Raw genomic sequence first — 72,089 nt, 5'->3', positions numbered from 1 at the left:
CTTTAAAAAATCAGCTGGGGATGGTAGTGCATGACTATGTTCCCAGTTACTTGGGAGGCAGAGGAGGGAGGATTACTTGAGCCCAGGAGGTTGAGGCCGCCGTGAGTGGTGTTTGCGTCACTGTACTCCAGCCTGGGCAACAGAGAGAGACCCTGCATTAAAAAAAAAAGAAAAGAAACAGGGTCATTGTAGATGCAAGTAGTTAAGGATCTTGAAATCATCCTGGATTTAGGGCAGGCCCTAAGTCCAATGACAGCTGTCCTTATCACAAGAGGAGAGGACTCAGAAAGAAGACAATGTGGAGTCAGGCGGAGATTGGGGTGAGGCATGTAAGAGCCAAAGATCGCCCAGGATTGCCGGCAGCCTCCATGTGGCAGGACAGACACGCGGAACGGATTCTCCCTCAGAGCCTCCAGAAGGACCCAGCCATGCTGCTACTTTGATTTTGGACTTGTGGCCTCCAGAACTGTGCGGGAATGCAGGTCTGTTGGTTGAAGTCACCCAGTTTTATTTAGTTAAGAGACTAATACAAGGTTTTAGCTAATTTGTGCCTACTGGTCTTTTTATTTGCATTCCCCTTGGCTCAGAAAGCCCACTCTCAGCCCAGTTTCAATCATCACAACTGGTTCCTTCTCGTCCAACATAGCTTAAATTATTTTTATTTTTTATTTTATTTTATTTTATTTTTATTTTTTGAGACAGAGTCTCACTGTCACCCAGGCTGGAGTGCAGTGACGCGATCTTTACTCACTGCAACCTCTGCCTCCTGGATTCAAGCAATTCTCCTGCCTCAGCCTCCCGAGTAGCTGGGATTACAGGCGCCCGCAACCACGCCTGGCTAATTTTTGTGTTTTTAGTAGAAACGGGGTTTCGCCATGTTGGCCACGGTGGTCTCCAACTCCTGACCTCAGGTGATCCACCTACCTTGGCCTCCGAGAGTGCTGGGATTACAGGCATGAGCCACTGTGCCCGACCCATAGCTTAAATATTATCTGCTCAGTTGGCCCTTCCCTGCCCATCCCATCATGTGTTGACCCCTACTATCTGCCCAAGTAGCTCTCCTTTACACACCCTTTAATTTTCTTTCTTATTTCATTTCATTTTTTAAAAGTAGAAATGGGGTCTCGCTGTGTTATCCAAGCTGGTCTTGAACTCCTGGGCTCAATCAATCCTCCCACCTTGGCCTCCCAAATTTCTGGGATGACAGGCATGAGCCACTGCACCTGGCAACTTATATTTTCTTTTTAGATCTGTCACTCTCTGGAATGACCTATTTGTTATTTATTTATTTATTTTGAGACAGGGTCTCTCTCTGTCACCCAGTCTGAAGTGCAGTGGTGCAATCTCGGCTCACTGCAACCTCTGCCTCCTGGTTTCAAGCGATTCTCCTGCCTCAGCCTCCTGAGTAGCTGGGATTACAGGTGCGTGCCACCATGCCCTGCTATTTTTGTATTTTTAGTAGAGACGGGGTTTCACCCCATTAGCCAGGATGGTCTTGATCTCCTGACCTCATGATCCGCCTGTCTCGACTTCCCAAAGTGCTGGGATTACAGGCGTAAGCCACCGCACCTGGCCTATTTGTTATTTTTTATTTGAGCTACAATGTTAGCTGCTTGAGAGCAGAGCCTTGCCTGGCTGCTATAATGCCAGCACCTGGCACATCACAGGGGCTGGACCTGGAGGTGGGGTTATTTGCAGAATGAATGAGAGACTGAAGACATTTGGAACACAACTGGGGGTACTGTTGCTCTGGGCTGTTGACATTCCACCCACTCAGCGGGGAGAAGAGACTTTAGTGATCCATTAGACCTGGATCAAAGTGTTCCCTTGAGATGAGCTGAAGAAGTCACCCTGTTCCTTCTTGTGTCTGGCTTTGGGAGAAAAATAGACATTTTCAATTGTCACAAGCCCCCTCTGTTTATCTTCTTTCTAGGTTACCCCCAAGACCCTGGGGAGGCCACAAATGTGGTAGAGGATCGTGGGCAGTGTCTCTTCCTGACCAGCCTCTCGTCCCTGAATCCTACACTGATTGTAGAATCCCAGCAGACCGCAATCCTCAGCCTCAACTACACAGAGCAACCAGAGTGTGAGATGAGGGGTGGGGAGGCTAATGTACCTTTGTCCCCGGGTAAGGATTAGCCACTTTTGAACTTGTCACTCTCCGACAGCCTTTGGGTCTTTCATTTGATTTCTGTTTCTATTTTATTTATTTATTTGTCCTATTTTATTTAAACTACATCTTGGCCAGGTGCAGTGGCTCACTCCTGCAATCCCAGCACTTTGGAAGGCCAAGGTGGGAGGATCTCTTGAGGCCAGGAGTTTGAGACCAGCCTGGGCAACATAGTGAGATCCTTTCTCTACAAAAATTAAAAAATTAGCTGGGTGTGGTGGCATGTACCTGTAGTCCCAGCTACTGGGGAGGGTGAAATGGGAGGATCACTTGAGCCTGGGAGATAAATGCCACAGCGAGCTGCAATTTTGCCACTGCACTCCAGCCTGGGTGACAGAGTAAGACCCTGTCTAAAAAATAAATAAATAAACTACATCTGTTTCCTTCAAGTTAGTGGGCGTGTTTTTTGTTTGTTTGTTTGTTTGTTTGTTTTGGTTAGATCCCATCACCCAGGCTGGAGTGCATGGCAAGATCACAGCTCACTGCAGCCTGGATCTCCTGGGCTCAAGTGATCCTCCCGCCTCAGCTTCCCGAGTAGCTGGATTAAAGGCATATGCCACTGAAATGACGTCTCACTAAGGCCAAGCTTGATCTCAAATTCCTAGGGTCAAGTGATCCTCCTGCTGTGGCCTCCCAAAGTGCTGGGGTTACAGGCCTGAGCCACTTCTCCCGGCCAGTTGGTTTTTTTCTAGCTAGTAAGGGGGCAGTGGCTCTGGAATATGAACTCATGTCCTGGTCAGTAACTTCCAGATGAATGGAAGATACACTGGACAGCTAGCATATTTTCTCACTTTTTGTCCTCACAACTCTGTGAGTAAGATATTGTTGTTCCTATTTTATAGACGAGGTGCTGAGAGTAAGTTATGTGCCCAAGATCCGTTTTCCTTTTCTTTTCTTCCTTTGCCTTCTCTTTATTTCTTAAAACTTAAAAATAATAATAAACTTTATTTTTAGAGCAGTTTTAGGTTCACAGCAAAACTGTGTGGAAAATACGGAGATTCCCTGTGCGTGGATCATATTCTCCCTGCCCCTGCCCTTAAGCTCCCTCACTAGCAACATCCTCCTTCCCTACCCCCTAGAGTGGTGCATGGGTTACAATTGGTGAACTTACATTGACACATCATCATTGTAGTAGTCTGTTCTCACACTGTGAATAAAGACATACCTGAGACTGGGTAGTTTATGAAGGAAAGAGGTTTAGTTGACTCAGTTCCACATGGCTGGGGAGGCCTCACGATCATGGTGGAAGGCAAATGAGGAGCAAAGTCACATCTCATATGGCAGCAGGAAAGAGAAATTGTGCAGGGGAACTCCCGTTTATAAAACCATCAGACCTCATGAGACTTATTCACTATTGTGAGAACAGTATGGGAGAAACTGCCCCTGTGATTCAATTATCTCCACCTGGCCCTGCCCTTGACACATGGGGATTATTACAATTCGAGGTAAGAGTTGGTTGTGGACACAGCCAAAACATATCAATCATTTATCACCCAAGTCCATAGTTTACATTAGGGCTCACTCTTGGTATTGTACCTTCTGTAGGTTTGGACCAATGTGTAATGACATGTACCCACCATTAAAGTATCATAAAGAAGAGTTTCATTGCCTTACAAATCCTCTGCTCTGCCTGTTCATCCCTTCTTCCTCCCCAACCCCTGGCTACCACTGATCTTTTCACTGTCTCCATACCAGGATGTCCTAGAGTTGGAATCATCCTATACGTACCCTCTTCAGGCTGGCTTCTTTCACTTGGTAATATGAATTTAAAGTTTGTCCATATCTTTTCATGGCTTGATAGCTCATTTCTTTTTAGCACTGAATAATTTTCCACCGTCGGATGTACTTCAGTTTTTATCCATTCACCTGCTGAAAAATATTTTGGTTGCTCCCAAATTCTGGCAATCATGAGTAAAGCTGCTATAAACATCTGTGTGCAGGTTTTTATGTGTACATAAATTTTCACTTCATTTGGGTAAATATCAAGGAGTATAATTGCTGAATCATATAATAAGAGTATGTTTAGCTTTGTAAGAAACTCCCAAACCATCTTCCAAAGTGGCTGTACCATTTTACATTCCCACCAGCAATGGATGAGAATTCCTGTTTCTTCGTATGCTTGCTAGCATTTGGGGTTGTCAGTATTCTGGATTTTGGCCATGCTAATAGGTGTATAGCGATATCCCATTGTTGTCTATAATTTGTAATTCCCTAATGACATTCTTTAATTTTTTTTTTTTTTTTGAAACAGGGTCTTGTGCTGTCACTCAGGCTGGAGTGCAGTGGTGCAATCACAGCTCACTGCAGCCTCAAACTCCAGGACTCAAGCAATCCTCTCACCTCTTTCTCCCAAATAGGTGGGACTACAGGTGCATGCCATCATGCCTGGCTAATTTTTTAAATTTTATTTTCAGTACAGTCAAGATCTCGCTATGTTGTCCAGGCTGGTCTCAAGCTCCTGGGTTCAAGTGATCCTCCCACATTGGCCTCCCAAAGTGCTGGGATTACAGTTGTGGGCCTCCATGTCTGGCCCCAAATGACAGTCTTAAAACATTTTTATTGTGATATATAGCATTCATATAACACATCTATGCAACATATACAGTATATAAAGTATAACAAATAGTTATAAAGGAAACACCCATGTAATTACCAACAAGTTCAAGTTATAGATATTGCCAGAACCCCAGAAACTTGTTTATTTCCCCTTCACTCCCTTAGAAATACTCACCATCCTTTCTTCCATGGTTCTCAGTAGTTTGCTTGTTTTTATAGTTTTACTGCCTAAGCATGCACCCTCACAATATAGTTTAGCTTTGCTTGCTTTGAACCTTAAATAGAATCACACCGTGTTGTATTCTTTTGTGCTTGATTTTTTGTTTCCTCAATATTATAAGACGAATTGGGTGGATGTGGTGGCTCATGCCTATAATCCCAGCACTTTGGGAGGCTGAGGCGAGCAGATCATGAGGTCAGGAGATCGAGACCATCCTGGCCAACATGGTGAAACCCTGTCTATACTAAAAATACAAAAATTAGCTGGGTGTGGTGGTGCACGCCTGTAATCCCAGCTACTTGGGAGGCTGAGGCAGGAGAATTGCTTGAACCTGGAAGGCGGAGGTTGCAGTGAGCTGAGATCACGCCACTGCACTCCAGCCTAGGTGACAGAGAGAGATTCCATCTCAAAAAAAAATATATATATATATATATGATGATGTATGTATATATACACACACACATATATATACATATATGATGATGTGTATATATATACACACATATATATACATATATGATGATGTATATATATACACACATATATATGATGACGTGTGTGTATATATATATATATATACACACACACACAAACACACACACACACATATATATATATGATGAATCTATGCTGGGTCCCATATGGTTTGTTCATTTCATAGCAGTATATTTCAAGGAATGAATGTAATACGATGATTTATTCAAACCACTGAGATGGACATTGGGTTGATTCCATTTTAGCTATTTCATCTCTGTTCTTGCCACAGTATTAGGCTGGGTTGACCCCACATGGAGCAAAAATGCCACAGTTAATTTGCTCCAGCAATTTCCACCCCTCTTTCAGGGTTATAGTAGCACACAGAGCAAGTAACATTCTAAACTCTATCCAGTCCTATCTGGGTGGAAATGACTCATATAATTATAAAGCACTGAGGCATCTCAGATTATCCCACTAGGTCTCTTCTTTACAGAGAATGTCCAAACTAGCTCCAGAGAACATTTTGTGCTGAGTGTTAGTTCCTATTTCTTAGTGGCATCTTGAAATCTCCAGTGCAGGTGTGCAGGCATGGTCTTGACATTTAGTGACATGGGGCCATGATAGATGACTGTGAATCCATGATCATGAAGGGGTGGGTGACTGTGGTTCTGCTCATAGACAGGCTTTCTTGTTTGTTTCTGAGACTCCTCTGGGTGTCATAGCTGCATTGAGTAAAAACCTCCAAGAACATGTTGTGGTTTGAAATGCTGGACTTGCTGGATAGGGACTAGGCTGGAGGGTGAAGGGAAGAATGGAATCAGGTCAGGAGAGACCTTAGCCAGCTTAAGGGAGGCTGGGGTTGAGAATCTGGCCTCTGCATTTGAGCAGACCTGGATTCAACCCCATCTGTGAGACCTTGGGCAACCTCTCTGAGGGTCAGTTTCCTCATGAGTGAAATGGGACAGGCTTAGTCAATGCCTCCCTACCTGAAATGCCTTCCCTATCAGCACCATCCCCTGAGAACAAGAGTGGGGCTGCTGTTAGAGATTTAGAACACAGACTGCCCTTTTCATTGTGTTCCTGGCCTTTGTGATTTTTCCCTTCCCCCTCGCATTTTTCTCTTTTTCAGCTGATGATACACCATGAGCCTTCAGATCTAACAGATATGCTTTGATAAGATGGCTCACCATTAGTTCCTTTCATCTTGGGAACACTACGCAAACCAAATCTAATCAATACAGGACATTGAGGGCTCATGGAGGGTCCACATCTTCCAGAGCACTGCCTGGGGATGAGATTGCATCACCTGAGTGCTCACACCTGGCTAGATGTATCTGCCCCATACCCACCCAGTGATGCAGAACACAGTGTCCAAGGCCTGGACTCCCGCTGCATCCTTACATGCACCATCTCTAATTATCCTGGCTGCCCTGAGGGGGAGATAGCAAGACTGGCCCCATTTTGCAGATCAGGAAACTGAGGCTCAGAGATGCTAAGCCACTTACCTAACGGTCATTCAGCTCCTAGGGGGCTGGCCCAGGTAGGTCTGATTCTGAAATAAATGACATGAGTCTTCTAACTTTCTGGGGTTAGATAGTCTCGGTGCAAATCTTAGCCCCGCCCCTTATTACCTGTCTTAAGTCAGATTGCCCCAGAACTGACTGAAAATGGGAATTGATATGCAAATGATTTATTGAGGAAGGGCTCCCAGGAGAAACTGGAAGTGGAGTGAGGAAAGCAGACTAGGGAAGGGGAAGGGCAAGTTCAAGTGAGATTCCATCCTCAGTCTGATTCTGTGGGTTTCTGGAGCATAAATTACATTTTAGCATTTGTCCTGCCTTGAAGCAAGTGTGGTGGTTTCCTAGACCTGTCTTAAGAAATTACCACAACTGCGTGGCTTAGAACAACAGGAATTGGCTGGACGCGGTGGCTTACACCTCTAATCCCAGCAATTTGAGAGGCTGAGGCGGGTGGATCACCTGAGGTCAGGAGTTCAAGACCAGGTTTGCCAACATGGTGAAACCCCGTCTCTACTAAAAATACAAAAATTAGCCAGGTGTGGTGGCACATGCTTGTAATGCCAGCTACTTGGGAGGCTGAGGCAGGGGAATCGCTTGAACCCAGGAGATGGAGGTTGCAGTAAGCTGAGATTGCACCATTGCACTCCAGCCTGGGTGACAAAGTAAGACTCCATCTCAAAAAAAAAAAAAAAAAAAAGAAAGAAAAGAAAAAAAAAGATAGAAAAAATCAACAGGAATTTATTCTCTCACGGTTCTAGAGACCAGAAGTCTGAAATGAAGGTGTTGGCAGGGTCGGCTTCCTCTACAAGCTCTAGAGGAGGATCTGTTCCATGCCTTTCTTCCAGCTCCTGGTGGCCCTGCAATCCTGGGAGTCCCCTGGCTTGTAGACACATCTGTTCCACGTGTACCTCCATCATCATGTGGCCTTCTCTTATCTTCTGTGTCGATGTCTTTTTCTGTTCTTATAAGGACAGTTGCCATTGGCTCATTGACCTAGATAATCCAGGGCTATCTCATCTCAATATCCTTAACTTAATTACATCTACAAAGACCGTTTTTCCAAATAAGGCCAGATGCACAGTTTCTATGTGGACCTATTTTATTTATTTATTTATTTATTTATTTATTTATTTATTTATTTATTTTTGTGAGATGGAGTCTTACACTGCCGCCTAGGCTGGAGTCCAATGGTGTTATCTCAGCTCACTGCAACCTCTGCCTTCCGGGTTCATGCAATTCTCCTGCCTCAGCCTCTCAAGTAGCTGGGATTACAGGCGCACGCCACCACACCCAGCTAATTTTTTGTATTTTTTGTAGAGATGGGGTTTTACCATGTTGGCCAGACTGGTGTCGAACTCCCCTCATGATCAGCCCACCTCGGCCTCCCAAAGTGCTGGGATTACAGGCATAAGCCACCATGCCCGGCCATCTGTGGACCTATTTTTTTGGAGGGCACCATTTAACCCACGAGAGCAAGGAAACTGGGCTTTCATACTCCTACTCTAGTCGGTGATTGGCTAAGGGGCACCATGGGAGGATGTGAACCCCCAGGCACTACCAGCTTTCTGCTAGTGTAGACAGAGTAATCCAGTACCTCCCGTCCCCTCAAGAAAGTCTATTAGAAGAAGTCAAGCTTATAGACCCTGTGGGTAGATGCAAAACATGGTAATAGGGAATCAAATGTATGTTTCCATTATCTAACGTTGAGTAAAAAACTACTCTAGGCTGGGTGCAGTGGCTCATGCCTATAATCCCAGCACTTTGGGAGGCCTAGGCAGGCAGATCATTTGAGGTTAGGAGTTCAAAACCAACCTGGCCAATATGGTGAAACCCTGACCCTACTAAAAATACAAAAATTAGCCGGGTGTGGTGGCGGTCACCTGCAATCTCAGCTACTTGGGGGGCTGAGGCACGAGAATCGCTTGAACCCGGGAGGCAGAGGTTGCAGTGAGCCAAGATTGCACCACTGCACTCCAGTCTATGCAAAAGAGCGAGACTCTGTCGCAAAAACAAACAAACAAGCAAACAAACAAACAAAAAAACTACTCTAAAATGTACTGTCTTAATGCAAGTGTTTTATTTTGCTTCTAGATCTGTGCGGCAGGAATTTAGGAAGGGTTTGGCTGGGCTGTTTCTCTCTGATGAACACGGTATAGGCCAGAATAGCTGGGGCTGCAGGATCCACTTCCGGGCTGGATTCTTCACTCATGTGTCTGTTATATCGATGGCTCCTGGTCTCTCTCTCCACATGGCTGGTCATGCTCCAGGCCATTTCCTGGAGGTGGTGTTCTCCTCACCACCTCTTGGCAGTAATCAGAAACTTGCCAGCCCTATGAGGGAGCCACCTTGGCAGCAAATCCTCCAGCCTCAGTCAAGCCTTCAAGTGATGGCAGCCCTGGCTGACATCTTGACTGCAACCTCATGAGACCACCCAAGACTGTCTTGAATTCTTGACCCACAGAAGACAATGGACCTTCCTTATCATTATGATTTTATGCCAGTAAGTTTTGGGGTAACATATTATGCAGCAATAGGTAGCTGATCCAGGAGACAAGTGGCAGATGACAAAGAAACAGGCAGGTGGCCACAAAGATGGGCAAATATTGGCCACACTTTAGGTGCTTAAGAAATGCTTGTGATTGAATGAGTGATACATGCATCTACTCTTTGGGTTGGGCCATGAGCCCTTCTCTGTATCCCAAAGGTCATTGTCACAGTTCGGGCCACCTAGTTGCTCATCTGTATGTCTGCAGTCGCCACCTACCTGGCATTTCTGATCCCAAACTCACTCCTTATAGTGTCTAATCCATTCTGTCTCTCCCCATGGCCATGTGACTGAGTCCTCACACCTGGCTAGATGTATTTCTGTGTCTGTTTACATGGCCTGATTGGAAGCCCCTGAAACCAGCAATGGCTAATATGTGCTAAAAAATGTAATGATGCATATCTGACATCAAATGGAAAGAAAAGCTGGAAAACCGAAACCTTGAAAAAGAAAGGGTCCAGAAAGCCTCAGGAAATTTATGACAAAAGCAGAGACCTTCTTCAAGGCATTGTCTCAGAAATGATTAAACCTTATGCCCCAAATACTTTCCATCATTATATTTTCTGTTTATGATGCAAATTCCAGAGAGAAAGCATCCGGTCTACGTTGGCTGTAGGTGAGTGGGTCAACTTGATTGGCAGTCCCGCTAAGACTCTGCAGTGGGAAGGGATGGTTCCCTTAAGGAAAATTGGGGTACCATTACCTGAAGAAGGAAGAAAAGGTGCTGGGCAGCTCCAGTGCTCAGATGCCCCCCACAGAGCCCCTGGTCACTCCTGGTGTGACTGCCACACTGGGCTGTTGGTTGCTTTCCAGAGACCATGCCCTCCCTCTGGATCTTTGCACCTGAAATGCTCTGCCTCCTGACTTGCCCACTGATGAATTTCTACACATCCTTCAAGCTCTCCATCCTTTGGACAGTTTTGTCCATTGCCTGAGCAGGCTGAATTAAGCGGACTCTCTTTTATGGGGGACCTGTGCTTGTTTCTATCAGCTCTCCGAGGAGGCTTGGTTTTCTTCCTCCTCATCTCTCCAGCCCCCAGGCAGCGGCTGGCCATGGTGCAAGCTTAAGGACTATTCCTGAAGGAGGGCCAAGTTGCCAGCTTCCCTTTTGTATGACTTTGGTTGTTATTCCTGTTCTTTGAGGGGAATTTTAGTCACAGGCAAAAAGGGCAGCTTGTACGAAAACAAAATTTTCGACTTTTTCTTTCTCATCTGGGAAAATGTGTGCAGACAGAGCAACGCTGCTGAGCTCTGTGGAGAAGAAGGCGAGAGAGCTGGCGTGGGCTGGGAGGGAGGGAGCCTGGGGGAGTTGGATGTGGGAGGCCAGGATGCCTGGGGGCACACGGGGGCTGAAAGACCTGTAACGGGATATCCAGGGGAGGCAGTGTGATGTGGGCACAAAACCAGGGCTCTGGAGTCTTGGTTTCAAGTTCTGCCCCTTTCCCTAATGAGCTACATGACTTCGGACAAGTTATTAGCAATGGGAGCCTCAGTTTCCTTCATTTGTGAAATGAGGGTAAGAGTGCCCAGCTGACAGAGTTGTTTTAAGGATTAAATGAAACAGTTCTGCTTGGTACCAGTAGATAATCGTTCAATTAACACGTTTTCCTTTATTTTATTTTATTTAGAGATGGGGTCTTGCTCTGTCCCCCAGGCCGGAGTGCAGTGGCGCCACCATAGCTCACTGCAGCCTCAACCTCCTGGGCTCAAGCGATCCTCCCACCTCAGCCTCCCGGGTAGCTGGGATCATGGGCATGCATCACCGTGCCTGGCTAATTTCTTTTATTTTTTGTAGAGATGGGATCTTGCTGTGTTGGCCAGGCTGATCTAGGACTCCTGGACTCAAGTAATCCTCCCGCCTTGGCCTCCCAAAGTGCTGGGATTACAGGCGTGAGCCACCACGGCTGGTCATGTCTTCCTGTCTTCTGCTCTCCTTAAACAACAGTCCCTGAAGTGTTCATGTAGAACAAGAGTTATCAAACCACAGCCCATAGGCCAAATCCAGCCCCACTGCCTGCTTTTATTATTCTTTGTTTTCTTTTTTTGAGACAGGGTCTCGCTCTGTCACCCAGGCTGGAGTGCAGTGGTGCAATCATGGCTCACTGCAGCCTCAACCTCCTGGGCTCATGCAATCCATGGCCAATCAGATTCAAGTCCCATGGCCAATCAGATTCTTCTTTGGGATTAGTCTCCAGATTTGGGGAGCGAGATGCTCTTGTTCTGTAGACTTCTTGGCCAGGAGGAAATAAGTCTGGGCCTTTGCCTGTCATGTGGTAAGAGCCTGAGAAACAGAAGCAAGCAGAGCTAATAGATTGGTAAAGATAGAGCCCTGATGATCTTCCAGCTCCTGGATACAGCCATGCCTGGAGCCAGCTGCACTTCTGCACTGCTAAACTACCCAGTTCCATGAGCTTTTTTGGCTTAAGACATTATGGGTTAGGTTTCTACAACTTGAAGCTGAATTCTTCCTAACACTGTATGATTTATTGAGCATTTGCCTTGTGCCAGAGATTATACTTAGAATTTAATAAGCATGTCTGATTAGTCATGGGTGAGTTCTTTACCTCTTGGAGACTTCATTTTCTGGTATGTAAAATGGGGGTGATCTTATAAGAATAGGACTGTTGTGAGGTTCAAGTGAAGCCAAGAATACAGAGTTCCTGGCACATAGTTGGCCCCCAATAAATGTTAGAGCATTTTCTTTGATGGGGGAATTTTGTGATTGATATCTTTGCATGTACTTTTGGGTACAATTGCCTCTTTTTTTTTTCCCTTAGGATAAATTCCCAAAGTGGAATTGCAGAATCAAAGGGTATTTATTTGTTTAGGTCCTTGACTCACTGGACCAAACCACTCTCCAGAATCATACCAGTTGTGTTAGTTACCTGTTGCTGTGGGTCAAATCACCATAAACTTTGTCACTTGAAACAATGCACATTAATTATCTCACTGTTTCTGTGAGTCAGGAGCATCTTGTCTGGGTCCTCTGCTTTTCCATCTTTCATGAGGCTGCAATCAAGTTGTCAGCTGGGACCAGTGTCTTATTTGAAAGGTCAATTGGGGAAGGAGCTTTCTGTACCTTTGGAATTTTCTGTACCTTTTGAATTCCAAGTCACTCATGTTGTTGCTGAATTAAGTTCCTCCAGAGCTGCTTACAGAGGGCCTCAGTTCCTTGCTGGCCAGACTCAGTTTCTAGCCATGTTGGCCTGTCCAACATGAAGTGAACAAGCTAAGAAGGCAAATAGACAGAGACCGCTAGCAAGATGACAATTACAAGCCCATGTAACATAATCACAGAAATGAAATCCCATCAACTTTGCTGCATTCTACTCATAGAATCAAGTTACAGAACTCAACCACACATTCACAAAGAGGGGATGAATACCAGGATGAGCAATCACTTGGGGGTTACCACTTTTTTTTTTTTTTTTAATGAATTGTGCTCTTTGTGTCCTAGCTAAGAAATCCTTGCTAACTCAAGGTCACACAGATTTTCTCCTATTTTTCTTTTAGCTCTATAGCTTTTGCTTTTACATTTAGATCTGGCATCCATTTACGGTTAATTTTTCTATATGGTACAAGGTAAGAACAGAGGTTTATTTTTACTTTTTCAAGTGATATCCAATGGAATGACATAATTTTAGTCATAAAGCACAAAATGGAAAACTCTACATGTAGGATGGTGAAAATTCTAATAATCATATCTTACATGTGAGTACTTACTATGTAACAGGCTCTGGGTAGGTGTTTTACCTGCATTATTTTATTTACTTCTCACAATGACCCAAATGGAGGTGGAACTCATTAAATATCCTCTCAACACCATGCAACTCATAAAATTAGAAACCACTCTTGACTGACATGTAATGACCTGTGAGATGTTTTGTTATAACAAAGCAAAGCATAGACTATACTGTCACCTGTGTGGAGAGAAATGCATGCACAGACAGATACACACACACACACACACACACACACACACACACCTCTCCAAAGCTATATTTGTCTGCATAAAACAACTCTGGAAAGATACAAAGAAATTGCTAAATTTGGTTGCCTCTGATTAGCTGGGCTCAGGAGAGGGAAGGGGACTTTTCACAGTATGACATTCTGTACCTTTTGAATTTTAAAACACATGCATTTTACAACTTGTGTCAATATTACCATATAAGGAATATATAAAATTAGAGAAAAATAGGAAGCGGTCTTCTTCCAAAGACCATACTCTTATCTACCATCCTGGCTTCCATTTCCATTCATACATATTTACATCTATCCATCCTTTTATAGTTTCATCTCTCTTTGCCTCTATATTTTCACCTGTTAACTGAGATAATAATAGTCCCTGCCTGGAAGGATGGCAGTGAGGATTGGGACCAAGCACATAAACACTTAAAACAGGGCCCTGCATTCAGAATAAGCTCAGTAGATGCTATTATCATTATTTTATTCATAGAAAAAGCATTGTAAAAGAAATGCACCTGACATGTTAATAGAGTCTTTTCTGGTTGTGAGATCATAGGTGACTTTTATTTTCTTATTTTCCGCAAAGTTTAAAAAAGTTACATACTATTTTTATAATAAGTATGTTTGCTCCTTCCCAGCCTGGACGACCCCAGGAGTCTCTGCTTACAAGTTCTCTGGGGGATTCTATTCAGACTTTAAGTAATGGCTAAGGTTGGAAAAGGCCAGGCTAGTCTGGCCTGTGTCTAGACAGTTTATTTCCCTCTCCTGCTGTAAAAAAAAGATGCTCCTTAATACTAGAAAATGTTTTTGAACAAAACCCCAGGCTCTGGGAGATCATAATATATCAGTGTGAGTTCATCAATTGCAACAGATGGTGGGGGATGCTGATAATGGGAGAGGCTATACAGGGATGGGAAGAAGGTACACAGGAAGTCTGGGTATCTTTTGCTCAGTTTTTCTCTGAAACTAAAGTTTTTCTAAAAAAACGGTTTATGTATTTATTTATTTTTGAGATGGGGTCACACTATGTTTCCCAGGCTGGTCCTAGGCTCGAGTGATCCTCCCGAGTAGCTGGGATTACAGAAGGCCATTATTTTAAGTGAAACAAAATTCAGAAACAGAACGCCAAATAGTGCATGTTCTCACTTGTAAGTGGGAGCTAACTAATATGTACACATGGACATAGACTGTGAAATGACAGACATTGGAGACTTGGAAGACTGGAGGCGGAAGGGGAGTGGGTGATGACAAATTGCTTAATGGATCCAATGTACATTACCCGGGTGATGAATGTACTAAAAGCCAAAACTTCACCACTAGGCAATACACGCATGTAACAAAGTTGCACTTGGATCTCTTACATTTATACAAATAAAAAAAAATTATTAAAAAACAAACAAGTGATGGGAGCTGTGGCTCACACCTGTAATCCCAGCACTGTGGGAGGCCGAAGTGGGCAGATCACCTGAGGTCAGGTGTTCGAGACCAGGCTGGCAAACATGGCGATACCCTGTCTCTACTAAAAAACAAAAATTAGCGGGGCATGGTGGCCGATGCCTGTAATCCCAGCTACTCAGGAGGCTGAGGCAGGATAGTTGCTTGAACCCAGAAGGCAGAGGTTGCAATGAGCTGAGATCACACCACTGCACTCCACCCTGGGCAACAGAGAGGGACTCCGTCTCAAAAACAACCAACCAACCAACGACAACAACAACAACAACAAAAACAAAAACAAGGCCAGGCGAGAGAGCTCACGCCTGTAATCCTAGCAGTTTGGGAGGTCAAGGTGGAAGTACCGCTTGAGCCCAGGAGTTCAAGACCAGCCTGGGCAACATAGTGAGACCCTGTCTCTACAAAAGTATAAAAATTAGCCGGGTGTGGTGGTGTGCCTGTAGTCCCAGCTATTCAGGGGGCCTGAAATGGGAGGGTTGCTTGAGCCCCGGGGGCAGAAGTTGCAGTGAGCCAAGATTGCACCACTGCCCTCCAGCCTGGGTAACAGAGTAAGACCTTGTCTCAAACATCAACAACAACAAAACAACAACAAAAAACCCTCTCCAGGGTCAGGGAGAAGAAAGAAAGCAGGTAGAGGAGGATGGCTAATGTGCTTGGATTAATAGGCCTTGATAATGCCCAGTTTTCAGACAGGAGACTGATCTCCAAGAAAGGTCCCAAACATTAAAATGAATTCCGGAATGGAGATCACCAGCTGAACTGTTGAAGCCCTTACTGAAGCTAGTATTTTTGCCTTGACATTATGGAATTACAGGGGAACCTGGCCTGGTGTGTTTTGGGGACGTCGCATGCATAGATGTCACTCTGGAGAGCCAGAGTGTGGCACTGCCACCCTGGAATGCCCTGTTTATCTTACAGAACTTGTCTCGGGTCCCTGTCCTTCTGGAAGCCTTCTTCTCTGGCCTGCTTTTGACTTCTGCATTGCCTTTTGTAGCACAGCGGAAACCAGACCCAACTCTCACAGCTCAGATAAACCTGGTTTCCAATCCCTGCTGCTTTTGTGACTTTGCATGCCACATTATCTCCCTAGGCCTCGGTTTCCTCATCTCTAGTGCAGGAGTGATCAAGAGTCTCTACCTTATTAGGGTTTGTGGAAGGCACAGTCATGGCCCACCAAAGATGTCCACATTTTAATCCCCCAAACCTGTGACTCTGTTACCTTACATGGCAATGTGACTTTAAGGTGGGATTGAGTTAAGGATCTTGAGGTGGGGAAATTATTCTGCACTAACTAGGTGGGCTTGGTGTGATCACAAGGTACCTTCTAAGAGGCAGGTAAGAGGGTCAGAAAAAGAAGATGGAAGGGTGGAAGCAGAGGTCAGCTTTGCAGATGAGGGAGGAGCCGCAAGCCAAGGAATGCAGGTGGCTTCTAAAAGCCAGAAATGGCAAGGAAATGATTTCTCCCCTGGAGCCTCCAGATGAAGCAGAGCCCTCCTCACACCTTCACTTTAGCCCAGGGAGCCTGATTTCAGACTCCCAAGCTCTAGAATTCTAAGAATACATTTGTGTTGTTTTAAGCCACAAAATGTGTGATAATCTGACACAGCAGCCATGAGAAACTAATATAGGGTTGCTGTGAAGATGAAATCTCACAGGTTATGGGGGAGAGTCACTGGGATGAAGGCAGGAGTGGGGGCTATGTGAACACCCTGGCATGGGAAGCCCTTTTTTATTTCAGCACTCAGCAAATGGTGGTTATCATCAAATTGTATTATTTTGACTTATTTTTAGGAATACAGGTGTGATACATTGTTACATGTATTTCTTTCCTTTCCTGTTCTCTGCAGGACACTGTGAGCTCCCTGGAGGACGCAGAAGACCTTGTCCTATTCCTGTTGTATCCTTAGTGCCTGGCATATAGTAGTTGCTCAATAAAGAAGTGCTTTAAATACATGGACAGATTTTTAGACGTTTATGTCTGACTTACGTAGGCCTGAACAAGAGGGAACAGGATGAGAGGAGCTCAGGAATGAAGGTAACGGTGATGATGGTGCAATGACAATATTGGGGTTGACAACAGTGATAGTCATCACAACAGCACCACTTACTAGACGTGAATGCCTGCTATGTGTCAGACACTGGTTGCAGCCATCATCTTTCATGAACCCAACAATCCTGGGAGGCAGATATTGTTTCTATTAGAGGAGCTGTGGGGTCTACAGTCAGCATAATGGGCTCTGGAGGAAGGCTGTGGCTGGGCTGAACCAAGAAACCTTTCTTCTTGTCTTTGGTGAGGGCTTGAGTAACTGTTCTATTTCTTTTCTGGGTCTCACTTTTCTTCTCTGTAATATGATGGGCAGATGCTAAGGGTTCTCCCAGCTCTGTGGTTCTAGTGATTTGCCCCTTCCTGGATCCCCACCAAGCAACAGTAGGGAGAAGGACAAAATCTGTCTCTCAAAGGCTGTCATTGCAGGCCTGGGCTGGGGGAGTGGGGTGCCAGTGGCCACAGCAGCAAGCAGTTTCAAGGCAACATGACTGGGGACACCTGGCTGACTCCTGTCCCCACACTCACCATCCCCTGTGATGTTCAGAATCGCTGTCAGTGAATTTCTAGCATAGCCTTTGTATGCCCTGGCCACGGAGGGCGCGCAGGGGTGGGCGGAGCTGGCTGGAGGCTGACGCTGGGTATTGATGTGGCAATTCTGGCTTTAACAATCTGTAGAGATGCTGACTCCTGGCAAACTGCAAATGCTTTCAGCGTGGAGGAGATGGGTAGGCTGTCTGCTGTCTGTGGCGCTGGACACAGAAGAAGGTGTCAGACCTAATTGTTCAGATTAATACCCGGGTAGCAACAACAGCCTTGAATTTGGAGCTAGGCCTGTGTTTAAATGCCAAGTCCATGCCTTATTAGCTGTGTGACCTTGCTGGGTCAAACTCTGAGCTGCCGTATGGTGTTTCGTAGGAGAGGGACTTGAGCTAATAGCTGGAGCTAATGTTTACTAGCTGTTTTTATGGGCTGCCTGAGACTCTGCTCAGGACTTGGCATGAGTGATTCCAGGTCATGTCCTTATAATCTCACAGTCAGGATTATCTTTATGTCTTCTCTTCTTTCACTGTAGCCTTGACCTCCTAGGCTCAAGTGATCCTCCCTCCTCAGCCTCTTAAGTAGCTGGGACCACAGGTGCTCACCACCACGTCCAGCTAATTTTTAAATTTTTTACTTGTAGAGAGGGGGTCTTACTATGTTGCCCTGGCTAGTCTCAAACTCCTGGGCTCTAGCCATCCTCCATGCCTTGGCCTTCCAAGATCCTAGGATTATAGGTGTGAGCCACTATGTCCAGCCTGTCATATATTGTCTAATTTAATTTCGACGATAACTCTGTGAGTTTGGTATCGTTACTTTCATTCTTCTGAAGAGGAAAATGAAGTTCAGAGGACTAAAACTGTTGATCAGTGTCCCTTGGCAAATAAGGGGCGGAGGTGGCATTTGAAGTGAGGTTTCTTTGATACTTCAATTCTTTCCACTGTATCTCTCACATTAAGCTATTGTCAGGCCACACGAGTTAATATTGACTGAGGCCAGGCCCCGTGGCTCATGCCTGTAATCCTAGCACTTTGGGAGGTCGAGGCGGGTGGACCCCTTGAGGCCAGGAATTTGAGACCAACCTGGCCAACATGGTGAAACCCTGTCTCTACCAAAAATACAAAAATTAGCTGGATGTGGTGTTGGGTGCCTGTAATCTCAGCTACTTGGGAGGCTGAGGCAGGAGAATCACTTGAACCCGGGAGGCAGAGTTTGCAGTGAGCCGAGATCACATCATTGCACTCCAGCTTGGGCGACAGAGCGAGACTCTGTCTCTAAATAAATAAATAAATATTGACTGAGTATCTCTTACATGTTAGTCTTGCTTTATGCTCTTTTACCGAAATGCATGAAACCAATCCCACATTCAAAGCATGGCTTTGAAGTTAGACAAGCTTGTGTTTGAATCCTGGATCCTGTACTTAATAGCTGTGTGATATTGATTCACTTACTCAACCTCTCTGAGCCTTGGTGTTCCTATCTGTAACATGGTTGCATTAGGCATACTTTTCTCCCAAAACTGATGTGAAGGTTCAAACAGGAATGTGCCTGATGTGCCTGCCCCATTGTCCAATCCAGCACATATCAGCTATCACTGGAATAGATTCCTAGAGAAGGGCTTTTACTAGCCCTTCTTACAGATGAGGAAACTGAGGCCCAGAAAGGAGAAGTAACCAGATCAGGACCTTTCAGCAGGCTAGTGGCAGAGCTGGTGCTGGAACCCAGCTGTCCTGGTTCCCGGTCTAAATTCTTTCCCTTCGGCTGCGTGATACCTGAAAGAAGCTTCTCTCTGGCTGAGGATTTTTATTCCAATTTGGGAAGAAGTTTCCCAAAAGAAAGAGAGCTCAGACCCAGGCTTTATCTCTTGGTGTTATGCCAGGTGGGTAATGGCAAAATTAGACCAGTGGGTTACTGATCTCTTTTCATTCTAAGCTAATTACGTCACCTAGGGTATGGAGAGTGGCAGCTAGCTCTTCTAGATGTCCTTAATGGACAGATAAAGGCTTTACACTTAAATGGTTATGCACAGGTCAGGTCCAGGGAGTCCAGTTCACCAGCAGAACATCATGACTTCACGAAACTTAATACAGAGAGGAGGCATTTCTCTCTAGTGCAGCAATCTTAATAACTGTACCACAACCCAGCTATATTTCTAAAGTCTTCAGCTGGTTCCTTACAGTTCCTTACAGCCCCACAAAATAAGCTCTGTACTTGCAAGAAGAGACTTTTTGCAGGATTCGTTTATTAAATCAACAAATTTCTATTACACACATACTGTGTGTCACATACTAACCCCGAAGCCAATGATGCCCATTGGATAGCACCAATGCAATCCCTGTCTGCATCAATTCACAATGCATTCCGTTGCAAATAGCAGACAACTCTAAGTTAATGGCTTAATAGATAAGGGTTCATTTTTATCTTGTAACAAGAATTCTGGAGGTAGGCAAATCAAAGATGGGGCAATGATACTATTGGGTGTTCATATGTTCACTCAATGGAGAGTTGCAAAGTTCAATGATACTATTGGGTGCTCAGGTCTCTGCCACTTTCTGTTTTTGCCATCACGGATGGTTTATCCTCGTGTTTGCAAAATAGCTGCTGCACTTCTAGACATCACATTTACATTCCAGATGGACAAAAAGCCTTCTCCCAAGGCCTTGTCGTTTTGCTTGGGGGAGCCATTCCCAATAGACTCTGTGTCTATCTGATTGGTCTGAATTATGTCACATGGCCACTACTGGCTGGAACGGATCTAGAAATGTGAAAGGGAAGTGAATCTGAATGGTGTTGAGTGAGCCATCCTATAGTATCTACCATATTGCCTGAATGAGGTTTATAGTCCAAAGGAGCAGACACGTAGCTAGCAAATAACTTCATTGTTAAGTATTCCTTAATTACTATTAGGAAGGTCTCTTTGAAGGTGTAAGAGCGCTAGATAACAGATCTTAGGTTGGGTTTTTTGGAAGTAGACCCTGAGATAAGGATTTAAGGGCAAGTAATTTTTTTTTTTTTTTTTTTTTTTGAGATGGAGTCTCGCTGTGTCACCCAGGCTGTGGTGCAGTGGCTTGGTCTTGGCTCACTGCAATCTCCACCTCCCAGATTCAAGCGATTCTTCTGCCTTAGCCTCCCTCCGGAGTAGCTGAGACTACAGGCATGTGCCACCACACCCAGCTAATTTTTTGTAGAGATGGGGTTTTGTCATGTTGGCTAGGCCATTCTCGAACTCCTGGCCTCAAGTGATCCACCTGCCTCGGCCTCCCAAAGTGGTGGAATTACAGGCATGAGCTACCATGCCTGGCCGAGGGCAAGTAATTTTATTTGGAGGGTTATCCTAGGATGCCCTGGTACAGGAGTGGGGAATTGAGATGCAGGAGGGAGAAGAAAAGGAAATCAATATAAGATGTGCTATTGAGCAGGTCACCACTTTGGGGAGCTGCAACTTAGTCTCCCTGGGAACCTCTGGGAGCCAGAGTAGAACATGCTCAGAGCTTTCCCCTGCCCTAACGGGTGAGATCACTGGGGGCTATTTATCCTCCACTCTATTCCCTTTCACACTGGTATTTCTCCTAGTGAAAGCCTTGTAGATCTAACCCTGTCTGTGTCTGCTTCTTAGAAGACCTGAAGTAACACAGGCTGGGAGTGGGGACAGGCCTCAGGTAGGATTGCCTTAGCAAATGCAAAGCCATAAAGGAGCTGTGGGAAAAGGAATGACATGTTCTGAGTTGTGTTTCATGATGACCATGCAGGCTCTTGTAAGAATGGATGGTCATAGTGGCAGTGTGGCAATGGCAGACAACAGCAGAAGCAGGGACACCAGTGTTCAAGTTATCAATAGCTGTGTAACAAGCTACCGCCCAATTCTCCGGCTTAAAACAACTGTTTTATTTTGTTAATGCTTTTCTGGTTTAGGAATTCAGGAAGGGCTCAGCTGGGTGGTTCATCTCTAATCCATGTGGCAGCAGATGGAGCTGCTGGAGCTGGAGGGTCTACTTCCATGATGGCTTCTCCACTCATAAGCCTGGCACCTTGGTGCTCCCTGGCCCCACCCACCCACTCTCTGGCATCTCATCCTCCAGCCTTTCTTCATGGCCTGGGCTTCTCACAGAAGGGTGGTCTCCAGGAATTTCCATCCTTATGTGGTAGCCAACTTCCAAGAGATTGAAAATGGAGGCTCCCAGGCCAGTTAAGGGTGGCGCCTGGAACTGGCCCAGCATCCCTTCTGCCAAATTCCACTGGTGAAAACAAGCACAGGCCTCCTCAGCTTTGAGGCAGTGGAGAAGTACAGTCATCATTTTGCTGGAGAGTGGCAAAGTCCACTGGAGAAGAGCCTGTGTCATGGGCAATATTGTTGCTACCATGTTTGGAAATGACAGTTGGTTATAACCAGGTAGGAGGTTTTGTAGCATCCAGGCAAGAAACAATCATGGTTGGTATTAATGACACGACTGTGAAGATGGAGAGTTGCAGATGCATAATACATTTTGGAAGTAGAACTGATAGGAGTTGGTGATGTCTTGGTTGTGGGCCTTTCGGGTGAGAAGAGCGCTGAATGGCTTCCATATTTCTGTGAAGGCAACAGAGGAGATGATAGCTCTGTCTCCTGAGGAGGTAATGCCCTGAGATCGAGAAGGAGATTAACAGTTCAGTTCTCAGGGCACTCATGGGTGGTCATCTGTTGAGTCAGACAGTTATTCCATCTCTGCAAAGTTATTGACCTTGGGCAAGTTGCTCAGACTCTGAACCTCAGCTTTTGCATCTGTAAAATGGGCATGCATAATCTTTCTGATTGCATAGTTGTGAGGACTTTGTGGGTGTGGCAATGACCTGGGGTGGATGCTTTTTTTTTTTTTTTTTTGAGATAGGGTCTCGCTCTGTCACCCTATCTCCGCCCCCTAGGGTCTCGCTCTGTCACTGCAAACTCCGCCCCCTAGGGTCACGTGATCCTGCCACTTCAGCCTCCTGAGTAGCTGGGACCACAGGTGCACATCACCACTTCTGGCTTTTTTTTTTTTTTTTGTATTTTTAATAGAGACGGGGGTCTCATCATGTTGCCCAGGCTGGTCTCAAATTCCTGAGCTCAAGTGATCCTCTCGCCTTGACCTCCCAAAGTGCTGAGATTACAAGTGTGAGCCAATGTGCTCTGCCTTAGATGCTTAATTGATGCCCCCAGGTTTCCCTGATGACTCATCTGGGCTCAGTCTGGGCTAGGACAAACTGTCTAGGCCACAGAGTTTTCTGGGAACTGGGAAAGGGGAAGGGAATTCATGGACTTATTGAACATCTACTGTGTTTCAGACGCTTTTTATACATTGTCTTATTGAATCCCTCTGCAACTCTATATTTAAGATACATGTAGAAATAGGGAAACTGAGGCTCCAGGAAAAAGGGACTTACTCAAATTCACATGTTGGTGAGTAAAAGAGCTGACAGCCAAATCCAGGTCTCATTAATTGTTTTTTAAATATCATTTTTTCCCTGTGATGCCTCAGTGCTTCATAATAAGAGGTAACCCTTCTTCCCTACACCCTGATACCTCCCTCCCTCTTCCTTTATTCCTTCTTTTTAAAAAATAAATATTTTTTATTTATTTAGGGACAGGGTCTGACTGTGTTGCCCAGGCTGGAGTACAGTGGCATGATCATAGCTCACTGCAGCCTCAAACTCTTGGACTAAAGCAATTCTCCCACCTCAGCCTCCCAAGTAGCTGGGACTACAGGTGTGCCATCACACCTAGCTAATTTTTTAATTTTTTTTAGTAGAGATGGAGTCTTGCTATGTTGCCCTGTCTGTTCTGGAACTCTTGGCCTCAAGCGATCCCTCCATCTCAGACTCCCAAAGCATTGGGATTACAGGCATGAGCCACTATTCCCAGCCTTTTCCTTCTCTTTCTTTTAATATTTCCTCTTTTCATTCTTAACGTGTATTTCCCTCCACACTTCTGAAAGTGCTTCCCACTTATCTTATTTTTTGAGACAGTCTCACTCTACCACATAGGCTGGAGTGCAGTGGCGCAATCCCAGCTCACACCAACTTTTGGCTCCTGGATTCAAGCGATTCTCCTGCCTCAGTCTCCTGAGTAGCTGTGATTACAGGTGCCCGCCACCACGCCCAGATAATAGATAACTTCTCTGGGCTCAGACAGCTGTCAGATGCTGATTTAAGACTCAAAACCAGCCTCTGCAATCCCTGATGAATGTTGTGCTCCCCCATGCTGTAGTGAGATAGCACGGTGCCTGGTGTAGCCTTAATCTTAAATGCTGTGGCTTGTTTGGATCTGGCCTTGGGAGCTTTCAGGTTTTATCATGCTTCTTCAGTTGACTGGCTGAGTAATGATATTACATGATGTTTGATGTGCTCCTCTCCTCCCCAGAATCATAAAAAACAATTACTTTCTGTTCCTTTTAGAGTGACTGAGCATGATTTAGGTGGAGTACATTAAAACCCTCAGGGAAAATACAATTTCGAAACCTATAAGGTTATGTGTGCCTAGGAGCCTGGAAGAAGGTCTCCTTGTATAGATGAGGAACGTGGGACCCAGTGAAGGGACAGGCCCATGGTGGGTGCAGGGGGCATCCCCTGTTTTGGCCTGCCATTGTCCATTCTCTTGGTTCTCATAATGGCACCTCACTTTTTCTTGCGGGAGCCAGCTAGGTTTGCTGGGTACATCTGGTTAAATTTTAACTTCAGATAAACAACATGAAGTTTTTCTAGTATACCTCAAGTATTGCATGGGACATACACTGAAAAATAATTCACCATTTATTTAAAATTAAAATTTAACTGGATTTCCTATATTTTTATTTGCCACATTTAGCAATCGTAACGTATTTCAGCTCAAATGGCTTAAAATAAACTTTTACTTTAAATTCAAGGGTACATGTGCAGGTGTGTTATATAGATAAACTCATGTTACAGGGGTTTGCTATACAGAGTATTTTATCACCCGGTATTAAGCCTAGTATCTATTAGTTATTTTTTTTCTGATCCTCTCCCTCCTCCCACTCTCCACCTTCAGGTAGGCCCCAGTGTTTGTTGTTCCTCTCTATGTGTCCATGTGTTCTTATCATTTAGCTCCCACTTGTAAGTGAAAACATGCAATATTTCGTTTTCTGTTCCGGTGTTAATTTGCTAAGGATAATGGCCTCCAGCTCCATTCATGTTCCTGCAAAGGACATAATCTTGTTCTTTTTTATGGCAGCATAGTATTCCATGGTGTAGGGTACCACATTTTCTTTATCCAATCTACCATTGATGGGCATTTAAGTTGATTCTATATCTTTGCTATCATAGTTGGACTCAAATATTTAGGGTGGGTCTGACTTCTCCCACTCTGGCTCCAAGAGTAGACGGGAGACCGAGGCTTGGCCAATTAGCACATCTGGTCCCTTTGAATGATAGAGATTGATTCAGAGATTGGCAAATGACCAAAAACAGGCCAATGAGATTTAATTCTGGGGATCTGGCACTATTGAGAGAGAGATTATTTCTTTTTCTTGGAGCTGCTAAGCTGTGAAACTGGCTCCTATGATTGAACAAATGAGAGCCTGCTTGAAAAGTGAAGTCAAGCAAGAGGAAAACAACTGAGAGGTGGCAAGAAGAAGAGAATCTCAAAAACATTGTAAGGCCTCCTGGGATCAGCCTCAACTGAATTTTACCTGCATCTCTCAAGTCGACGGTGAGGACTATTTTAATGATGGTGGAAGTAAAGATAACAGTAGTAGTGTGATGGAGGTGACAGAAAAATTATCAGTGATGACGGTTTTGGAAAAGATCTATCTTCATCAAGTTAGTGGTGGAGGGGTGATGAAACAGAATGGTCTGCAGAATCAAGGGAGAGTGTATTCTTGCTGGTGATAGCTCTGCCAGGGTGCTGATGCCCTTGATAATGAAGATGAGGATGACAGTGATGTAGATTAAGGTGGTATTAGGAAGGAAGAATAAAGGGAAAGGATGACTTTCAAACCCAGCCTATCACCGAGCCCTATCAATTCTACTCCCTCAACTTTTAAAAACTCTATCCACTTCACTCTCTGCTCGCTGCTGCCCCCACCCTAGCCCAAGTCAGCAAGATCCTGCTGCTTCTTCTATGATGTCCTCCTAACTGGCCTTCTTGTTCCCTTTCTTGTCTCTCTATATTCTATATTCCACACTACAGCAAGCATAGTGAGATTTTTTAATACGTAAGTTAGAACATTTTACTTTTGTGCTGAAAACGTTCAGTGGTTTGGACTAAAATTGAACTCTTTATCATGGATCTCAAGATCTGCATGACCTGACCAATTATTATACCCTCAATCTCATTTCCCTCTGGTTGCTCTTCCCTTACTACATTCTAGCCTGATGGCCCTTCTTTCAATTTCTCTAGAGTGGACCAAACCCCTCTATAAGCCATTCTCTAGACATGGATACTTTTATAAACTTCATGTCTCAGCATCAATGTCACTTCCTCAGAGAAGCCCAGTGAGATCTCCCCTCTGGTACTTTCTCTCATAGCACCCTGTCGTAAGCACGCTTTGATGATTCTCTTCCAACCTGACCAGCACTTACCAACTTCTGGACCTTGATACAATGGTCCCTTAAGAATGGATCACAGGAGTGCCAAGATTTTGATTCCTCAGCCATAAGGTCAGCATTGAGGGGCCTTTAGTAGCTGTAACTCCTGAGGATTGGTCATCCCCAGTATCTGGAAGCCTCTTCTATTAATGAGCCATGCAAATATAGGTATTTTCTCTGTGTCCTCTGCTTTGTAAAAGGCTGGGAAGCCTGAATCCTATATTTCTTAAGGGCAGGACTTGTTTTTGGATTGTTCATGCCTATATTCTTAACGTAGACTATAGCATCAGACACATAGAAGGTACCGGAAGTATTTCTTGAAGGAGTAAAAGGTTTTATGGTGGTGAAGAAGATGGTGGAATTGATAAGAGTGATGGTGACGATAAAGAGGAGAGTGGTGCTGGTGCTGGTGGTGGTAGTGATGATGATGGTGATGGTGATGGTGATGGTGGTGGTGATGGTGATGGTAATGACGGTGGTGGTGATAGTGGTAATGGTGGTGATGATGGTGGTGATGATGATGGTGGTGATAGTGGTAATGGTGGTGATGATGGTGGTGATGATGATGGTGATGGTGGTGATGATGGTGGTGGTAATGGTTGGTGGTGATGGTGGTGGTTGGTGGTGATGGTGGTGATGATTATGGTGATGACAATGGCAATGGTGGTGATAGCGATGATGGTGGTGGTGGTGATGGTGGTGATTGTGGTGGTGATGATGATGGTGATGACGATGGCAATGGTGGTGATAGCGATGATGGTGGTGGTGGTGATGGTGGTGATTGTGGTGGTGATGATGATGGTGATGACGATGGCAATGGTGGTGATAGCGATGATGGTGGTGGTGTTGATGGTGGTGATGGTGGTGGTGGTGGTGGTGATGGTGGTGATGGTGGTGTTGTCCGTGGTGATGGTGATGGTGGCGGTAGTGATGATGATGATGGTGATGGTGGTGCTGTTGGTGATGCTGCTGCTGGTGATGGTGGTGATGATGATGGTGATGGTAGTGATGATTGTGTTGTTGTTGGTGGTGATGTTGATGATGGTGATGGTGGTGGTGGTGATGATGGTGGCAATGGTGGTGGCTATGAAAATGAAGAAAGACTTTGGGGGTAGAAATGATAGATTCTGAGGACCTGGACTACCTCAGTGCTTTAGAGAACTTTTATGAAAAATTAATGTGCCTTTTCACATTCTAGTCAGCCCAGACTACACTCGAAGGTGGATTTTGGAGGAAGGGTACTTGGAGCTGGAGGGGCTCTTGGAGATGATTTGCAAATCCTGGCGGGACTGTGAGGCCCGCCACACCCCTCCTTCTTTCTGCCCCAGGTGGTCCCAAGGCCGCCTGCCCTTCCACACCGGCAGCCTCCAGCGCTCCAGGGCTTGGGACCGCCCCCGTCCATGCTGCGTGCGCACTCCGAGCTTTTCCTCGGCGACGAGGAGGGCGCAGCGGGTCAGCTGCGCCCCGGCCAGAGCAGGAGCTGCGGGAAGACCCTGGAGAGCAGGGCTGGGAGTGGGGAACTGGCAGTGTGGGGCCAAGAAAAAGGGCTGGGGCGGAAAGCCAGAGACAGAGGCAGAGAGGGGAGCATCTGGGATCGTGGGGAGGGTTCGTGGAGAGTGAGGCAGGGGAATGGAGGGAGTAGGAGTCTGGGGAAAGTGAGGATTTTGAAGTGAGAGAGTCCGCTTGGGCTGGGCGTGGAGGGCCGAGGGTGGAGTGGGGCTGAGGGACGAGGTGGGTTAAGGTGCTGGTGGGGAAGGACTAGAGCTTCCAGGAGGGTCTGAAGGCGGAGGTGGAGGTCGGACAGCACAAGTGAGAGTGAGGGGGTCTGCAGGTAGAGCTGGCATTGGAGGGCTGGGAACGTGGACGGCGGCTGAGCGGGGCGCGCGTGCAGGTCGGAGCCGGCAGGTGAGGAGCCAGGGTCTAACTAGGGCCCGGGGTCCAAAGGAAAGGGTTTCAGATCTGAGCTCCGCGGCTCCGGCGGTGGAGCTGGGAGCCCGCGGTGGCCGGCTGGGGACGGGGGCAGGAGCAGAGGGGTCGCGCCTCGGCCACTGGAACCCGCGGCTGCTGGTCCTGGGCTCGGCGATGCGGGTGCACCTGGGCGGGCTGGCCGGCGCGGCTGCGCTGACCGGGGCGCTCAGCTTTGTGCTCCTGGCGGCCGCCATCGGCACGGACTTCTGGTATATCATTGACACCGAGCGGCTGGAGAGGATTGGCCCGGGGGCGCAGGACCTGCTGGGGTCCATCAATCGCAGCCAGCCCGAGCCTCTGAGCTCCCACTCCGGCCTCTGGCGGACCTGCCGGGGTAAGGGTGCACCCCGTGGCTGGGAGCTGTGGCTGCGAACGCCCCCTGCGCGGTGCCCTGCTCGCTTGGGACCTGTTGCTTGGCGCGCACTCCTCCCCCAAGTCCCTAAAATACAATGTCTAGAGACTCGGGGGGAAGGTGAGCAGAAGGCCGGGGCTGCGAAAACCCTTCCGAGAGGCACCCGGCTGCGATCCCAACTGCTCTAGCTCTCCCCGCGCCCTCCCCGGGTGGGGCACTTAGGGTGAGCTTGGGGGCAAAGCCGCAGACGAGGGTGCTGCACAGAACTCCGGGGTCCTGCGCCCATGGATTCCTCCGTCCTATCCAGTGCAGAGCCCGTGCACACCGCTGATGAACCCCTTCAGGCTGGAGAACGTGACAGTCAGCGAATCGAGCCGGCAACTTCTCAGTGAGTCCGGGGAGGGTGAGGATGGAGGGAGCGCCCCGGTTCTAGCCGTGGGTTCTGGAGCCTTTCCCAAAACAGCCGGGCTTCGGGGCCTGCGGAGGGGGTGGCTGGGGTGGCCTCTGACAGCCCAGTCTGAGAATGGAGTGGGCTTAAGACCGGGGGGCAGGGTCTCTCCTGATCCACCTGTAACGTTTTGTGGTTTAGGATTCATTCAGCTCACGTTGACTAATGGCTTTCTTTGCACCGTTTTGATTGATGGTTAAGACACAGGCCATCCCCTCAAGGAGCTCACAGTGGTGATGGGACAAATGTGGAGACGCGCAGTTAGAGTCCAGCAGCGTGAGGAAGGGAAGGTGGGAAGCCCCTGCAGGGACCTAAATTAGCCTCGGGAGGTGAATGGTGAAAGAGAGGTCTCATTCCACAGATTCCATGCCAGCGTTGTTTGTATTCACATTGCCTAGAACAAGGGCTTTGCAGTAGTGGGGTGCGATGAAAATTTGCATATAAATATATGATTGGAGCCAGGCAATTAGGAGGTGGGAACAGCCCCTCCTCTCAGGTCCACTGTGTCCCTCTTATTCCTGGTTGGTTCTAAGTACCCAGCTCAGTGCCTGGAACTCAGTAAAAGTTGTGAGGACTGAAAGCAAGAAAGGAAATGGGATGAATGAGCATTTGTGGAGGGAGGGAAGTAAACCTAAGAGTTCAATTCATTGATGCTTGAGATAAGCCAGACATGGAGCGAACTGCTTTTCATCTATGTCTTCATTTGATCCCCACAGCCACACCCTATGAAGTTATTAGTATCGTCATTTCTGCCTTCATTTTTCCAATGAGGAGGCCCAGAGAGGTTCTGTAGGAGGATCTGATGAGGAAATGAAGACTGAGTTTCATAGACTTTGAAAATGTGGGCAGGTTTTTTTTTTGAGACAGGGTCTTGCTCTGTTGCCCAGGCTGGAGTACAGTGGCACAGTCTTGGCTCACTGCAACCTCCTCCTCCCAGGTTCAAGCGATTCTCCTGTCTCAGCCTCCTGAGTAGCTGAAACTACAGGTGCCTGCCTCCACGTCGGGCTAATTTTTCATATTTCTAGTACAAATGGAGTTTCACAATGTTAGCCAGGCTGGTCTCGAACTCCTGACCTCAAGTGATCTGCCCATCTCAGCCTTCCAAAGTGCTGGGATTACAGGTGTGAGCCACTGCATTGGTATCAGTTTTTTTTTTAATAGTGATAGGAAACATAGTTACTATGTTTCCCAGGCTGGTCTTGAACTCCTGGGTCAAGTGATGTTCCTGCCTTGGCCTCCCAAAGTCTTGGGATTTCAGGTGTGAGCCACTGTGCCTGGCCTTCTCCCTCCACTCAACCCTACCCAGAGACAGGGTCTTGTTCTGTTGCCCAGGCTGGAATGCAGTGGCACGGTCTTAGCTCACTGCAGCCTCAAACTCCTAAGCTCAAGCGATCTTCCTGCCTTAGTCTCTCAAAAGTGCTGAGATTATAGGCATGAGCAGTTTTTGATAGACTTACTGAGGCCTGGGGATAAAAAAATAAAGACAAGTGCCTAGCATGGCCCACAAGGCTTGGTAGGGTCCCTCTCCAGCCCCATTCTCCGCTTTACTCCTTTCTTTCCAGCTGTGCTGGCCTTGGCCAGTTCTTGGAACATGCCAAGTTTCCTCCTGCCACAAATATTTTGCACATGCTGTTCCCTCTACCTGGAATCTCCCTGCTTTTATCCCACCAACTTGACTTGGCTAACTCCTAAGTGCAAATTGTATGACTTTTTGGGGGGGGGGGGTTTAAATCTGACTCCCTCATTAGATTGAAAGCTCCATGGGGACAAGGACCATGTCTATCTTGCCACTGCTGAATTCCCAATATTTAGCATAGAACCTGGCACATAGTAGCCCATGAGTCAAAGTTTGCTGAACAAACATGTTAGTGAATGCAAATTATATTATATTGTAGGTGGAGCTCAATATATGTATTTATTGTATGAATATATGGGTTTATGGTGAACCAGAACTGTTTCTCTAAAGTCCAGAGGCATGCTGGGAAATATTGAACAACTGGATCTCTGCAAAATTAAAAGAAAAAAAAAAGCCCTGGTTTGTAGCATTTGCCAATTTCTGTGGCGCAAATACTTCCACCATGGCCAATTTCAAGATACCAACATGATGTTACCTGGTTCACAAAATTCTCAAAAGCTTAACTGGCTCTTGTGAGTTGATATGAGTCAGCTCCAGCACACCACTGAGTTAAGTTCCACCAAAGGAGACATACCCTAGACACCTGGAATGTGTGGGAGTTGAGGAAAGGTGGAGGTACCGTGTGCTCTGTTCTGAGCCCCAAACTGCACAAGGGGAAACTGTGAGTGTCTCTGAAGCACTGTTTCCAGAATTATAAGAATTCAGCCAGGCGTGGTGGCTCATGTCTGTAATCCCAGCACTTTGGGAGGCTGAGGCAGGCAGATCACCTGAGGTCAGGAGTTTGAGACCAGCCTGGCCAACATGGTGAAACCCCATCTCTACTAAAAATACAAAAATTAGCCCGGTGTGGTGCCACCTGCCTGTAGTCCCAGCTACTCAGGAGGCTGAGTTATGAGAATCGCTTGAACCTGGGAGGCAGAGGTTGCAGTGAGCTGAGATTGCACCACTGCACTCCAGTCTGGGCAACAGAGTGAGACTCTCTCAAAAAAAAAAAAAAAAAAAAAAAAGAATGATAAGAATTCTGGTCATGGAAGTGAGGGAGATGAGGGTCATGTCCCAGGTAAAACCCCTCCAAAACAGAGGCCTTCCATGATCCTGGGATAGGTGTCTTAACCTCTCTGAGCCTCAATGTTCACATCCATCAAAATGAGATATGGACACCATCAAGGGATATGGTTAGACTTCCATGAGAGGGAATAAAAATGGATGAACAAAAAAGGACCTTGCCTAGGACCAGTCACAAAGGAATGACCAGACTTGTCAGAAAGGAATGACTTGACATCGAGTTTCCAGACATATGGTAAGTGCTCAGTAAGCATGAGCTCTCCCTTTGCCCTTCCTTCCAGCCTCCTTCTAGAGGTAGTAACATCTATGGACTGCTGATCCTTTGCCAAGCAGGGTGTGCACATTCAGCCGACTTATCACATCCATGGGTCAATTGGATGGCTAACCACAATAGGCACTGGGCTGGCTTCCTCTTCAATCTTGACAGTGCAACAACCATGCTTGTTTCAGGATTTTGAGAAAGAGCAGAACTCACATCCACAGTCTATTCACTCATTCACCCTCAGTCCTAGGGCTAACCCGCAGTTTCACCACCAAGTAGGCACATGGCCATGGGCCTTTCCTTATTTCCTTATACCTCTCTGAGCCTCAGTTCCCTCCTGTGCAAAATGAGGATAATTGTCATCTCTTTTTCTAAGGTTATTGTGAGGCTAAAACAGGACAGTGTATTTAAAGAGCCTAATGTGGTGTCTGGCCTCCGTAAGTGTGCTGTAAGTGGTAGCTGCTATTATTCCCATTATATCCTCCATGAAAAAGGACAAGCTGCCCCTTCATACCATGTACTCCTTGCAAATCACCCCGAGAAAGAGATTTTTTTTTTTTCTCCGCATAATCTCTTTTTCTTCCAAAATGAATTTTGAGTTTGGTCCAAGCTCTTCTATTATATGAAGATGTTTCATTCCTTTAAGGACCTGCTGCAGAAGCCATAGAGGAGAAGCTAGCTGACAAGCAGCACGTTCGACAAGCAGCATGTTCTCTAAGTTCAGCCTCCTAGATAAATCCTGGTGGGGGTGTATGGGAAGAAACCTTGATTTTTCCTCTAAGAAAACCCTCACAGAGAGACCACTTCAGTGCCAAGTAATTTGCTGTAATCACCTGGCAGATGGAGGACTGTTAGGGAAGTCCCATGATCTAACTTGCCTCCTGATGTGATTTGGCTGTGCCCCCACCCAAATCTCATCTTGAATTGTAGCTTCCTTAATTCCCATGTGTTGTGGGAGGGATCTGGTGGGAGGTAATTGAATCATTGGGGCGGGTCTTTCCCATACTGTTCTTGTGATAGTGAACAAGTCTCCCGAGATCTGATGGTTTTATAAAGGGGGTTCCCCTGCGCAAACCCTCCTGCCTGCCGCCATGTAAGACGTGACTTTGCTCCTCATTCACCTTCAGCCAGGATTGTGAGGCCTCCCCAGCCATGTGGAACTGTGAGTCCATTAAACCTCTTTCCTTTATAAATTACCCAGTCTCAGGTGTGTCTTTTTGTTTTTCTTTTCTTTTCTTCTTCTTCTGTTTTTTTTTTTTTTTTGAGACGGCGTTTCACTCTTGTAGCCCAGGCTGGAGTGCAATGGCGCGATCTCGGCTCACTGCAACCTCTGCCTCCTGGATTTAAGCAATTCTTCTGCCTCAGTCTCCCAAGTAGGTGGGATTACAGGTGCCCACCACCACACCCGGCTAATTTTTGTATTTTTAGTAGACATGGGGTTTCACCACGTTGGCCAGGCTGATCTCAAACTCCTGACCTCAGGTGATCTGCCTGCCTCGGCCTCCCAAAATGCTGGGATTACAGGGTGGGCCATTACGCCCAGCCAGGTATGTCTTTATTAGCAGCATGAAAACAGACTAACACACCTCCTTAATTCTGCTTAGCTACCTTGGGAGAGTGGAGTTGAGCAGAAATATCAGGTCCTTAAACAGGTACATCCCAATAACCTCCACTCTTTCAGCCACAGAGAGAAGTTTTCAATGAAACAGGTTCCTTGACAGCAAAATCCACTTTGCTGAAGTGTTTCATCTTCCAGGTTAGCTCTGGGGAAGTCGTGGGTTTGTTTCTTGGGCTAGGGACTGGAATTATTTTTGGTGGAAAGGAGGTCTTCAAATTCAGCACAGTGTAGATTAAAGAGCTATGGTCTACAATGATCCAGTCTAGCTGTATCAGCCAGGAACTTTTTGGTGGCAAGTGACAGAAACTCAAATCTTACTGGCTTCAATAAAAAAAGAAATTACTGGTTCATGTAACTGAAAAGCTCATGTCTGCTGGAATCCACTGTTAAACTCAATTTCTTTCCTCTTCTTTTTGGGCTTTGCTTTCTTCTGTTTGGGTTCTGCTTTCAGCTAAATCCTCTCCCACCTTAGCAACCCTAAAAAGGGAGACGTTCTGTTTCTCATTAATTCCACCAAACTTGCAGCTAGGTTTTCCACTGGACCACATTGGGTGACATGCTCAGTCCTGAGCCAATCCCTCCAGCCAAGGGGATGGAATATGCTGATTGGCCGGGCTGAGTCATGTGCCCACTTGTAACTGGAGTGGGTTGGGATCAGCTCCACAGATAAGGGTGGGAAGGTGGGGAGGATTGGTCACATGATCACAGGCAGCTCAAGGTGCTGTCCTCAGGTGTAGGGGCAGGCAAAACCCACACGTGCCTACATCACTGGGGTTCAAACCCTGGCCTTCTTGCTAGCTGTGTGACTTTTTTTTTTTTTTTGAGACAAGGTCTTGCTCTGTTGCCCAGGCTGCAGTGTAGTAGCACAATCATAGCTCACTGCAGCCTCGAACTCCCAGGCTCAAGCAATTCTCCTGCCTCAGCCTCCCAAGTAGCTGGGACCACAGATGTGCACCATTACACCCGACTAATTTTGTATTATTTTTTGTAGAGATGGGGGTCTTACTATTCTGCCCAGGCTGGTCTGAAACTCCTGGGCTCCAGCGACCCTCCTGCCTTGGCCTCCCAAAGTGCTGGGATAACAGGCCTGAACCACTGTGCTCGGCCGGCTGTGTGACTTCTGATGAGTCACCTGCATCCACAAATGGGCTGTTCTAAGATGAAATGAGATCACATAAACAAAGCAGCCAGCCCTGGACTCTGCGCATAGTAGGAACTCACTTATTGCCTCCTCTTCCTGCTCTAATTCACATTGACTTCCTGAGCCTCAAGCTTTTCATCTGTGAAATAGAGCTAATCATCGCTGACCCACCAGATGCACTTATTTGCTCAGTACATATTGATTTCATCCCCAGTACTGGGCCAGCTGCCTGGTGTAGAACATGATGAGACAGTTGCTGTGTGCTGGACACCATTCTGAGCTCTTGACTTGTATCTACTCATTTAATCTTCACAACAGCCCAAGAGGCACTATTATTATCATCCTCACTTTGCAGATGAGGCAATGGAGACATAGAGAAGTCAGGTATGATATCTAAGTTTGCACAGTAACTAGAACTTCTAGGATTTGAACCCTAGCAGTTTCCTTTCCTTTCCCTTCCTTTCCCTTCCTTTCCCTGCCTTTCCCTGCCCTTCCCTGCCCTTCCCTGCTCTTCCCTGCCCTTCCTTTCTCTTTTCTTGTCTCACTCTGTTGCCCAGGCTGGAGTGCAGTGCTGAGATCTGAGATCACTGCAGCTTCCACCTCCTGGGTTCAAGCAATTCTCCTGAGCCTCCTGCCTCAGCCTTCTGAGTAGCTGGGACTACAGATGTGCACCACCATGCCCAGATCATTTTTGTATTTTTAGTAGAGATGGGGATTCACCATGTTGGCCAGGCTGGTCTCGAACTCTTGACCTCAAGTGATCCACCCGCCTTGGCCTCCCAAAGTGCTGGGATTACAGGCATGAACCACTGCACCCAGCCTACTCAGCAGTTTGTTTCTACTCCATTGAAGCAATGCAACTCTGAGTATAGTTTCAGTGTGATGTGTGTATATTAAGATTAGAGGTCATGGTAGACCAGAGGAGCTCCTAGCCTGTTTCTGGGTTCAGAGTCCTGCTATCCAACATTGCCTCTTTCAGGCAGGAAACCAGAGACCTGCATTACGAGACGGAATAGCAGGTTCAGAGCCATGAGGCAGGAGTGAGCTTGGTATGTTCCAGAAATAGCAGGAAGGCTGGTGTTTCTGGAGGGTGGTGTGGAAAATGCTTCTTCAGGGCACTTCCTGTTTTTTTTTTCTATGTCTTACCTCAGCTGTGTCTCCTAAGAGCCCATGAGAGAGGCCAGGCTGGTCAGATGAGGACACCAGACCCAGAGAGGTCAAATGCCTTGTCCAACACAGCATGCCCGCGGTGGAAGCTGAACTGAGAGGAAGTGGTCTGGCCACGCTGTCCTCTGAGGAGGCGAGGTTGGAAAAATCACAAGATTGGATTTCCAGTTTTTCTGGGTGCTGGGCTGTTGCAGTGACATGGAAAATTAAAACCAGCCCACCCACGATGCCTGGTGCAAATTGCAAGAGTGGAGGAGGTGAGGGACAGAGCAAGGATTGGGGACATAAATGCTTGAAGAGGCTGCCTGAGCCCAGGAGGGAGGAACTCTCAGTGTGATTTATGCATAGCTGTGCTGCAGGCAGTCAGGGAAGGAGCAGGTGCCTGTGGATCTTCACTCCTCTGGGCACAAGGGCCTGGGCTTCAGGCTGCCTTTCTGAGGTGCCCATTAAAAAATAAAGGCCACATTTTAAACTAACAAAAGTTCATATTTAAAGTAAGTCCACTTCTGGCTGGGCGCAGTGGCTCACACCTGTAATCCCAGCAATTTGGGAGGCCAAGGTGGGCGGATCACTTGAGGTCAGGAGTTTGAGAGCAGCCTGGCCAACATGGCAAATCCCTGTCTCTACTAAAAATACAAAAATTAGCCAGGTGTGGTGGCATGCGCCTGTAGTCCCAGCTACTTGGGAGGCTGAGGCACGAGAATTGCTTGAGCTCAAGAGGCAGAGGTTTCAGTGGGCCGAGATCACACCATTGCACTCCAGCCTGGGCAATAGAGTGGGACCCTGTCTCTCACACACACACAAGTCCACTTCTTAGTATCGGCCATGTGAGTCTTCTAAAAAGTTCACCATACCAGTTTGAAACAGTGAAAAACAAGGTCTGTATAGCCTCACTGCCCACAGATGGAGAGATGGCTAGACATTGATAGGTGTATATTCATGTTGTGGAATATTATATAGCCTGTAAAAAGAATATACTAATGCATATTAGTGTTAATATTACATAGCCTATAAAAAGAATATATTAAGATGTACTGTGGAATGAAGAAAGCAAGTTACAGAGTGTTATGGGCAGCAGGATGTCATTTATTATCCCCCCTCAAAGAAACTCCCCAGTATTACACCTTTTCTGTGGGTATATAACAAAATTTTAAGATGCACGTTTACCTTATGTGCCATTAAGATAGACAAATATACTGCCAATTATGATTGTGAGGTGCTGTGGATGGTCAAACATACTCTATTTTCAGATCTGTTAAAGTATGATAAAGGCTGGGCATGGTGGCTCACGCCTGTAATCCCAGCACTTTGGGAGGCTGAGGCAGGTGGATCACTTGAGCTCAGGAGTTCTACACTGGTCTGGGCAACATGGTGAAACCCTGTCTCTACCAAGAATACAAAAAATTAGCCGGACATGATGGCATGCGCCTGTGGTCCCAGCTACTTGGGAGGCTGAAGTCGGGGGTTGCTTGAGCCTGGGAGATGGAGGTTGCAGTGAGCCGAGATAAGGCCCATGGCACTTCAGCCTGGGTGTCAGAGTGAGACCCTATCTCAAAAACAAACAACAAAAAAAGTATAATCGAGTGTGCATTGTAGAATTTGAGGAATATGTGAATATATAGAAAAATTATAAATATATGGACAAAAACTGGGAAGATGCATACTGAGTCATTTACAGAGGGTCACTCTGGAAAGGAGAAGAAGACACAGGGCTTGGGGTGGTCAAGAGGGTCTTGTTTCCTTTTTTTTTCTTTTTTTTACCTCTTTTGAGATGGAGTAACTCTCTGTCGCCCAGGCTGGAGTGCCGTGGTGTGATCTCGCCTCACTGCAGCCTCTGCCTCCCAGGTTCAAGTGATTCTCCTGCCTCAGCCTCCTGAGTAGCTGGGATTACAGGTGCACATCACCACGTCCAGCTAATTTTTGTATTTTTAGTAGAGATGGGTTTTCGCCATGTTGGCCACGCTGATCTCAAACTCCTGGCCTCAAGTGATCTGCCTGCCTTGGCCTCCCTAAGTGCTGGGATTACAGGCATGCATCGTGCCGGGCCTTGTTTTAATTTTTTTCTAAGAAGAATGTTATCATGTGTTGATGTAAAGCAAGCTCCAAGAGGGCTGCCTCTGTGGTTGGATTTCTCATTAGTGTGGCTTGTAGGGCTATTTGTGACCCTGGCTCACCTCTCCAGCTGCAAGAGCTGAGATATTGCTACTTTGGGTGTCTCCTACTTCTGGATGTTGGCATTTTCTGTCCCCACTTTTGGGAATCCCTCTCCTACTTCTCAGCCCAGTTAACGCCTCACTGTCTTGCCTCCAGGTCTCAGCTGAGACCTCTCCCCACTCAGGAAGGCTTTAACTTCTCAAGCTGGAGTACGTGTCCATGTCTGCAGTCCCACGACCCCTTTGTCCACTTCTTTTGTAATCTCATTCCAGCTCTGACACTTCATGGCCATTGGCTCTTGGGGTAGTTGATATAAGTTCCTTGAACCTCAATTTTCCCACCTGTGAAATGGGAATTAAAAACTCCCACCTGGTACGGTCTAAGTTGATGATGAGAAAGAGACAAGTACTCTCATATTCAGTGCCCACAGCTCTGCAAGGTCAGAGTCCAATTGACAGGTGACGAAAACGAGGCTTTTGAGCGATGATGTGGTTGGCTTGGGTAAGAGGCGGAGTCAGGATTTGAACCCACGTCTTTGCTCGGAGATTCCTGCTCTTTCCATATCCTAACAATACCTCTTGGAGACCATGAAGAGGCAGCCCCCATCCTCCAGGACAGACTCAAGGACACACATATATATATATATATATATATATATATAAAATTTTAAAAGCTACTGCCTTACCAGGCATAACAGGACTGCATAGCTCTGAGCTCTTCCAGAAGTCTCAAAGTCACACTGACAAGGTTAGGAAATAAAGGTGATGAAATTTCTTCCTTGTAGTAAGTGGATCCTGAGACCTTCTTCTTTTGCCAGAGCTTTTGATGTTCCTGGGGTAAGAGACATCCCCTGCTCTGCGTAAGAGCATTGACCGCTCAGGGCTTCCTGACCTCACAAGCATCATGGAAGACTGCTTTCCCCACTGAGCAGCTCTTTGAACAGCATGATAATGGAGCAGTCACAAACACTTTTTCTGTTTGTTTTTGGTGTGAACATCTTTGCTTCTTTCTGGGGTTGCTTTTCCCTTGACTTGTAGCAAAGCATTTTTGCGTCTAAAATATCTCTGCACTTCGGCACACACGTTTACCATTGATGAAACAATGGCCTGCCAATATTTTATTTTATTTTATTTTTTTGAGATGGAGTCTCACCCTGTCACCCAGGCTAGAGTGCAGTGGCACAATCTCAGCTCACTGTGACCTCCGCCTCCCAGGTTCAAGCGATTCTCCTGCCTCAGCCTCCCAAGTAGCAGGGATTAGAGGCCTGTGCCACCAAGCCCAGCTAATTTTTGTGTTTTTAGTAGAGACGGGGTTTCACCATGTTGCCCGGGCTAGTTTTGAACTTCTAACCTCAGGTGATCCACCTGTCTCAGCCTCTCAAAGTGCTGGGATTACAGGTGTGGGCCACCACACCCAGCCAACATTTTAATATTACTAGTAATTCCATGTAATAATCACAGGTATCATCTATTGAGTTCCTACTGTATGCCATCCAAGACGTGGTACTGTGTGGATGGTGTCACTCCTAAAAAGATATGCTCATGTACTAAGCCCCAGTACCTGCGAATGTGACTTATTCGGAAAGAGCATCTTTGCAGGGGTAATTCAGACTCTCGAGGTGAGATAATCTTGGACTAACTTGGTGGGCCCTAAATCCTATGACAAGTGTCCTTATGAAAGAGGAGAAGGTGGCCACGTGTGGATGGAGGTAGGGATTGGAGTGACATAGCCACAAGCCAGGGAGCATCACAGATAGCCAACGGCTCCCAGGACATAAGAGAGGTGGGGAAGGATTCTCCCCTAGAACCATCAAAGGGAACACAGTCCTGTTGATATCTTGATTTTGTACTTCTGGCCTGCAGAACTGTAAGAGACTAAATTCCTGTTGCTTGGAAGCCACCCAGTTTGCCTTCATGTGTTACAGTGGCCACAGGAAACACATACCACCACCTGATCTAAGAACAAGGCCCCCCCACCACCACTGCCCACCTATTTTTCTGCATCATCACACTTATTTCCTTGGTGACACGTCACAGCCTGCAATGATCTTTGTTTCCTTGCTTCCTGGCTACTCGGTCTCCTTGCCTGTCTGTGAACTCCATGAGGGCAGTGGCCTTATTCAATGAGGTGTCCCCAGGCCCTAGGACAGGGCTTGGCCCTCACTGGGGACCCCAAGGCATTTGTTTCTGAATGAATGCATGCACTCAGGATTGAGTTCAGTGCTTTTGAAAACAATGCCGGTGGCATGCCTGTAATCTCAGCACTTTGGGAGTCCAGGGTGGGTGGATCACTTGAGGTCAGGAGTTCAACAGCAGCCTGACCAATATGGTGAAATGCCGTCTCCACTAAAAAAAATACAAAAATTCGCCAGGATTGATGGTGGGCGCCTATAGTCCCAGCTCCTCAGGAGGCTGAGACAGGAGAATTGCTGGAATCCAGGAAGTGGAGGTTGCAGTGATCTGAGATGGCACCATTGCATTCCAGCCTGGGTGACAGAGCGAGACTCCATCTCAAAAAAAAAACAAAAAACAAAAAACAAAATCAAAAAAGAAAAAAGAAAACATTGCCAATCAGGAAAACAACCCTGCAGGGAGGTCTTAGGTCTTAAATATTTTTTACAAATGAGGAAATGAGGGCTCACAGAGGTGAAGGGACTTACCTGAGGTCACATGGTGAATAAGAGTATCTGGCTGGCCTCAGACCCAAGATCCTTCTCTCCCAAGAATATCAACAGGGAATGACAGAACTGAGGTGGAAATCCAAGGTTCAGGAAGTTTGCTTTTGAGTCCAATGGAGTAGCTGTCCCCACATCATCCCTCTCTAGCTGTTAAAGGCAGACACCTTTAACAGCTTCAGGGGCTGTGGGAGAAAGAAAGGGCCAATTAGATCTGCAGAGTAGAGGGAAGGGAAGTGGCTTTTGTTGAGGGCTTGAGCCCAAGTCATCTGCTATGGTCCTCATGTCAAGATGAATATGGTCCATTTCCATTTTTCAAATGAGAAAATTGAAGCTCAGTGAGGCAGCTCCTCTGAAGTCACATGGCTACTAAGAACCATGCTCAGGTCTGACTCTAAATACTCCATGCTTTCCTTTAAAATTTACTGCCTCAAATGGAAGGTCTATGATCATGTGGACTTAGCCTGGCATCTCTGAATTGACACATGGCTGTCTGAGTCTCTTAAGGCACCACTTTCACCTGACATTACAGCAATTTATGTCTACATGTGAACTTCCTTTCTGAATTATAAGTTCCAAGGAGGTGGGATTTATGTCTGATCCAACTTTGAACCTCTACAATACCCATCCCAAAATAATGCACCTATTAGATGCTCAGTAAATGCTCAATTTCCTTCCTTCCTTCCTTCTTTCTTTCTTTCCTTCCTTCCTTCCTTCCTTCCTTCCTTCCTTCCTTCCTTCCTTCCTTCCTTCCTTCCTGCTCTCATTCATTAACTCAGCCATCCATTGCACAGGGAGCATGTACTACATTCTAGGTTCTGTGTTGCAAGTTATTGGGCATTCAGGGATGTGCAAGAATACATCACAAGAAAGAAGAAATTTTCCAGGTCCTGCTGGCGTTTGATTCCTGCCACCTCTGTCCTGCTCCATCATATCCTTTCCCGCTTGCCAGTGCCTGGGAGAGCCCCTGGCCCATGCCAATTCCCTCCAGCCAGAGACCAGTGGGGACACCCCTGCAGTTCAAGTTGGGGTTTATTACTCATTGCAGCAAAGGAGAACACACTCCATGGGGAGCTGTGGGGTGTCTCAGCAAGAGGTTGCTAGGAAGGACTTACGGGATCGGGGCTTTGATGGGGTGTCTTTGGAGGGTCTGAGGATGTGGAGGTTTGTTCTGGACTGGGTAATATCAGGAAGTGGAGACAATTCTGTTACCAAATATCTCCATCTTATCTACAGGGAGGCAGACTGGCTGTGATTGAGAAAGTAGGGACAGTCATATGAGCTGGGAGAAGGAGGCGTTTGATATTTTGTGGGTGGCACAGAGACCTTGTTTACATCTCTGCTTGGGCAGCCTGTGAGGTGCCCTTGCTGGGTCTCATTGTATTGTGATCTCAGATGACCTCGTCTGATGTCGGAGTTCCAAGATATTATATCCAGCAGAACACCGCAGTCTAGCTATGAGCGCCATGCCAGTTCCCAGAAGCTGGAAACTGTTTCTTTCTTTCTCTCCATCACAGGAGTTCATTAGAGGCTTGTTGATGAATGGGAATCAGGTCTCCTGGCCTGAGATATCTGTGTTTGGTTGTAACAGGCTTTCCACATTACCAAAAGGTTTACAAGATTTCATGCATATTATTTCACTTAGATAGCCCAATACCAAGCTGAGAAACAATAACAATGAACACTTGTATTAGGTTTATGATGTGACAAGCACCATTCTAAGAAGTTTCTCCATTTTACCTCTTCCTCAGTACACAGTCCTGTGAAGTTCATACTCTTAGTATTCCCATTTAGCTGATGAGAAAACTGAGGCTTGAAGGTTATAAAGTAACTTGCCTACAGACCCTCAGCTGGAAGCGATAGGGCTGACATTGGAACCCTGGTGAGCATAGGTGGCAGGTGTTGCATCAATGTTTACTGAAACAATAAACGGAGAAGTGTGGTGACCAGTTGTCCTGGTTTATCCTGCCTGGTCCCTGTAGACACCTATGGTCATGGTAGATAATTTAATACAGTTGATGATTGTTTGATTCTCAAAAGTGTGATTTGGATGGTCAATCATACAGGTACTCTGTCAACATGCGTGCAAGAGAGGAACTGTCTGTGACTTATTTATTTTTGTCTTCATACCAGTGCTCAGCGTGGAGCTAGACTCACAGCAGACACTCTTAATATGTTTGCTGAATTTAATAAGTTCTAGATCAGTGGGCAGGTGTTTTTACTCTTATTTTGCCAATGAGGCTCAGAGTGGTCCAGTCATTTGTCCAAAGTCACACAGCTTGTATGTCACAGACTCTTTTTCAGTGGTCTTTTGACTGTAACCCCTCACTCTGAAACTACATATCCACCATGTCCCAAGTAACCCAGCCCCCACAAAATTGGTGATGATGATTATTTTCATCATATCAACATTCCAAAGGGGACTGTCTTCCCCAAGTGCATTCAGAGATGTGGCTAGCGATGGGAACATTTCTAAGTAGAACAGAACTTGGAATCAATATTCATGTTCCAAAACCACAATCCTGGGGAAAAAAATGTAGCAAAGAATAGGGCACACACACAAAGAAAGCTAAACCAAATTTCAGCAGATTTTATAGCTCTCTCCTGGGTGGCTTGCTCTTACCCAGGCGTTTAATCGAATGTGGACATCAAGGCAGCTTGCAGCACAACTGGGAAACTCACATGGGGCTGCCACGGCTACACCAACTCTGGGAAACCTCATTAATTTCTGAACGAGAAATGATTTCCTTTCTCGGCCACAGTCTGAGATGATGGTGTGTGGCGGATGGATTTTAAAGGACTAGGTTTTTGCATGAGCTGTGGTACTTCCCTGCCCAAGACTTTTCCCTGAAAAAGAAAGAAAGAAAGAAAGAAGGAAGGAAAAAAAGAAAGAAAGAAAGAAAGAAAGAAGGAAAGACCACAGGTCTCCTCCTCTGTAATCACATTTTATCCCAGGACAGCCTTGGGAGGAAGTTCAGTCTTGTTTTCTTGACTCACCAAAGTTAGTGTCAATTGAGGGACTGAAGGCAAAACATTTTGGTCAGAGTGGAGGTCACGGACCAAGTTATGATTATCACCATCATCTTTATTATTGATAGAGTTATGATTTATTTAGTGCCTGCTCTACGGGACGCAACACTGCACATCTTACTACATTGCCCCGTGTTGCCCAATGATCTTTACAAGTATTATTCTCACGATAATTCTGTGAGCCGTATACTTTTACCTCCATTTCATAAGAAGTGGAAATGGAGGTTCTGAGTAATTAAATGACATGCCCAGGACCCCACAGTCAGCCTGAATTAGAGTGCAAATAATCCGGCTCTGACGTCTATATTTTTCATCGCCATGAGGTCATCTCTTGGGCTCCCTCAGTTTTTTTCTTATTTCCTAGAAACTGACATATTTTCCTGCCTGAGAGCCACACTCTCTAGCTCAAAATTCACTCATTCACTCACTCATTCATTCACTACATTGTCAACACATATCTCTTCAGCACTTACCATGTCCCAGAACAGAACCTCTGCTAGAAACTCAGGGATACAATTGTGCACAGGGAAATAAGATCCTCTTTGCCAAAGAGCTCATGTTCTGTCAGGTGAGACATAAAAGTGACTCAGATGCCCTCAACACTAGGTAATAAATGCCTGTCCCTATGGGGTGCTGAGGGGGCACAGAGGAAGGGCACTTGACTGGGTGGACAGTGGTGAATGCAGTGTAAGGAAAGACTTCCCAGAACAAATGATGCTTAGCCTGCACTGAAGGATAGGAAAGTATTTATTTTCATACCTATCCTATTGCCAAAACGATTTAAAGATGCTTGGCACCCAGCTCATAGTAAACAACCAATACACATTTGGTAAATGAAGGATGGATAAAAAAATAACTTTGCACTTGTTTCCCTTTTTTCTTTGGCTGCTGGGAAGCTCAGAGTCAAATAGTGACAGAGGTATAGACCCTGAAACCTTAGACTTCCTCCTCCTCCATTCACCCCTCATCATGGGTCTTGACTTTCTTGTCATTCGTCTTTTCCACTTGCTGATTTTACAGGTTGTATTATTATTTATCTTTGACTGTTTGGGCTTGGGAGTTTTCTAGAAATGGCCCCAGATCCTACTAGAGAGGAGGCAAGAGAAATACATTCAATGCAGGACTGTTCTCCAGGTGGATCCGTTTGGCTCTGCAACCCGGGGGCAGCATCTCTCCCTTCACTTTGGTTATCACACACATCACGTGGTCTTCAAGCCCTGAGATTAACAGTGTCCCCGTTAGTTCTCTCAATGCCCAAAGCCCTTCATCCACACAGTCCCTGCTCCCCCAAAAAGCTTTTTCCCATCCAAAAAGCTTGCATGATGCAATCAAGGTGCTGGCAAAAACTTTAAACAAAACAAAACCCAGAAAGCTTGCATGAGGCTCCTCCTTGTGGTGACAAATATGTTCTTGTAGAGAACGGGGCCGGCACTCCAGTCAGTGAAGCCAGCCTTGGGAGAAGGATAACTTCCAAATGATCAGCAAGTGCTGTCCCCAAAATGCCATGCTAAGGACCGCAGGGGTTTTTAGATCTCTTAAGGTCCCACGGCTGTGGAGGCAGAGCCAAGGCCCAAACCACTGCCAGCCATCCCCCAATCCCAAGTTCTTCCTAACACCCCAGCTCTTGTAATGAATAATTAATGATGCGTGTGATCATCTGCATTGCGGCTTCTCTCTTGTTAGAAACCAGCTATGGCCAGGCACAGTGGCTCACACCTGTAATGCCAGCACTTTGGGAGGCCAAGGCAGGAGGATCGCTTGGGCCCAGGAGTTTGAGACCAGTCTGGGCAACATATCAAGACTTCATCTTTACCAAAAATAAAAAAATTAGCTGGGTGTGGTTGTGCACACCTGCAGTACCAGCTACTTGGGCAGCTTAGGTGAAAGGTTTCCTTAAGCCCAGGAGGTTGAGGCTGCAGTGAGCCATGGCCGTGCCACTGTACTTCAGCCTGGGTGACAGAGCAAGACCCTGTCTCAAAAACAAAACAAACAACAAGAACAAAGCACACAGCCTTGCACGAGATGAGCCTTAACCACTGTTGTCATGGTCATCATCATCATCAGAAACAGTAGAAGTAATCGTCATAGGGGCAGTGACAGTGTGGATTTTCCCCAGCTCTAGTAGGTGCTCGGGAAGTGTTTGTTGATTGAATGAAGGATGTTAGTAACTGTCCTCTGCCTGGTATCCTCTCTGTCTCTTCTAAGCCATGCATGGGACATTTGTGATTCTGCTGCCGCTCAGCCTGATCTTGATGGTTTTTGGGGGGATGACGGGGTTTCTGAGCTTCCTCCTCCGAGCCTACCTCCTCCTCCTGCTCACTGGAATTCTCTTCCTCTTTGGAGGTAGGTGCCCACCCTGCCTAGGGCTCTGGCTTGTGGTCTGGGGGTTGGGCAATGGGTACTGTGTATGAACCCTCAGCAAACGAGGGGGATCCCAGGGCCTCGTGGGGTTCAGTTTCCCCTTCTGGGATATCAGTTGGAAGAGATGAGTGGTTTGCAGCCCAGAATCACTTAGTCTCTGGTTCCAAGACAGGAGCAGTGCAGAGGGAGCAGCTTCCAAGAATCCTTTTCATTACTTCACCAAAGAAGCCGCATGTATTACCTTTGCCCAAACTCGTGATAGCTTCAAGCTTTAGGGCTGTGAGCTGGCAGGAGACCCTCGCTCCAGCCACCCTCGCTCTATCCTGCTGATCAGCCATTCTGATAGATACTGCTTTGATCGACTAAAAAACGGGCATGACCAGGCACAGAAAGACAAACACCTCATGATCTCCTTTCTATGTAGAATCTAGAAGAGTCAAATTCACAGAAAGAGAGAATGGAACAGGCTGGGGGTGGGGGCAGGGGAGGGTGGGGAGATGTTGGTCAAGGAACACACAATTTCAGCTCAAAAGAAGGAAGTTCAGTGATCTATTGGGCGTCATGGTGACAGCAGTTAACAACAGCCTATTGTGTTCTTGAAAATCGCTGAGAGTAGATTTTAGTTCTCACCACACACAAAAGAAATGCTAAGTATGTGAGGCCGTGCCTGTGTTGAATAGTTTGACTGAGCCACTCCACAGTGTACACACACATATCAAACCCTCATGCTGTGTACCATAAATACATACAATTTTTACTTGTCAATTAAACAGCAGCACACACAAAAACAAGATGAAACAAAACAACAGGTGGACAGACAATGGCTAGGTTAACACCACTGGTTGGTTTAGTGGACCAGAGGTTTTGAAAAATGGGACCTGGCACGTGGCTGGCTGCCTTACAGCTGTCTGTATCCCTGTGTATTTGAAATGTTCCTTTAAAAAAAAAAAAAAAGCAGTGATGACATGCTCCCTTGGAATCCACAGAGGGAAAAAAACAAAAGGGATGTCTGGAGGTGAAAATATTGCAAAGTTCTCATCTCCTCTAACCACTCACTATTATTATTAATATTAGCATTAATAGTTCACCCAATGACAAATTCTCGAAACCAGCACTGCCTGGTAGAAGTTTCTGTGATGGTGGAGAAGTTCCGTAATCCATGCCGAGCATCGGGAGCTGCAAACCAGGCCAGGGCAGTGAGTGCTGATGGGGGACTGAGCTGTTAACTTTATTTAGATTAGTTAAGTTAAATTTAAATAGCCATGTGTAACTGGTCAGTGGCTATCGTACTGGACCATGTGGCTCAAATCTAGTATCTGTGGAGAACCGCCGTGGGCCAGGCACCATTCTGGGTGCTGGGGAATTGAAAATGAGCAAAACGAACAGGAGCATGTCTGCCCTCTGGACACTCACAGGCCACTGGGGGAGACAGATGTTAGTTAAATAATTACACAAACATGCCTGCAATCCCAGCACGTTAGGAGGCAGAGACAGGCGGATCACTTGAGGTCAGGAGTTTGAGACCAGTCTGGCCAATATGGTGAAACCCTGTCTCTACTAAAAATACAAACATTAGCCGGGTGCGGTGGCGGGCATCTGTAGTCCCAGCTACTCAGGAGGCTGAGGCAGGAGAATAGCTTGAACCCGGGAGGCGGAGGTTGCAGCAAGCTGAGATCGCAGCAAGCTGAGATCGCACCGCTGCACTCCAGCCTGGGCGACAGAGCGAGACTCTGTCTAAAAAAAAATTACACAAAAGAATGCAAAGTTGCAATTGTGACCTGGGCAGTGATGGGCAGCTGTATGGTGCTGTGGAATCACTGCTCAGGCAAGTCCAGGAATCGAAGCGTGAGCTGCCATGTGTGGGAAGGGTAGGAGTTGCCGATGACAGGCAGAGAAGCAGGGGTGAATGCACCCAGCGGGGAGACCAGCACGCGCAAAGGTCCCGCAGCAGGAAGGAGCGAGGACGCTGGACGCTGGGCAGCGTGGCTGGGCAGGGCGAGGAGGAGGAGGGGAGTGCTGGGGCGGGGTGGGGGATTGATCTGCTCTCCCTTTGCCCTCCCTGCAGCCATGGTGACCCTCGCTGGGATCAGCGTCTACATAGCGTATTCAGCCGCCGCCTTCCGGGAGGCGCTGTGTCTCCTGGAGGAGAAGGCCCTTCTGGACCAGGTGGACATCAGCTTCGGCTGGTCCCTGGCCCTGGGCTGGATCAGCTTCATCGCCGAGCTGCTCACCGGGGCAGCCTTCCTGGCAGCAGCCCGCGAGCTCAGCCTGAGACGGAGGCAGGACCAGGCCATATGAGCCTGGGCGCTGGGTCGTGGAGGGGAGGGAGGGGCTTGGCCCCGGAGCTTCACCGACCCATCTCCATCGGCTGCGGCCTCTTCTTCCTCAAAGGCCACTCGGGGAGGCCAGGCACCCCCTCTCCTTCCCCCACAAATCCCCGCGGACTAAGCTTGGGGCCCGGCTGTTATCCTAGTACCTGTGTGCTTATGTCCGTGTGTGTCCGTGTGGCCTGGAGGAGCCTGAGGGAGTGCCAAACCGCTTCGCGAGAAATAAAAACGATCCTTTAATCACACACAGAGCTTTACAGATTGCAAAATCCTCACGCCCCCTCCGACTTCATTTCCTCCTCACCCGTGTCCCTTGGATCAGCTCCTTGGTGGGTTTGGGAAAGGGAGAGGGTGCCCTACCTCCTGGGCCCTGTAATGCGTTCAGCTCTCTCTGGGGAGCTCTGGCCTGGAGTTCCTTTTGCTCTAAAATAACTCTGGCATGACATTGGCTTTCTACGGGGTCAGGTTAGGTCTACAATATGAAGCTGCGAGACTCCCAAGGGGTTGGCCAATTGATAGAGCACTCTTCAAGACTAATCATACCTTTTCCGTCCTCCCCCAGAAAAATCCATCCCTCCTTTCATCCTGGTGTTCTGCCCCTGGGAATGGGCTCCCCATCCGGGTCCCCTGGGGCAGTGCTGTTCACATTTAGCGGGCCCCAGACTCTATGGGCTTGTTGATACTCTCGGGCTGATGCCACCCCCAGGGTGTCTGAGCCAGGAGGCCTGGGTGAAGCCCAAGAACTCACATTTCTAAGTGGCTTCCAGGCGATGCCGAGGCTTCTGGCCCAGAGCCACTGTTTGCATAAATGCCGAGGTGGGGCGTTTATTAAGTGACAGAGAAGGGTTGTCATCTTGCTGCTCTTAGAATCACCTGGGTATCTTCCAAAAATCCTGCTGCTGTCTACATCCTTGATCTGAGATTCTCTAGGGCTGGTGTCCAGGCATCAGTGTTTTTTAAGAGCTCTCCAGCCTATTCTAACCCAAAACCATGGCTGAGATTCTGTTCCTGTAAGATTCCAAGTCATGAGATGTAGGGGAGGGCCCGAGGAGCCTTTGGCTTAGGAAACTCTGGGAGGTGCTGATGGTTTGGGGAATACTGGTGTGGATTAAAAGATGACAACACGATTATCAACAATATGGCATCATCGTCTTCATCATGACATCATCATCACCATGACGTCAACACTGTCATCATCATAGCTGACCCCCACTGAGTACTTTCTATGCACCTGTGCTGTTCTCCATGCCAGTCAGTCAGTCAGTCATTCAACAAACATCATGACATCATCACCACCATGCCATGACATCACCACCACAACGACATGACACCACCACGACATCAGCATTGTCATCATTATAGCTGACATCCACATCTATGCACCTGTGCTATTCTCCACGCCAGTCGGTCAGTCAGTCATTCAACAAACACTCGAAGGCCAGTACACACCAGCAACTGGGGAGGCAATGACTCCTCCAGATCCAGACCTTGCTCTCTGGGGTGCCACGTGATTGAGGAGAGAGAGGCATATGAAATACGTAGCCCGTGGTGAGGACTAGGAGATAAGCAAAGCAGGGTACAGATGAGGAAACTGAGGCACTGGCAGGTTAACATAACTGGACTAAGGGCATAAGGAGAGAAAGGGACGCAACTGGGGGTAAACTTCAGAACTGCCTGATCCCAAGATGGTCCTCCCCCTACTTCCACCAACGCCTGCACTTCTTTACTGGCTGTCTGCTCCTTTCAGGACGTTGCTGCGACGTCCCTGTCTAATCCGGAAAGGCGCAAAAGGAGTGGGTTACTCACACGGCCACATGGGGCTAAATGAGCGCTGTTGGAAAATCAGTTACTATGCTGGGGAAAACAAAGTTTTTGCAAAGTGAGGGCAACCATTCTACCGAAAGGGCGGTCTCTGCTTCCACCTGCTGGTCATACTGTGGAACTGCTCCAGAGGCAGGATTTGATCTCCAAATTCGTCAAAAGACACGTTTTCAGCCCTCCTAGCGCCCAAGTGCTGGATTAAATATTGCAGGGCCAGAGTTCTCAGCTGGGGCGATTCTCTCCCCCACCTGACATTTGGCAGTGTTTGGAGACAGTTTTGGTTGTTCTTAGTGCGTGTGGGGAGTGGTATCACCGGCAGCTCCAGTGGGAAGAGGCCAGGGATGCTCCTCGCATCCTATGATGCTCAGGACATCTGGTCCCACACGTCCACCTTGGGACATGCTGAGACACTCTGCTAAGCGAGCAATAATGGACAATAACACACCAAAACATGTGTGCACCTCAGGAACTGACAACACAGAATGAGCTCATTCATTCGCCCATCCATTCATGCATTTGATAAATGCTTGCCAGATACCTACTGTGTCAGAGACTGTTCCAGGGCCTGGGGACACATTAATGGGGGTGGCCAAGAAAATCTCCACCCTTCCTAGCTCACATGGGAACAGATGATAAACACATGAACCAATAATCTATCTGAGAGATTCAGACAGTGATTAGTGTTATGAAGAAAACAAAACAGGGTGATGAGGCTAGGCGCCATGGCTCATGCCTGTAATCCCAGCACTTTGGGATGCCAAGACAGGCAGGTCACCTGAGGTCAGGAGTTCGAAACTAGCCTGGCCAACATGGTGAAACCCCATCTCTACTAAAAATACAAAAAAAAAAAAAAATTAGCCAGCTGTGGTAACACACGCCTGTAATCCCAGCTACTTGGGAGGCTAAGGCAGGAGAATCACTTGAACCCAGGAGGTGGAGGTTACAGTGAGCTGAGATCGCACCATTGCGCTCCAGCGTGGGTGACAGAGTGAGACTCCATCTCAAAAAAATAAATAAAAAAAAAAAACAGGGTGATGGGATGAAAGGTGTCTGGTAGAGATGTGACTCCAGGAAGGACAATTAGAAAGGGCTTCTTGGAGGAGGTGACATTGTGCTGAGACCCGCATGAAGAACCTGTAGGTAGGGAAACTGCAGACCAGGCAGGTGACAGCAGACGCAAAGGCCCTGAGGTGGGAAGAAGCTTCTGTGTTAGAGGGAAATGAAGAGGGAGCGTTGATGGAGAGAAATAGGAGGTGAAGGTAGAGGCAGGGAGAGAGAAGGCAGTGGGCGATGCCCATGGCCCGTGGTAAGGAGGTGCTGACGATTAAGTGGGGTTGGGATGCTGTTCTATTCTGTTCTGTTCTGTTCTATCCTGATCCATTCTGATCTGTTCTATTCTGATCCATTCTGTTGTGTTCTGATCCATTCTGATCTGTTCTCTTCTATTCTGATCCATCATTCTATTCTGACCTGTTCTGTTGTATTCTGATTTTTTTTTTTTTTTTTGAGACTGAGTCTAGCTCTGTCACCCAGGCTGGGGTGCAGTGGCTCAATCTCGGCTCACTGCAACCTCTGCCTCCCAGGTGCAAGTGATTCTCCTGCCTCAGCCTCCCCAGTAGCTGGGACTACAGGCACGCACCACCATGCACCATGCCTGGCTAATTTTTTGTATTTTTAGTAGAGATGGGGTTTTACAGTGTTAGCCAGGATGGTCTCAATCTCCTGAGCTCATGATCCACCTACCTTGGCCTCCCAAACTGCTGGGATTACAGGCGTGAGCCACCGTGCCCGGCCCGATCCATTCTGTTTCGATCTGTCCTGCTGTATTTTAATCCATTTGGATCGGTTCTGTTCTATTCTGATCCATTTTGTTCTGATCTGTTCTGTTCCATTCTGTCTTGTCCTCTCCTCTTCTATTTTCTTATTCCACTTGGACTCTCTCTTGAGAGTGATATGCCTTTAAGACAGTGGTTCTCAACCCTGGCTCTACATTAGCATCACGTGGGGGTCCTATTTAAAAAACAACCAGTTGCTAGTACTGGGGCCCCAGTGGAGCCAAATGCAATCAGACCCTCGAGGGCGGACCTGGGCATTGTTATTTTCACAAAGTTCCCCAGGTGATTCTGCTGTGCAGGGGAGGTAAGAACCGCTGCTCTAAGACCCTTAGGTCTGCTGTGTGAACCGACCGGCCTGCAGGGGTGGAGTGGTTGCAGGAAGTACAGGGAGGGGCCTCCCAGGGCCAGATGAGAGGAGAAAGAACTCGGAGCAGGTGGAGGTGTGGTCAGATCCAGGTGTGCTAGACTAACCGGGGGTTAGAGGAGGGGATTTATACTCATGAGAAGGTAAACAGGAGGAGGAAGTGGGACTACGGCGCCTGTCCCTTTGCTGGAGAGGCTCAGCCAGGATTTGTCCCCTCAGGTCCAGACCTGGCTGGAACCCCTGGCAAACAACTGGCCGCTCTCTTTCTCTCAGAGAAGGCGCACTATCTGGCAAAGAAGATCCATTCATTTGTTCACTCATTCATTTATTCACTTGCCATACACCCATCTATTCATTTACTCACTCATTTCTTCACTTATTTATATATTCATGCATACACTCAGTCTTTGTTCATTCATAAGTTCACTTGCTTATACCTGTCCCATGCTTCATTCATTCACTCACTTATTCATTCATTTATTCATACATTTTCCCATTAATCAATTCACTCATCCATCCATGCATCCATCCACCCATCCATCATTAGCCATCCATTTGATTACCCACTCATTCACTCACTCACTTATTCACTTAGTCATTAATTTACTCATTCACTCACTCCCTCACTCATTCACTCACTCATGTATTCACTCAGTCACTCATTTACTCATTCACTCACTCATTCACTCCCTCACTCACTCACTCATTCACTCCCTCACTCATTCACTCACCCATTCCCTCACTCACTCATTCACTCACCCATTCCCTCACTCACTCATTCCCTCACTCAGTCACTCATTCACTCATTCACTCCCTCACTCACTCATTCACTCCCTCCCTCACTCATTCATTCACTCACTCATTCACTCACTCATTCCCTCCGTCACTCACTCACTCATTCACTCACTCATTTACTCACTAATTCACTCACTCACTCATTTACTCATTCACTCACTCGTTCACTCATTCCCTCCCTCCCTCACTCACTCATTTACTCACTCATTCACTCACTCATTCCCTCCCTCCCTCTCTCACTCATTTACTCACTCACTCATTCCCTCCCTCCCTCACTCACTCATTTACTCACTCACTCATTCACTCACTCACTCATTCCCTCACTCATTCTCTGACTCATTCATTCTCTCACTGACTCATTCATTCACTCACTGACTCATTCATTCACTCACTGACTCATTCATTCACTCATTCGCTAACTACTCATTCACTCACTCATTCACTGACTCATTCATTCCCTCACTGACTCATTCATTCACTCACTGACTCATTCACTAACTCATTCATTCACTCACTGACTCATTCATTTGCTCACTGACTCGTTCGCTCACTCACTCATTCACTAACTCACTCATTCCCTCACTCATTCACTAACTCATTCATTCCCTCACTGACTCATTCATTCACTCACTCACTCATTCACTCACTCACTCATTCACTCACTCACTCATTCACTTACTTATTTCCTCACTCATTCACTCACTCATTCAGTCACTCATTTACTCATTCACATACTCATTCACTCACATATTCCCTCCCTCCCTCCCTCACTGATTCACTCATTCCCTCATTCACTTACTCATTCACTCACTCATTTACTCATTCACTCACTCACTCATTCCCTCCCTTCCTCACTCACTCATTTACTCACTCATTCACTCACTCACTCACTCATTCCCTCCCTCCCTCACTCATTTACTCACTCACTCATTCCCTCACTCATTCACTGACTCATTCATTCCCTCACTGACTCATTCATTCACTCACTCACTTATTCACTAACTCACTCATTCACTCACTTATTAGCTCACTCATTCACTCACTCACTCATTTACTCACTCATTCACTCACTCATTCAGTCACTCATTTAATCATTCACACACTCACTCATTCACTCACTCATTCCCTCCCTCCCTCACTCACTCATTCACTTACTCACTCATTCACTTACTCATTCACTCACTCATTTAGTCATTCACTCACTCATTCCCTCACTCACTCATTCATTCACTCACTAATTCACTCACTCATTTACTCATTCACTCACTCATTCACTCATTCCCTCCCTCCCTCACTCACTCATTTACTCACTCATTCCTCACTCACTCATTCACTCACTCATTCCCTCCCTCCCTCACTCATTTATTCACTCACTCATTCCCTCACTCATTCACTGACTCATTCATTCACTCACTGACTCATTCATTCACTCACTCACTCATTCACTCACTCACTCATTCACTCACTCATTCACTCATTCAGTCACACATTTACTCATTCACACACTCACTCATTCGCTCACTCATTCCCTCCCTCCCTCACTCATTCACTCATTCACTTACTCATTCACTCACTCATTTACTCATTCACTCACTCATTCCCTCACTCACTCATTCATTCACTCACTCATTCACTCTCTCCTTCACTCACTCATTCACTATTCACTGATTCACTCATTACCTCACTCACTCATTCATTCATTCCCCCACTCATTGCCTTCCTCCCTCATTCATTCACTAATTCATTTATTCACTCACTCACTCATTCATTTATTCACTCATTCATTCACCTACTCACTCACTTGTTCATATAGTTATTCATTCATTCACTTACTCATTCATATGCTTATCGACTCATTCATTCAACAGTGACTTATTTGATGCCTGATGTGCCAGGTGCTGTTTGAAACACCAAGGATTTAGCAGTGAACAAAAGTGACTCAAAACCTGCCTTTTGAAGCTGACATTCTGGGGTCTGTGCACATGTGTGTATGAGTGCACGGGTATGACAGACAGTAAACATGGCTGGTGGAATGCAGGGTATGCTTCCTGGTAAGAAGTTCTCTAAAGCAAATGGGGAGAAGGTGGCAGGGAAGAGTGTGTTGTACAATGAAAATAATGTCCTGTCCAGTCTTTTGAGAGACCAGCAACTCTTCCGTCTAATTTTGCCTTGATTAACTAGCTCAATAAGTGTTGCCCAAGACTGTGCTGTAGGCAAGGGAAGGGGAATCTCCCTAGGGCTGGACAGACAGGAGTAGATTGAAAACCCAGTGTTATGGTTTGGCTGTGTCCCCACCCAAATCTCATCTTGAGTTGCAGTTCCCAGAATTCCAGGAGGGACCCTGTGCGAGATAATCGAATCATGGGAGCAGTTTCCCCCATACTGTTCTCATGGTAGCGAATAACTCTTAAGAAACCTGATGGTTTTTAAGAGGTTTCCCTCTTTTGCTTGGTTCTCATTCCCTGTCTCACCTGCTGTGATATAAGACGTGTCTTTTGCCTTCTGCCATGATTGTGAGGCCTCCCCAGCCACGTGGAACTGTGAGTCCATTAAATCTCTTTTTCTTTATAATTTACCCAGTCTCAGGTATGTCTTTACCAACAGTGTGAGAACAGACTAATACACCCAGCCTCAGTCCCCAATGCTGACTTTGGTGCCTTCTCCTGGAGGTGAACGTTGGGGCTGATGGGGGATCCTAGACATAGTGAGGGCCCCCTGGAAACTTGCCAAGCATGTTCTCATGCCCTGAATGACAGACAGGAGCCTGAGGCCCAAAGAAGGAGAAGAGTTGCTCTGGCAGAGGCTGATAGTGAAAGAAACCAGGGTGAGACTCGAACTCCAGCCTCAGAATCTCCCTTTGACATCCCGGGCTACCTCCCTCCCTTTCTTCCTTGAGAATAAACAACCTGCCTTTTGGAGCCAGCAGGAAGTGCCTCCTCTGTGCCCAGCCCCTAGTCGCTGAGGATGGGCCACGCTGGCATGCAAACTTTTGTTAACATGGCCAAGCACTTTAGAGTTTCCAGGGCAAGTTCCAAGGCTCATCTGACCCTTGCCACTGTCCAAGGAGAGGATGCCCACCCTTGCTCCCACTGATGGACAAGCCAATAGAAACTCAGGAAGGTCAAGGATGCATCCAAGATCACTGGGCAGGCCGGGCACAGTGCCTCACACCTGTAATCCCAACAATTTGGAAGGCCAAGACAGGAGGATCGCTTGAGCCCAGGAGTTTGAGCCCAGCCTAAGCAACATAGCAAGACCCCATCTCTACAAAAAAAAAAAAAACAATAAAAAACAGCCGGGTATGGTGGTGTGCACCTGTAGTCCCAGCTACTCAGGAGGCTGAGGTGGGGGAATTGAGCCTAGGAGGTCGAGGCTGCAATGAGCTGTGATGGCACCACTGCACTCCAGCCTGGGTAACAGAGTGAGACCCTATCTCAAACAACAACAACCACAACAACATCGTTAGCCAGAAGTTTGCAGAACGGAGACTCAAAGCCCGGTCTTCTGAGTGCCCAGCTAAGCCGCCCACTTCTGCCTCCCATTCAGCCACCCCAGGCTCCCGATTTCTCACCTTTGGGGTCTAAAGAGCCCCATGGGGAGCTCAGTCCTTGTCCTGGGGCTGCAGCTTCTGTCATGGAAACCTGGGCTTCACGCACACACAGCTCCTCCATCATCAGCAGCACGAAGTCGGCAGCATCGCAACTGCAGGGCTCAGCCACTTTCTCCTTGTGAGGGTGGCGTGGGGATTCTGTTAGAACATCGACGTCTGTCCCACATTCATTTCTATTTCCTCAATGAAATGCTTCTTTTAACAGAGTACTCAGAGCCCACAAGAGAAACAACGCTTTGATGACTGATAAAATATTCATGCATTGAAAAAGCTGACTCCCCTATCCCCTTCCACCTTTGTTCCTTGGTGGAGTTTGCTCCCTCCTGCACCCACTGGATTGCTGGGTCCTTGCTTGGAAGTAGCAGCTCAGGGAGCCCATGGCGGGCCGACGATTCACCTGTAATGCTTGAAGCAGCCATTGTTTTTTCTCCACAGCTGGGACGTTGGTCCTGATCTGTGCGATGGAAGCAGCTAGTCTCAGAACTGGGTGGAATTAAGGCAGGGTCCGGCGGCTCACGCCTATAATCCCAGCGTTTTGGGAGGCTGAGGTGAGCGGATCACTTGAGGTTATGAGTTGGAGACCAGCCTGGCCAACACGGTGAAACCCCGTCTCTACTAAAAATACAAAAATCATCCGGGCGTAGTGGCGCATGCGTATAGTCCCAGCTACCCAGGAGGCTGAGGCAGGACAATTACTTGAACCTGGGAGGAAGAGGTTGCAGTGAGCCGAGATCATGCCACTGCACTCCAGCCTGGGTGACGGAGCGAACTCCATCTCAAAAAGAAAAATAAAAAGAAGCCGGGTGCAGTGGCTCACGCCTTTAATCCCAGCACTTTGGGAGGCTGAGGCGGGTGGATTACAAGGTCAGGAGATCGAGACCATCCTGGCTAACATGGTGAAACCCCGTCTCTACTAAAAATACAAAAAAAATTAGCTGGGCATGGTGGCACGTGCCTGCAGTCCCAGCTACTCGGGAGGCTGAGGCAGGAGAATTGCTTGAACCCAGGAGGCAGGGGTTGCAGTGAGCCGAGATCACCCCATTGCACTCCAGCCTGGGTAACAGAGTAAACTCCATCTCGAAAAAAAAAAAAGAACTGGGTACAATCATACTGGCATCTGATCTTCCACCTTCTGTCAATGGGGCCCTGAGAGGTGGGGTGAAATGCTCAGGGTGGGTGTTGTAGTTGCCTGCCTAAATAGGGGACTGTTGGAGGTTCAAGCATGTGCCCCAGAAAGATCATGTTGAAATTGTAACTTCACTACCTATAAATGTGACCTTACTTAGGAAAAGGGGTCTTTACCGGTGTAATTACTATAGTTAAGATGAAGTTATATTGGATTAGGGTGGGCCCTAAAACCAATGACTGGTGTCTTTCTAAGAAGACCATGTGAGGATGGAGAGATACACAGAGAGAAGGCCACATGAAGACAGAGGGAGGGGTTGGAGTGATGCTGCCACAAGCCAAGATGCACCTGGAGCCACCAGGAGCTGGAATAGGCAAAGAAGGATCCTCCACTGGAGTCCTCAGAGGGTGCATGGCCCACCTGACACCTTGATTTTGAACTTTCTTTTTTTTCTTTTTCTTTTTGAGACTGACTCTCATTCTGTTGCCTAGGCTGGAGTAAAGTGGCGTGTGCTCACTGCAACATCTGCTTCTCAGGTTCAAGTGATTCTCCTGCCTCAGCCTCCCTAGTAGCTGGGATTACAGGCATGCACCACACACCCAGCTAATTTCTGTATTTTTAGTAGAGATGGGGTTTCACCATGTTGGTCAAGCTGGTGTTGAGCTCCTGACCTCAGGTGATCCGCCTGCCTCAGCCTCCCAAAGTGCTGGGATTACAGGTGTGAGCCAGTGCACCTGCCTGGACTGATTTTGAAATTTGGACCTTCAGAATTGTGAGAGAATACATTTCAGTTGTTTTAAGCCACCTAATTTGTGGTGGTTTGTTAGGGCAGCTCTAAGAAGTTACTAAAGTCACTATATCACAAGATTATTTTAAAGATCAAAGTGTTAATAACAGCTCACGTTACCAGATGATGATGGCGCTTTATCTTCTTCAGTCTTCCCACGATGTCTGTGAAGTAGGTGCTGTTATTATCTTTCCCAAAATGAGGAAATTGAGGCTCAGAGGCAGGAAATAATTACCTGAGTTCATGCCCTGGGTAAGTTGGTTCTGGAAAAGGGACCAAGGCTGCTGACCAGCACCTGTGTTAAGGGCCACGTACATTTCTTCGTAGCTGTCTAACAAATTACCCAAGATGTAGTGGCTAAAACTAGTGACCCTTGTATATTGCTTGTGGTCTCTGAGAGTTGGGAATTCCAGAAGGACTCAGCTGGGCGATTGTGGTTTGGCCTCTCTCATGCAGTAGCTGGAGCTGGAACAGCAGGCAGTGGAGCAGCTAGGGGCAGGCTGAGCACTTCTCTCTTTGCATCATGCCAGGGCCTTTCCATATGGCTCTCCCCATGGGCTAGACTGGACTTCCTGACAGTATGGTAGTATCAGGGCTCTTGGGAGGCTTATATGGCAGTTCCTGGGCCCAGGGCTAGTGCTCCCATGGGCAAGGTGGAAGTTGTGTTACCTTTTGTGACCTAGTCTCAGAAGTCATATAGCATCCCTTCTGCCACAGTTCCAGCCTGTTCTGATTCACAAGGAGGGAACATAGACCTCAACCTCCCTGGGAGAAGTATCAAGCTCATATTCTAAAAAGGGCGTGGGGGATTGGAGAGCTGCTAGAGCCACGTTTAGAAAGTACAATCTGCTACCCTCTGTGAGTGTATCCTGTTTCCTCAATCCTCACCGACTCATTATTTCTTCCATGGGATCTCAGACACCTCCAGCTCTGGTCCCCAGCAAAATCCAACTATTTATTTGCATCCTTAGCAAGAACAGAGGCTGGAGCGGTCAGCAGGGGCCACATTACGGAAGGCCACAGGGAGGGTCATTGAGATCAATGTGAAGGGTGTTAAAAAATTGTGATAAAATACACATGACATAAAATTTACATTTCAATCATTTTAAAGTGCACACGGGTCAGGCGCGGTGGCTCACGCCTATAATCCTGGCACTTTGGGAGGCTGAGGCGGGTGGATCACCTGAGGTCAGGAGTTCGAGACCAGCCTGGCCAACATGGTGAAACCCCATCTCTACTAAAAATACAAAAAATTAGCCATGTGTGATGGCGGGCACCTGTAATCCCAGCTATTTAGGAGGCTGGGGCAGGAGAATCGCTTGATCTCGGGAGACGGAGGTTGCAGTGAGCCAAGATCATGCCATTGCACTCCAGCCTGGGCAACAAGAGCCAAACTCCATCTCAAAACAACAACAACAACAACAACAACAACAACAACAACAACAAATAAAGTGCACACAACTCAGTGGCATTCAGTACATGCACAATGTCATGCAACCATTGCCACCATCTAGTTCTAGAACATTTTCATACCCAAAGGATGAAAAGGATGAATGTTTTCACCCCTTTTCAACCCAAAAGGAAACCCAGTGGGGAGTTTTATGGAGGAGGCGATACTTTTGTGCCCTAGAAGGATCTCTGTCTATAGCTTGAGTGATGGGCTGGAGCAGCGGGGGCTGGTATAACTGCAGGGACAAAGGCCGGCAGAGGGGCTGATACTTGTGTAGATGAGAGAATGTGGGCAGAGCTGGTGGGAAGGAGAGAAGAATTCAGACTTGGCATTTACGAGGTAGAATTGATGGACTGGGTGAGTGATGGATGCAGGAAGAAGAGACCGGGTTCTCAGATGAAATATGAGTATGTATGGTATTATGATTCACAGAGCTGGAAAATGCCAGGAGGCATGCCAACAGGTGGTGTTGAAGGAGGGGAGTAGATAGTAAATTCATGCTAGAAGACAGCGCTTCAGACACTGTGGGGACATCCAAGAGGGACACGTCCAAGAGGCAGTTGGAGATACTTCTTAGGGTTAGGTCAACCAGGCTTTCCCAACCTTGGTACTAGTGACATTTGAGGCCAGATATTCTTTGTTCTTGGGAGCTTCCTTCTGTATTGTAGGCTGTTTGGCAGAATCCCTGGATTCCACCCAGTAGATGCCAACTGCATCCCCCCTTTGCAATTATGACAACCAAAAACATCTCCAGATATTGCCAGGTGTCCCCTGGAAGACACGATTGTCCTGGTTGAGAATTACCTGGTCAGATGCATGGGGAGTCATCAACGTGAAAACAATAGTGAGATAGGCAGCAGATGCAACTGGACCCCGGACCAAATTGAAGACTGGTGGAAGCTGGGAGGAGGAACCAAAAGACGCATCTACCAGTGCCATGACAGTTTACCATTGCCGTGACAACACCCAGAAGTTACTGCCCCTTGCCTTGCCATGGCAACACCTCCCCACCACCCGGAAGTTACTGCTCATTTTCTAGCTGATTCTGAAAGGCTGCTCCTTAATTAGTATATCATTAAAAGTGGGTATAAAGACGACTGCAAAACTGCCCTGAGCTGCTACTCTTAGCACATTGCCTGTGCGGTAGCCCTGCTCTTGCAGGAGCAGTCACGGAGCTGCAACCCTGCCACCTCCTCAATACAGCTGTTTTCTTCTAACACAGGCTTGCTCTTGAATTCCTTCCTGGGCTAAGCCAAGAACCTACCCTGCATCAGTAGTGCATACCTTTGGGATGTATGAGGTGCTCAGAAAGTCAGCATCACATGTGAAGAGAGAAGAGCTCAGGAAATGTGCATGATAAACACCAACTCACATGGGCAAAACCAGAGAAAACCACAAAGGTTACTGTGAAGGAGAGACCTGAGAGGAGAGGGGAGGGAAACCCCATGAGTGGGCAGGCCCTGGTACTGAAGGCTGCCTCACCTTCTGACTTCCAGCCATCTATGAGACCATATTTCCACGTTTACTTCTGGGGGTCTGCAGAGCATAGGGGCTCAAGGCACAGGCTCTATAGGCATTCGAACACCCAGCTGTGGTACGAAGGACAAACCGCTTAAGCTCTTCGTCCCTCAACTTCTTCATCCTTAAGACAGCACTAACATCGGTGGCTACCCTCAGGGTTGTTGTGGCCATTGCATAAGTTACAGCAGGCAAAGTACGTAGAATAGGACTTCTCATCTGTGAGTGCTAAGCCAGTGTCAGCTGCTTTTAGGATTCTTATTTGACTCTTTTCCAGGCTTTTTAAACCTGGCCTCACTCCTTGGGCTTAATTAACTCCATCATTCTTACATTCAGCAAATATTATGGAAGACTTAGTATGCATCAGCAGACACTGTCCGTGGGGAGTGAAAGAGAAGCAGAGCCAACCCCACAGAAAGCATGGCTGGGGGCGGAGGATCAATCAAGTGTCACATGTATGATTCCAAACGGAGATAAGTGCTATGAAGGGGCTATGAGAGGTCAAGAAGGAGACTCTCTCTCTCTGGTCAGCAATGGTGCCTTATTATTATTATTATTATTATTATTATTAGAGACAGAGTTTGGTGCAATCATAGATCACTGCAGTCTCGAACTCCTGGTCTCAAGCGATGCTCCTGCCTCGGCCTCCCAAAGGGCTGGAATTGCAGGCTTGAGCCACGCTGTCCGCCCCTACCCCTTTTTTTCCCTGAAATCACATGACCTCATCTGTTTGCAGGGCCCAGGCAGTCAATAAAGGGGAAAATTAAAGAACAGAAGCCCTTTCAAATGCATCTCTTATTGTTCTGTTACAGTGAAGTAGTCTTAGGGAGGCCAAGTCGGGTGGATCACCTGAGCTCAGGAGTTCAAGATCAGCCTGGGCAACATGGTGAAACCCTGTCTCTACAAAAAACACAAAAATTAACTGGGTGTGGTGGCGCATGCCTGTAATCCCAGCTATACAGGAGGCTGAGGCATGAGAATCGCTTGAACCTGGGAGCCAGATGTTGCAGTGAGCTGAGATTGCACCACTGTACTCTAGCCTGGGTGACTGAGAGAGACCCTGTCTCAAAAGAAAAAAAAAAAAAGAAAAGGAAAAAATTAGCAGCCATAGTGGTGTGAGCCTGTAATTCCAGCTACTTGGGAGGCTGAGGTGGGAAGATAATGAACTTGAAAAGCTGAGATTGGCCAGGCGCAGTGGCTCACGCCTGTAATCCCAGCACTTTGGGAGGCCGAGGTGGGCGGACCATGAGGTCAGGAGATCAACACCATCCTGGCTAACACAGTGAAGCCCCATCTCTACTAAAAATACAAAATAGGAGACGTCATGGCAGATGCCGGCAGTGCCAGCTACTTGGGAGGCTGAGGCAGGAGAATGGCGTGAACCCAGGAGATGGAGCTTGCAGTGAGTCGAGATCGTGCCACTGCACTACAGCCTGGGTGACACAGCGAGACTCCGTCTCAAAAAAAAGAAAAGCTGAGACTGCAGTGAGCCTAGATAGTGCCGCTGCACTCCAGCCTGGGCAACAGAGTGAGACTCAGTCCCCCCAAAAAAAGATTCAAGTCCTTGAATCTCCATCTCCTGATTCTTTGGACTCTACAGCTATTTTCGTTCTCCTGAAAGACTTTTCTGGCCACAGACACCCACAGGGACCACCCGTGGCCAGATTTTCCAGAACCTCAATTTCAAACTGATATGAAAGAATGCCCCTTAAATCACAGGTCTTGATTCTTGGTCTGGAAAGCAGGGGCACTGAGCTGATGCCCCAGGGCCAGCTGAGTGTTTCTCAGACCAGAGGAATGAAACAGCTGTGATCGGCACTCCTGTGCTCTCCTGTCATCTCCATCCTGGCCTCTTCCCCAAGCAAAGGGTGAGCAACAAAGGGGAGGATGAGAAGTCGGAAGAAAAACCTGGCAGGAAGCAAGAACCTCGGCTGGATTAGCAAGTGACCAGAGCCAAGCCATCAAAGGACCTGGATAAAAGGATGGAGATCACTCGGGGAAAGTTTAAATACAGGCAGCTTAAGTGGTAAGAGACCTAAAGTGAGTGATCAAAGACAACTTCAGAATCACAGCTCGGTGGGCCCTGGGAGCTGTTAAGCCCAAGGATCAAGGGCTGCTGGGAGGGGAGGGGAGGGGTTTGTGCAGAAACAGCAAGGTTTCACCTTCAGGGCGGAAGGCCAGGGTCCCTGAGTTAGAGAATTCAGGAGCAGGTAGGACCTTAGAGCACAGTCATTGTCTTTTTTTTTTTTTTTTCCTATTTATTTTGAAATAATTATAGGCTCGCAGGAAGTGGCAAAAATAGTACATAGAGTACCTTGAACCCTTCACTTATCTTTCCCCAGTGGTGACATCCTACATAACTGCAGTGCAATATCAAAGCTAGAAAATCCACATTGCAATACTGTTAGTTAAACTACAGATCTTATCTTTGTGTGTGTGTGTGTGTGTACAGTTTTGTGCAAATTTCTGCTATGTATAGATTTTTGCACAGCACAATCATGAAGCAGACCTTTTCAATCACCTCAAAGGAGCTCTATGTAGCTACCCTTTGTAGTATTTTTTTTTTCTTTTAGAGAAATAGAGTCTCACTCTGTGGTTCAGGCTGGAGAGCAGTGGAGTGAATATAGCTCACTACAGCCTCAACCTCCTGGGTTCAAGTGATGCTCCCACCTTAGCCCCCGTAGTAGCTGGGACTATAGGCACACACAACCATGCCTGGCTAATATTAAATTTTTTTTTTTTTTTGCAGAGATAGGGTCTTGCTGTGTTGCCCAGGCTGGTCTCAAATTCCTGGCTTCAAGTGATCCTCTTGCTTCAGCCTCCCAAAGTGCTGGGATTACAGGTGTGAGCCACTGTGCCTGGTCCCCCTTACAGTCCTTGCTTCACCCCTGGCAATCACTCCTCTGTCCTCTAGCTTTGGAGCTCTGTAATTTTGAGAATGTTATATAAATGGAACCACACAATATAGAATCTTTGGAGACTGGCTTTTCTTCACTCAGCATAATACCTTTGAGATCCATCCACTTTGTTGCATTTGTTCCTTTTCATTGCTGAGTAGTATTCCATGGTTCTGATGTAGTATAGTTTGTGTATCCAATAACCTAGTGAAGGACATTTGGGTGGCTCTCAGTTTTGCACAATTATGACCATGGTTTTTACATTTGGTACATGAGCTTGAATGGAGAAGTTTAATAAAACACCCCTAGAAACACACTGTTAAATTTTATTTCAGAGTATTGTTTGAGATGCTCTCATAATATCAATTGCGCTACTCTATGAAAGGTTTTGAAAAGATGAATTTTTGTCCTGCCTCACAGACAGAAAGTCAATGTTTCTTGTCAAACTTTAGTATGGTTAAATCTGAGGATACTGGGAATGTTGTCACTGATGGACTTTCTCTCTTTGCTTTGGCCACAGGAAGTTGAGTTTGGGGCCAACTGTTTATTTGTGGAATTCTCTTCTTATGCAATGCTCACCTAATTTGGCCTTGACATTTTCATCTTTGTTTTTTTACCTTAAATATTATTTTTAACTATAACAGTGTAGAGAAGGCTACACAGTGTAGGCTAAGCCACTTGCTCAGTCAGGGCCCCACCGTTACTAGGGGCTGGAGCTTGGATTCAAACACATGGTGTCTGACTAACTTATGTGAAGAACATGCTTTTCAGAGGGTCTTGCTTGCAGCCATTCCAGGAGCGTGAAACTTGCATTTCCCCTGCCTCATGAAATTAACAAAGTCTGGCCAAATGTTTTGGCCAGAGTCTTGTTCCTGGTTCTTGGTTCTGGTAAAAACCAGAATTCTAGGGGATCCTTTCTTTGGAGAAAAAAATCCTCCAGTGCCAGAGACCGCAGCACGTTTCCTGGGAGACCCATAGCTCAGTAGAACAAGGAAGAGTGAGCGAACAGGATGGCGGGTGACCTCTGTCACCTTTGCTAGACTTTGAACTCCTTTAGGGTTAGAACTATGTATCATTCATCTTTGTAGTTCTGCAAATCAAGTACAAGGTGAGGTGCAGAATAGCTGTGCCCAGGAATGTCTTGCTCAGTCTTCTACTGCGGTTCTCTCAGGAGGAGAGCAGTGGACGTTCTATCCTGTGGGTTCAGCGAGGACCACAGGGTGAGTAAGGGGATGAATCTCTCTAGCAGCCACAAGCATGTGTGGATATTGGAGTGGGCAGGAGGTGAACCTTCAGAGCCCCAAGAGCTGGAGTGTTAGGAGGGACCAGTGTTTGTTTGTTTGCTTGTTTTTTTTTTTAGACGAAGTTTCCCTCTTGTTGCTCAGGCTGGAGAGCAATGGTGCGATCTCGGCTCACTGCAACCTCTGCCTCCGAGGTTCAAGCAATTCTTCTGCCTCAGCCTCCAGAGTAGCTGGGATTACAGGCATGCACCACCACACCAGGCTAATTTTGTATTTTTAGTAGAGATGGGGCTTCACCACGTTGGTCAGGCTGCTCTCAAACTCCTGACCTCATGATCCGCCCGCCTTGGCCTCCCAAAGTCCTGGGATTGCAGGCGTGAGCCACTGCACTCGGCCAGGAGGGAATAGATTTTAGATTCCAGAGAACACGAACAAAATTCTAGGGTACTGTAATGGTTAATATTAAGTGTCAGCTTGATTGGCTTGAAGGATGCAAAGTATTGTTTCTGGATGTATCTGGGTATTTCTGGCTATTGCCAGAAGAGATTATCATTTGAGTCAGTGGACTGGGAGAGGAAGACCCACCCACAACGTGGGTAAACACCATCCAATTGGCTGCCAGCATGGCTAGAAAAAGCAGGCAGAAGATGGTGGAAGAAGCTGACTTGCTGAGTCTTCTGGCCTTTATCTTTCTCCCATGATGGATGCTTCCTGCCCTGGAACATCAGATTCCAAGTTCTTTGGCTTTTGGACTCTGGGGCTTACACCAGTGGTTTGCCAGGGGCTCTTGGGCCTTTGGCTACAGACTGAAGGCTGCACGTTGGCTTCCCTGGTTTTGAGGTTTTGGGACTTGGACTGAGCCACTACTGGCTTCCTTACCCCTCAGTTTGCAGATGGACTGTGGTGGGACTTCACCTTGTGATCATGTGAGCCAATTCTCCTGAATAAATTCCCTTTTATATATATCTACATCTATCCTATTACTTCAGCCCTCTAGAGAACCCTGACTAATACAGGTAGAAGTTCTGTTATTTACTCTTCATCATGGCAAGTAAGTCTATCAATTCAGCCACCACCTGAGCACACAGACACAGAACCCCGCATACAAAAAGATAATCACTACCATTTCCTATTACAACCGTCTTTCACACACATACACACACACACGAAGGAAAATATGATATCTTGGAATAAAAGGTCAAACTTTAAACAGAATGTATGTGAACTTTCTTATTTTTCTCAGTTCACACAGATCTCACTTTGAGATCATGCATTCTTTTTTTTTTTTTTTTTTTTTGAGACGGAGTTTTGCTCTTGTTGCCCAGGCTCCAGTGAAGTGGCTCAATCGTGGCTCACTGCAACCTCTGCCCCCTGGGTTCAAGCCATTCTCCTGCCTCAGCCTCCCGAGTAGCTGGGACTACAGGTGCCCACCACCACTTCGGGCTAATTTTTGTATTTTTAGTAGAGACGGGGTTTTGCCATGTTGGCCAGGCTGGTCTCGAACTCCTGACCTCAGGTGATCCACCCACCTTGGCCTCCCAAAGTGCTGGGATTACAGGCATGAGCCACTGCGCCCGGCGAGATCATGCATTCTTAAGCCAGGCAACAACTGGATCTCTCTCTCTTACTCTCTTTATTAAATTGGAAGATGCTTTATTTATTTTTAACACTAGCTCCTCCACCGACTACGTAAAGTTGAAATATTTCACATGGTCATTTCTGTCAGTTAAAGTAAAACAAAGTATTTTCCATATATGGGTGTATTTTTTTTTCTGTATATATATATATATATATATATATATATATATATATATATATATGGCAATTTTTAGCCCACTTCTCTATGGGCAAGAAAACGACAAAAAATGCATATAAGATTTCATCTCTGCTCAGATAATTTGCTCTTAGGGGGTGAAAAAGGTCTAGGATACTACAATGTTTCGTGGCCCTGCAAAAGGTCACAGTACAGAAACAGATACACAGTGCACCTGTGCTATTATTTCAAGGGTGTGTGTGGGGTGACGATTAGGAAAAAAAGTTTAAAAGACTCATCAGGGAGGTAATAGTAATAAAAGGTTGTAAAGCCATGCTGTACATGGCTAGTATCTGAGAATCATTGACCTTGACTGTAGGAAACTGTAGAGGTGCCACCCGGCACTCAAGAAACATGCGTTATAATTGCCAGAGTTTGCTATGGGTCAGGCACACTGCCAAACCCTTCAAATGCATCATTTCACAGCAACCCTGAGAGGCAGGAACTCATATTATGTCCTTTTCACAAATGAGAAAATCCGGGGGTGGAGAGGCTAACTAAGCCCCTTGCTCAGTCAGGGTCCCACCGTTACTAGGGGCTGGAGCTTAGATTCAAACTCATGGTGTCTAAGTAACTTATTTGAAGAACAGGCTTTTCAGAGGGTCTTGCTTGCAGCCGTTCCAGGAGCGTGAAACTTGCATTTCCCCTTTCTCATGAAATTAACAAAGTCTGGCCAAATGTTTTGGCCAGAGTCTTGTTCCTGACGTTTCTATCACCTGGACTGGGAATCATTTCCACAGCCCCAGCAAATCCAGATGTTGGAGGTCAAAAGAGCAAGCCACAGGCCCATCAAAGGAATGATGGGCCTCCCAAGCCCAGCAATTAAGAGGGGTTTCTCAGCTGTGAACTTGCCTGTTGGCATCCTGATGAGAGTCTCTCATGGTAATTAAATAACCATGACTGTGGTCCGCACTTCCCCGAGACTTCACTCAGAGGCCACGCAAGGACCTCCTCCTGCCTGAGAAGACAACCTTGCCAACCTTTGTGTTCAGTAAAGAAAGCATGCTGGCTGGGTGCGGTGGCTCATGCCTGTAATCCCAGCACTTTGGGAGGCCGAGGCGGGTGGATCACAAGGTCAGGAGTTCAAGACCAGTCTGGCCAAGATGGTGAAATCCTGTCTCTACTAAAAATACAAAAATTAGCCTGGCGTAGTGGTGGGTGCCTATAATCCCAGCCACTCAGGAGTCTGAGGCAAGAGAACAGCTTGAACCCAGGAGGCAGAGGTTGTAGTGAGCTGAAATTGCACCACTGCACTCCAGCCTGGGAGACAGAGCGAGACTCCGTCTCAAAAAAAAAAAAAAAAAAAAAGAAAGAAAGAAAGAAAGCGCGTCTCTTCAGGGGCAATGGGAATGCATTTCAGGACAAGGAAGGGCCTCCATGGAGACAGAATCTGGTCTAGAGTTCTTGCTTAACCCCTTTGGAGAAATCCTGGTTCATGCATTCTGCCCTTCCTTACTCCTCATCCTCCACACAGCTGCTGGGATGGTGTCTTTAATGCAAAAATCATGACAACTTTCAGCTCAAAAATTCCTTGACGACTCCCCCATTCCCCCAGCCATATTTGCTGTCAATGAGACCACACGATACCTCAACAGAATTCCGGAAAAGAGCCTGAGAACACTTACCTGCAGCAACTATTATATGCAGACTGGATAAACATTCTAATGGGTCTTGTACATACAGGTATTTTATGTAATGCTTAGATACATTTACCCAAGGCTCAGTTGGCTGTGGCTTTCCCCTGTCCTCCCAGCTGGCTTTAGAAATAAACGCAGCCCAACCAAATAAGAACAAGCAAAAGCTATTTATTCAGAGCTTGCCATAGCAAGGGAGTCAGCCAGCATCACTTGCGTTTTGGCAGACACTCAAAGGTAGATAGAGGAGAGCGAAACCTTTATTGCAGAAGAAAAAGAAGACTTGGTGTGCTCTGATTGGAGCTGTTGTCATGGGGAACCTGAAGGTGGGATAATTACAAGTGGTCATCTGCTGTGATCTGGTAGGGGTATCTGGTTAGCTTTCTTGGGTTTATCCCCAGTTGGATGCAGGGATAAAAATTTTAGGGAAGCTGTCAGTTATTATTTGAACCCTGGGCATTTGGGACTGGTTGTTACTGGGGTTGTTGCTTGGCTTCCTGAACCAGTTGCTAGAGATAGTGGCCGGACTTCCTACAAGTCTGAGTTACAGAGAGCAGGCTGGCACCCTGGGATGGTTCCTGTAGATAATGTCCAGGCTGGTCGCTGCAGATTTTTGGGTCAGGGTTCCTCTTTATATAGAGTCTGGCCACTGTCGGTACATTCAGTCTTTCAGGTAAACATGTAAACCTAAAGAGATCACATGAAAGTCTTGGCTCCTCATTTATACATGTTTACAATTACTGACAGGGGACAATTAGAAGGAATGCAAATTATATGTGTTGATTTACTTACCAGTTTGAAATGAGTTAAGAAATTCTATAATGTATACACAATCAGTCTGAAACATTGTGGTGCATGTAAAAGTGTTCTTCAGGATTGTATGTATTTATGAACATTTATACTCTTAATATAATTGTTTTATTCATTTTGAACATTTCTTTTTTGTTTTGAGACATGGTCTTGCTCTGTTCCCAGGCTGGAGTGCAGTGACATGATCATAGCTCACTATAGCTTCCATCTTCTGGGCTCAAGTGATCCTCCCACCTCAGCCTCCAAGGCAGCTGGGACTACAGGCACACACCACCACACTCAGCTAATTTTTAAATTTTCTGTAGAGATAGGGTCTTGCTATGTTGCCCAGGCTGGTTTCAAACTCTTGGGCTCAAGCAATCCTTCTCCCTCAACCTCCCAAAGTGCTGGGATTACAGGCATGAGCCACCATGCCTGGCTGAGCATTTATTTATGAAATCAAAGGTTTGAGAATTTTAAGAAGGGTAAAATATGTAAGAAACCAATGAAACCATAAATGAAATGGTAATATGGTTGGAGAAGGGAGATAAGATAGCTCACTGATTCTCAAAGTGTGGTCCCCGGATCAGCAGCATCAGCCTCATTTGGGAATTTGTTAGAAAAGCAAATTCTCAGACCCCACTAATGATCTACTGAATTAGAAACTCTGGGAATGACGCCCAGCAATCTGTATTTGAGTAGCCCTCTGCGTGGTTCTGATACACGTGAATATTTAAGGACCACAAAATTAGATTAACACATCAAAATGTAACTTGATAGCAATAGGTGATGATGATGGTGATGATGATGATGATGATGTTGATTATTTTCTGAGACAGAGTATAACTGTTGCACAGGGTGAGTGCAGTGGTATGATTACAGCTCACTGCAACCTCAACCTCCTGGGCTCAAGCAAACCTCCTGCCTCAGCCTCCCGAGTAGCTGGGACTGCAGGCATGTGCCACTATGCCTGGTTATTTTTTATTTTTTGTAGATAAGGGCTCTTGCTATGTTGCCCAGGTTGGTCTTGGACTCCTGGATGCAAGTGATCATCCTACCTTGGCCTCCCAAAGTGTTGGGATTACAGGTGTGAGCCACTGAGCCTGGCCAACAATAGACTAGTGATCAAGAACATAAGAGAAAGAAGAGAACAACTAGAAAGAAAAGAGAAAGGGTGCAATATAGGCCTGGTTAAAAAAAAGACAGGAGCATCTGATAAAACAGGTCCACAAGTTATAACCACACTGGAAACATGCACTGTGGAAACTGCATTTTAATGCCAAGCCTCACAAGATAAGATATTACGGGTTGGGGGTCGGGGGTGGGGGGAGGGAGAGAGAGAGAGAGAGAGAAAGATGTTGTGGAGAAGAGTAACCACTTGGAATAGACACATTCATATTTTATTTATATCTCTGAGGGGAGCAGTGTATGTTTTGCTGGGTGCAGCTATTTTTCAAATGTCTGTAAATTTGATTGGGTTGAACAAAATACAAATTAATTTAAACGCATCACTGAACTTACTATGACTTTTGCTGTCATGTGTTTTCTCAGTCAATTTGCACTGAGACTACTGCCATGAAATCTCTGAACACTGAAAAGGGGTACCCCTATGTAAAACAGTTATAGACCAGTGGCCTGTAGAGTAAAGTCTAAACTTATCAGCAACGTCTGTTCCTAAGAGTCTTATGAGCTATCCTTCCTCATTTCAACAGGTTGGTCGTCTACCGACTGCTCATTCATATGTATCCTGTAGCAATATCAAGTCACTTGACGTTCTTAAAATTCAGCAGGTTTTGTTTCTTCTACTGGTGAACCCCTACATATCCATTAAGACCCTGCTCAAATATCACCCCCTTTACTTCCCAGTAAACAAGGCACTCCTTGAATGAGGAGACCGTGTGTTTTCTTCTCTATATGCACAGGACCCAGCTTGATGCCTGGCTCAGTTAATGCTCAACAAATATTTGTTGAGTATTCGTTTACCACTTAGACAAATTATACTTGTTATTTATCCAAAAGCTGTGCTTATCTGTTAAGCAAGACATAAAGCAAACATGAGAAGGCTTGCATATATCCTTTACTTGGTCTTTGCAGCTTGCCTATATAAAGTTGCTTGCTACTGATGAGTCAGTAAATGGGAAACAGAAAACGAAAACAGCA

General features: G+C 46.7%; 1 protein-coding gene across 1 annotated transcript; it reads left to right on the top strand.

Moving 5' to 3' along the window:
- Positions 1 to 27,459: 27,459 nt before the first annotated feature.
- TMEM114 (transmembrane protein 114) lies at positions 27,460 to 48,602 on the top strand. The gene is made up of 4 exons (XM_003808312.5): positions 27,460 to 28,348; positions 28,674 to 28,754; positions 45,767 to 45,904; positions 47,988 to 48,602. Exons 1-4 carry the CDS (start codon positions 28,129 to 28,131, stop codon positions 48,218 to 48,220), a joined length of 672 nt encoding a protein of 223 aa, XP_003808360.1. The 5' UTR covers positions 27,460 to 28,128; the 3' UTR covers positions 48,221 to 48,602.
- Positions 48,603 to 72,089: the final 23,487 nt, after the last annotated feature.

The sequence above is a fragment of the Pan paniscus genome, chromosome 18 (assembly GCF_029289425.2).
Source record: "Pan paniscus chromosome 18, NHGRI_mPanPan1-v2.0_pri, whole genome shotgun sequence".
In the NCBI taxonomy this organism is placed as follows: domain Eukaryota; kingdom Metazoa; phylum Chordata; class Mammalia; order Primates; family Hominidae; genus Pan; species Pan paniscus.
Note: the sequence above shows the minus strand (reverse complement) of the source record. Positions and strands in the feature narration are given on the sequence as shown.

Bases quoted from the DNA above. Each gene is read 5' to 3' on its own strand.
- TMEM114 (XM_003808312.5), top strand. From the start codon at position 28,129: ATGCGGGTGCACCTGGGCGGGCTGGCCGGCGCGGCTGCGCTGACCGGG. The intron at 28,349-28,673 runs GTAAGGGTGCAC...CGTCCTATCCAG, and splicing joins CCTCTGGCGGACCTGCCGGG to TGCAGAGCCCGTGCACACCG. The intron at 45,905-47,987 runs GTAGGTGCCCAC...CCCTCCCTGCAG, and splicing joins AATTCTCTTCCTCTTTGGAG to CCATGGTGACCCTCGCTGGG.